The sequence below is a fragment of the Amblyomma americanum genome, chromosome 8 (assembly GCF_052857255.1).
Source record: "Amblyomma americanum isolate KBUSLIRL-KWMA chromosome 8, ASM5285725v1, whole genome shotgun sequence".
NCBI classification, from domain to species: Eukaryota; Metazoa; Arthropoda; class Arachnida; order Ixodida; family Ixodidae; genus Amblyomma; species Amblyomma americanum.
Genome location: NC_135504.1, coordinates 125,414,158 through 125,486,246, shown reverse-complemented (window position 1 = coordinate 125,486,246; position 72,089 = coordinate 125,414,158). Strand labels below are relative to the sequence as shown.

The 72,089-nt window shown below is 48.2% G+C and overlaps 1 pseudogene; it reads right to left on the bottom strand.

Moving 5' to 3' along the window:
- Nucleotides 1-41,176: 41,176 nt before the first annotated feature.
- Nucleotides 41,177-41,740, bottom strand: LOC144102740 (speckle-type POZ protein pseudogene; annotated as a pseudogene).
- Nucleotides 41,741-72,089: the final 30,349 nt, after the last annotated feature.

Here is a 72,089-nt window from a genome sequence, read left to right as displayed (position 1 = left end):
TTGTAAACTGTGGCTTGCGGCCAAACTGCCGGCACCCACGAGACGGACGCACTTCAGCCAGTGTAGCTGGCCACGACTGCCCATCATTCAGCAAGCTGGCCTGTGAGAGGCTCCTGTGAATAAAGTACAGTAGGCAATCGGCAGGAAATTTAGAGGGGTCACTTAAGCTCCTCCTTAATGGCATAACGCTATAGAATAATGGTGTAGTTCATATATATGCAGAAGGTCATTCTCTGCATAACATTCATAGATCCATGGGGGTCCTCGTACGGCTCCTGGCGCAGTGGTGCAGTGGATAAGCGATGTGTCACTGCCCTGCGGTGAGAGGTGCTCCTAGCGGAGAGCCTTGTACGGCCTGGGTTGCTCTTCCCAATCGACCAATCATGAATGCACCTGCCACCTGCCACGGTGGGAAGCTTGCTCACATTCCGTCTGCTCAGGCTGTGATGGACGCCACGAGGTCACTTGACCTAACTGTCTCACCAACCTCCTAGGTACCTCCTCTGGGGATTTTTCGGGGATTTTTCGGTCTTTGTCAGTGACGCCCAAGACGCCGGATTTTCTGCCACTCGATTTCTCATATACTTCACCAAATATCTTGTAGCAGTGCTTAAAATGATTACAAATATATCCTCTTTCAATTGCAGCCAAATTGATAAGCCTACACTAGAAACCTTCTGTATTAAAGCATTATCTGCGAGGTCAGAATCCAGAGTTCTCACACCGCGCCTAAAAAAAAATTTAGAGCACAGGCCATTCACCACGGGCAGAACGAGTGCTTTGAAATGGAACGCGGGAGGTAGAGGTAACGGATGTGGCAGTGATCGGTGAGAAGAATCCGGGGATTTATCTGAGTGTGGTTTCTGTAAGTGTCGCCATGGAAACCGGTTCACCATTACGCAAGACACGTTTCAAGAAACGGGAACTCCTTCTCTGCAGAAGAGCTTGGAGGTTTCCGAATAGAATTTCAACCTATCAGAAGGCAAAGTATTTGAAAAACAAGTTGTCTTGAGCAAACAAAGCGAGCCCAACCATTATCTGGGGCCGTGTGGCGCCACTGAAGTGAGGGTTATTTGCATATTAATTGGGTGTTTGGCTTATGCAGTTTAACGTACCAAAACGACTCAGGCTATGAGGGACGCTGTATTGAAGGGCTCAAGAAAATTCTACCACGTGGGGGTCGTTAACGTGCACTGACATCGCACAGCACACGTCCTCTACAATTTCGCCTGCACCGAAATTCAACCGCAGCGAATGGATAGAACCACCGTCCTTCGGGCCAGCTAGGAGCCGAGCGTCACCGTGGCGGGCGTATTGGCTTGCACATTCCTGACGCGGCTGTCCGAACGCTTTGTTTATATTCGACCGGACAACTGATTATTTTATTGTGTAATTTTGCTCTATTTTGCTGAAATCTTAGTTCAGGCATTTCTTAATGCGGTTGCCCAAATGTCTCGTTCTGTATTGTACCGCACACTTCCAATGTAGGCAATTGGTCGAAATATTTTGTAAATTTTCCTTGAATGAGCACCAAAATTTTCCACTGATTGATTGATTTATTAATGCAAAATATGGGCGAAATCAACGGCGCCCACCGATCATTTCAGATGTTTTTCTAATAAAGCGATCCGCCCGCTAGCCCAGGCAGCACCGAGACATAACGAAATGTTACATTTTTGTTAAGGCGAAATGTGATTTCGAAGTGCTTAATTTCCATTTTGTAACGTTTTTGCAATGTTAGATATAAACGTTATACTAACCTAACGAAACATTTAGGTAACATACACGCAACATAAAACATTAGCAGAAACATAACAGCTCCGGGTCTTACCAGCCTCTAGATCAACGTAACGTATGCAATTAGACCTAACTTTTAGTGCCGAGATGGAACAGCCACATTTTTTTCTGGTGTTTTTCGCACCGCTTTTTTTCTCGTTCCTGTTTGGTTCATTAACCAACAGGTTTACTAATGCTCTCCTCTGCAGCCTACTCACCCTCTCTGGGAGACTCCGGATCGCCGCGGTTGCTCCGTGTGCTGCACTCGGTTGCCGGACGAAGCACATCGTGGCGGTCCAGCTGGTTCATGCTGTGAAGGCGCTACTCTTGCAGCGAGCACTGCTGAGACCAGGCGCCTGCAATATATACATTTTAGATGGTATGTTGTGTTGGATGATCAGCAACTGGATCAATTCTTCGCCCCATGAACTGCTGCGTTGTGTTGGGATTTACGGCGCCTAAGCAAAGTAGTTGTCACGTGCCAACTAAAGCTTGACACTTAGTTTTACAACACATCATCTTTTAGGAGCCTTAAGCGACCTAATAGACAGCATGTATATCGCATTAATATGCCAGGGGCATGGCGCCCTTCGCGCTTCAGCACAAGGGTGTTTGCTATAGCATGGATGCTTGTACAGCTCAGCAGCTCATTGTTCGTTATGGTACTCATTAACGGAACGAGTGGAATATTCTTATTGCAAGAATCAACGTCAGCAACTCTGGAATCGAAATGAAATTTTATTGTCGCTCTCATTCTTTTAGCCGCCTTTAGGCAAACGGGCAGTCGGGAAGGACATGTGAGGAGGGGAAAACATTCACATACCCCGAACTATTCCTATCCTGGCCATTCGGCACTCCCAAATCATAATATGTCGGTTGGAAGAATGTTTTCACAATAAACACATGTTGGGTTAGACCTAATGGTGCGGATACTTGGATAACAATTACAGAACGCACGTCTCCATAAGTGCAAGTTGTGTAGGGTACAATGATTGCACGGTTGCGCTATCAGGTTAGATAATTATTTCTATCCAGATGCACAACGAAAAAAAACAGGTGACAAATGCAGATAGCTTCGGCCTCAGCTAGACTTGTTTCGAACTGACCTCACCTACATAGCACTTCGTTCAAAGGCGCAGTCGGATTGTGCACTGAGAGAAATTACGGCCCTTTGAAGCTGTCAATGCGGCAAATGGCCAGTTGTGTTTTGCAAGCATAAAAGCATTACAGCGACATTGCCAAGCGGACACCAAGGTGATTCTTGCTGAAATGCTCGCGGTGTTTCTTCGGGCCTGCGGTAAGCAATCCAGTTATATTATGAGGTGATTTAAATTTTCAAATCCCTTTTACTTGCTGCCTCTGATACGCTTCCCATGCAATTGAAGACTGAAATAATCTCCCAGTGTTAGCAGAACACACATACACTAAAAAAGTCCGTAAAGGTGAGATAGATGGAACATCACATTAGAATAAAAGAGCGCGAAAGACACAGACGAGGAAGTGGACGAAACGCCAGTCTGGAACCGAGAGCGATATTGAGCAGCCGTCTCAACTTCTTACTTGTCAGTGTCATTCACGCAGTTTTGTACACCAAAACAAACATTGAACTTTGATGTACTAATGTTTTCGAATAAATGCCGATAGAAAATAACTAAATATATTGTATTGGTACATGCTTCTGGCTGTCGTTCTTATATATCGTGGTTGTGACAAGCACGTTCAGATAACTTTCAATGGAGCAGAACAGAACCGGGAGGTATTAACTCATACAAAGGTAGCATTGAAAAACTCAAAATGGGCATATTGTAAGACTGGACACGGGCTTTAGAATCTTCAGAGGCTGGCGCTCAACGAAGAAGACGACGAGAAGCGCCGAACACTGCAAAGCTCGAGCGCCGAACACTCCGAAGCTCGAGCGCCGAACGCTCTGTCGCTCGTTCGTGCTCTGGACGGAACGTGGTCTCTGATCTGTGCCTGGACAGTTCCGCTGGTTGTTCGTGACGCTGTGCTTATTACTGTGCTGTGCTCTTATTATTGTGGTGTGCTGTGTGTGCTGTATTAGTAGTGTGCGGTGTTTGTATTACAAGTGGTGGAGGTGCCAACGATCCAACGGCCAGGAGCTTCGCACCCGCGCATTGACTGCCACCTCTGCAATGCCTGAGACCGTCACCCAAACCGGTTCACCGTTTCCATCGACTGTCTTCTGTTCCGGCGCCGCGCGGCAGCGTGACCGAACCATCTTCAGCGGCACAGATGACACGGATGTGGAGGATTGGTTGGCCTCGTATGAACGCCTAAGCGCAAACAACAAGTGGGACGATAGCGTCAAGCTCACCAACGTTATCGTTTATCTGAGCGACGTAGCCAATCTCTTGTTTCGAAACCACGAGGCTGACATCTCAAGCTGGACAGCTCTAAAAACCAGCCTGACAGAAGTCTTTGGACGACCCACAGTGCGAAAGCTTCGCGCTGAGCAACGCTTGCGAAGTCGGGCCCAGCAAACCGGTGAAAACTTCAACAGTTATACAGAAGATGTCGTCGACCTGGACAAGCGTGTCAACCCTTCTATGAGCTAGGCCGAGAAGATCAGACACTATATGAAAGGCATTGAGGATGATGCCTTCCAGATGCTCGTCGCCAAAGATCCCCAGACTGTCTCCGGTGTCATCGGCTACTGCCAGAGCTTCGATGAGCTGCGCAAACAGCGCCTTTCTGCCCGGCGTGCAGGCTTTCAGGAGGCCGCACATTGCAGCTTGGCTCTCCCAGGAGACAGTGCTCTGGACCAACAGTCACTCCTCCAGAGCATCCAGCAGTTTGTACGTGAGGAAGCCACACGCCAGCTATTTTTGTCTACCTGCCCGCCTACGCCTGCGCCGTCGCTCACTCCCAACCTACAGCGTGTTATCGAGGAGCAGGTCGCTGAAGTCCTGCCACCTCGTTCTCAGTCACCCCTGATCGTGGCTCCTCTGATGTACGCCTATGTAGTGGTGCGGTCTGGGCCCTCACCTGCTGCCCCTGTCTACAGGCCACCTACCCGGCAATTAGAACCCCAGCGACGTGCAACCTCACCTTACCGTCCGGTTGCCCGCCCCCGATCACAGCCGCAGCCACTCAACCCCTGGCGAACACAAGACAACCGCCCTATTTGCTACGCCTATGGCGTCGCTGGTCACGTGGCTCGTTTGTGTCGCAGTCGTGACCACCGTCCCTACGATTATAGGCGTGAGCCGACGTACGACCTTTCGCCGTCGTCCTCGCCTGCGTCACACTTGCCGCCTCCGGATTCTTCTTCTCCTAGTTACCATCCCCGCTCCCACCACTCGCCGTCTCCTGGCCGTCGTTCCCGTTCTCCAATGCTCCGTCGCCAACCCGCCGTCCACGCGCGCGGAAAAATAACCACCGCAGTTCCGGAGGCAAGAACTGCGTCACCAGCGGCTCACTCAAGACTTGTTTCTGCGCCTGCCAATATTATTACCGTTTTCGTTGGAGTCGCCGTCGAAGCACTTGTTGACACTGGCGCAGCCGTTTCGGTTCTCAGTCACCCCCTGTGTGGCAGACTCAAAAAAGTGACGACGCCCCTTCCTCCCGTTTCTCTCCGGACGGCCAGCACTCGGAACATTCGACTGTTAACAACCCTGCACCACCCGCCTGCTCATCGGGAACGTTCCCTACACGATCGAGTTCATCGTCCTCGCCCGCTCCTCTCACGACGTTATCCTTGGCTGGGACTTGCTCTTCTCACATCACGCCGTTATTGACTGCGCCCATGCTCAGCTTGATTTGTCGCCCTACAGTTACGCCCCATTGGACGTAACCGGTGCTGCTGCCGCTACTGTGGTCATCTCAGATGACACAGACGTTCCACCTTTCTCTTCAGTGCTGGTGCCTATTTCTTGTGCTGCGCTCTCGGATGCAACAGTGACTTATACCCCCTCTTTACGATGCCCTGACCAGAAGTCTGTTTTGCTGCCTCATGTTGTGCTGAATTGTTCGTGGCTCCAGCGCTATTTATGTGGCCAACCCGTTCTCCTGCCCTACCACTTAACTCCGTGGCCAATCGCTTGGTAGCGTTGCCGTTCTCGATCCCGCCTCCGCATACCCCCTTGTCGATAGTGCGGCCGGCCTTCACGTCAGCGCCATTACGCCTGTTCCCATCACGAATCACTCGTCTGTAGATATTTTTCACCGTTCCGTCGCCGCCGCCCTGACGTCTACCCAACGAGACCAGCTTGTAGCCGTTCTGCAGCGTTTTCAAGCTTCGTTTGACTACCAGCAACCATCCTTGGGCCGCACCACCACCGTTACCCACTGTATTGACACTGGAACCCATGCCCCTTTGCGCCATCGTCCGTAGCGCGTGTCAGCCGCTGAGCGCTGCATCATTGACGCCCAGGTGACCGACATGCTTCAGCGTCACGTGATACAACCGTCGCACAGCTCGTGGGCATCGCCAGTGGTTCTGGTCATGAAAAAAGGCGGTTCCATCCGTTTCTGCGTGGACTACCATCGCCTGAATAAGATTGCACGCTAGGACGTACGTCTACCCTCTCCCCCGTATCGACGATGCCCTTGACTGCCTGCAGGGCTCTGAGTTCTTTTCTTCATTGGACTTGCGCTCCGGTTACTGGCAGGTGTCGATGGCGGAGGCCGATCGCCCAAAAACTGCATTCGTCACACCCGACGGGCTCTATGATTTTAATGTCATGCCCTTCGGCCTCTGCAATGCACCCGCAACATTCGAGCGCATGATGGACAACATACTCCGAGGGCTCAAATGGCACACATGCCTTTGTTATCTAGACTACATCGTAATCTTTTCCTCGGACTTACCGCCACACCTCCAGCGCCTCGAGACTGTTCTTCGCTGCCTGGCCGGCGCTGGCCTCCAATTTAATTTGAAAAAGTGCCGCTTCGCAGCTCGGCCGCTCACCATTCTCGGTCATGTCGTATCGAAGGATGGCGTTCTCCCGGATCCGGCCAATTTGCGAGCTGTGGCCGAATTTCCAAAGCCCCTTCTGTAAAAGACCTCCACAGCTTCGTCGGCCTCTGCTCCTATTTCCGCCGTTTTGTCCGCAATTTTGCCACTATCGTCGACCCCCTAAACAAGCTCCTTTCCACCCACGACCTTTCGGCCTGGTCGCCAGCCTGTGAAGAAGCGTTTACGACACTCCGTCGCCTCCTGACCACTCCACCAATTCTGCGTCACTTCGACCCTCTTTCTCCGATGGAACTCCATCCACACCGATGCCAGCGGCGTCGGCTTCGGTGCAGTACTCGCTCAGCGCAAGCAAGGCTTTGACGAATACGTTGTCGCTTACGCTAGCCGGACCCTCACAAAAGCTGAAGCCAACTATTCTGCCACCGAAAAGGAGTGTTTAGCCATACTTTGGGCGATCGTCAAGTTTCGCCCCTACCTGTATGGGTGCCCTTTTGACGTTGTCACCGACCACCACGCCCTCTGCTGGCTGTCCTATTTGAAAGATCCCTCTGGTCGACTGGCGCGATAGGCTCTGCGACTCCAAGAGTACGACATTCGCGTTATCTATCGTTTCGGCCGCAAACATGCCGATGCTGATGCCCTCTCAAGTTCACTTATACCATCTGAGGCAGCGCCTTGCATATCCGCCCTGCCTTCTTTGAAGTTTGAGTTCGCTGATATGGCTTCCGAGCAACACAAAGACCCGTGGATCACTTGCCTTTTTGATCTCCTATCTGGACAATCCTCTCGACCTCCTTCCCGTGCTCTCCGTCGTCAGCCCCACCATTTCGCCATCAGAGACGAGCTCCTTTACCGCCGCAACTATCTCCCGGATGGTCGCAAGTGGCTTCTCGTCATTCCGACACATCTGCGCTCCTTTATTTGCTCTTCCTACCATGATGATTCCCAGTGTGCCCATGCCGGATTCTTGAAGACTTTCACCCGTCTACGACAGTGGTACTACTGGCGTGGGATGGCCCGTTACGTCCGCCAGTTCGTTCAGTCTTGCACCGCATGCCAGCGACGAAAACAACCACCTCGCCGACCCGCCGCTCCTACTACAGATGTCTTGTTTTTAATTTGCCTAATGAGTGCTAAGTGGTCTTTAGCCGCACCAACTCTGGACATACGGGCCCAAATTACATCTCGCTGTACCTCTTGAAAGTATATTTTTAGCACTGACCCCAAGCTCCGTGCAGCAACTGAGTAATTCTTCCTGAATTAGTCTGAAAGACGGCGCACATAAGTACGAATTACAAGTAGATTTTGTCCCTCCTTTGCATAACCAGTGTTCTCTAACTCCTTTAGCTGAAAGTTATCTTTCACTAACCGCTTTTACGACGCATTCCTGAGACACGATGAGGAAGCGGGATTTTTTAATCCTGAGAAATACAGGATTGCTTCTCTCAATTTTGTGGCGGGAGCACAGCCCCGCAACGTCCAACTTTTGCCAGCACATGGCGATAGTAATTTTGTGACCTGACTCAAGTGGTTCTAATGAGAAGGCTTGACAATACACCATGCTCTCTACTCTCAAAGTACATTACTCCAATTTTTTGTTTTCCAGCAAGATAGTCATCGTCACTTGTTTCAATAAGGTATTAAGGCAGCCAGAAGAATCCGAGTGACACTTTCTCTCTGAATTAAATGATCCCTCCTCACGAACAATGAATGAGTCCTCCTGAACTGCCTGCCATGTGCAAGCCTGAATGAAAAACTTTGAATTGTTCCCAAGATGTCTCCCCTCTCACTCACCTCGTGCCGACCCCCGACATGAAGCGATAGAGGAGCCCGCCAAGCTCAGTGCACACAAGGCGACATACTAAGCTAAAGCGGGATGCCACATCCGGGAGGCCAGAGGTACCCTGCGAAAGTGGAGCATTTAATCGTTTATGCGTGGTGGTGGTAGTGGTTTTATTAAAAATAATAGTAAAAAGGAAGGAAACGAATTTTGCTAGCCCCGGCATCTGACATCGATACTGAAGCACCTCAGCTGGGGCAGTGGAAATAAAGTATAGCAGGCAGAATGGAGAAATGAAATGAAAGAGGTGAGGGGACAGGAAGAGAGAATAGGGGGAGAAGTAATATGTACTAACTATTTACACAATAATAAATGTGTCCAAGTTGTGCGCGTGATTAGTTCATTTTAGAGGATATAAATCACACACGCGCACAGCACTGTGTTGGTTACAACTGGAGTGGGGCGTCCAGTTATTAATCGTTGAAGCATAAAAGACGTTTGAGGTCCCTGCGGTAACCCGAATTGGAGGAATGCGAAAGCATTGACTACTCCTCGTTTTTCTTTGCCTCTGTTTGCTTTACTCGTCGCCTATCTTCTCCTCCAATTCGGTCGATTAAACGCTGAGGTAAATTCTTCCAATTTCCCAATTACCACAATTATCTGTGTTTCTTAATGAAGTTTCATCCAATGCACATTTCGAGTTTTCAAACTTGGCGCCATGCTTCGTTTTCAAAATTCGCGCCATACGCTGGCTCTGCCCAGGCTTCCGGTTTTTCAAACTTGGCGCCCCACGTTGCCCGCTCCACCCAGTGTGTGGACATTTTGACTCTAACTATTTGACTAGTCACTCTATCGCCATAAATATTCGAGCAGCATCCAGACGCAATCCTCTCTCAATTATAACCATTCGTTTGGCAGTATCTCTTCTAAGTTCCTCACAACTGCTGCGGACACGCTTTGCGGACATGACCTTGTCGACGTCACCTAGTAAAGCTTTCGCTTTAATAACTCACCGCGGTTATTTTTAATGCTAGGTGCACTCCACTGATTTCATTGAGCAGAAGATAGGACTCACATCAGTTAAAGGAAAATAATTTGATTTTGCGCCACGGATGAAATTTCATCCATCGCTTTAAGTTACGTGCTGTTTGTTTGGTTTGTGACGTGGAGAGTTGGCTCAAGTAAGCAATGTGGAAAAAAGCCCTGCTTTCGTTGTGTTTGCCATTTTCTTTGTCTTTGTCCTTGACTTGGATGCAAACTGGACCTAGCTGGCCCTACAATCTTGGCCGAAGTGAAGGAGAACTGGCCTGTTTATTCCCCGATGTCATTCTAAGCGCTTCTTTTTTCGGGTAAAAAGTTAGCGCCAGTGGTGTTTCACAATTTTTATTCCTGCAGGGGTTCACCTTGGTGTGCGCTTCAATAACTTTGCTTTGATTAGCGCGAGATAGTAGCGAACCCACGTCCTCCCAAACACGTGGGCACTCAGCTGCATTGAACTAGCCATCGCGTGTTATGGCAACGGGATAATAAGACTCAGAATTTGTCCACGAGTGTTCTATAACATATGCCTGCGCGATCATTCCACACGCGCGCTTTTCCTTTAGCAAGAAATCAGTTTATGTACGTGTCCACATTGAGCACCGAGTGGGTGGGGTAACGACCATGTCCCCGGTTTAGTAGGATAACTGCCCACAAAATAGTCCTGGGCGTTAAATATATTATGGCTAATCATCTTTGCGGCTGTGACAGGACAACTGTGAATGGGAGTTTCTTTGAGGGGGTAACCGTGCCAACTAGCTTGGCAGCTGGCGCGTTAAATACTAGCCGCGCTATCTAAAAATCACCCAATCTTTCTAGATACCCATGCCACCAAGGTAAGCATCTCTGAGGATGAAGTGTTCGGCAATAAAAAAGATATAAAACCAAGCACATAGCAATTATATCCTTGCTGACCCTACTAATTTCTTTCACCTTTTTCGTTAGTTTTACGCTCAAAGGCCATACTAGTGGCCTGCGCACCGGACACATAAGCAGAAATTTCACTTTCTCATGCCTTTGAGGTAGTACTTCCGCGTGAAAATCTTTTTTTATTTTACAATGACGTCAGCATCCATGCCTTACTTGCTTAGTTCTTGTTTTAGCTTGAAGTTGTTCAAAATGAAACGATACTGAAAGGCGATTTTGTTCTTAATCTCTAATAAATGCCTTGCAGGTTCTTCAGATGCAATTTTTGTTCTAAATACTCCGGATACATTTTAAAAGGGCTAGAGGAGTTTCTTATCGCAGGGAATACTGCGCTGAAGTAAGCGCGACAATGGACAGCATATGGCTATTTTATTTCTCCTGTCCTGCTCCGATTCATGTTACACCTAACAGAGGCTTGATAGCAAGCTGTATTCATTACGTGCTGAAAAAATACTTAAATTTGTTTTCTGGGCAAGTAACATATTCAACGTCACTTCTTGCAACAGATTAAGGCAGCCGGTAGAACCATCGTGACCATTCTTTATGAGTGACGCGGTCACACTTTACGCACACTAAATCCCACCCTTCTCAGCTGCCGCTCACATAGCATACTAAATGAAAAAAAATCAAATCATTCGCAAATGGGAAATAAAATGAGCATTAGCTGCACTGTTTTCGCCTGTTTTCGGGAAGTTGGGACACAGACGTGTACACCACGAAACGACGATTCGTTTGGTACCAGCTGCATACCTCTGCGACCTGTGTTTCACCCACCAAGGCCCTCCGAAGGTCGCCCCCACTACGGTTTCGAGGGACAAAGGTCGTTGGTACGGATCGCTCACTTACACCACTCTTCAACTCAACTAACAACTATGTGCGCCGAACATTACCAATTCGTTTGCCATCACTGCGAACAAACTGTGCCAAAGGAATGGGCCACAATTTTGTCACCAATGGCGACCCCAAGTCTCAAGAGCCGCTACCCAGTGCATATATAGCGAACGCAAGCACATAGGGTAAACTGGCCGCTGTGCCGGCCTGACTACTGCGCGCGTGCGGTCACGTGATTGGAGGTCATATTTTGGTGACCCGAGATTTCCGGACACCATCTTGAAAAGAGAACAGTAAGAGCTAACCAACTTAAAACTTGAACTTCAGTGGCAGATGTCTCCCTCTCTCCCTCACTCACCCCATGCCGAGCGAAGATGAAGAAATAGAGCAGTCCGTCAAGTTCAGGGCTAGCAAGTCGACATACAAAGCCCGCTGCAGGTCCCACATCCGAAACGCCAGAGCCACCCTGCAATGGCCAAGCATACAATGATTTGCATGACGAAGCATAAATAACGTTACGAACAACACCACTTGTTCTTGTTTAAATGTTGTAGACGAGTTGTCCACAGGAAACTGGTCGGGCTTTTCCATGATATCCTGATGATATCTAGAGAATTCGTGAATCTCCAGTTCTCGAAACAATTGCGAGATTTAGCCAAAATGCATAAGACGCCAAACACGTAAGCACTGAATGGCAGAGAAGCACAAAAGAAATGTACAATTCTTACAATGTGCGCACAGATTTCTACAAAATCTAGAAAGCGCTTTTAATTGCAACGGCAAGCAGCACTTCCGGTAGAAATTAGAGTGGTTATTTTTAATATTGGGAGCGGTTATTTTTAATATTTGGTGATTTTACTGGTCGGTAGACAGCGGCCGCTGCGACACAGGAACAGCTATTTGATTTTGCACCGGCGAAGGGCATTCATCTATCCCCCTTGAGCTACGTGGTGTTTATTGCTGGCGTCGATGAATGGCACAAGTAAGCGACGTGCATGAAACTCATCACTGCCTACAGCATAGGTGTGTGTGTGGGTGGGGGGGGGGGGGGGGGGGGTCACGTCCCAAAGCGAATCAGGCTATGAGGGACGCCGTAGCGGAGGGCTCCGGAAATTTCGACCAGCTGGGGTTCTTTAACATCCACTGAAGTCACACAGTACAACCATAGCTGATATGAAGAGCAAATTCACGCAAATTATGATTTAAAGGGCAACTTAAAAAACTTTAGATTTCGATGAATTCCTGCGAAATAACCTGCGAAATCGTTTTGCCCCAACTTTTGAAATCGCCGCGTAATCGCCGAATAGAGTGGCGTTGGAGTTGAGGTTTATCTGCAAGGTTTATCTGCAAGCGACGGGAAGAGAAGCCGATAATGAGGTCACGTTCGACGGCACATACGATGGCGCTAAGTTTCCAGCGAAGAAACGGTTGTTGCATGGAAGAAAACCAATGACATCCAATGTGAAGCTCACGAAGCAAGAAGCATGATTATCATCGTGGTTTGAATGGACGATTGCGTCACCATTTTCAATGCTGGTGCAAAACACTTTGCGTGTTTTATTTACAAGCTCTTAAACAACCTCGAATTCTCAGAAAACTATTTCAGCTTGGCTTTAATGTGAAGAGGGCAAAGTTCAGCAAGAGAAACTTTGCAGAAAGCTCTCAAATTAAGGTGATGGAAAAGCGAAGGCGAAGGAATCCGCTAGTCATTCCCAAATAGCATTGCAAACGTCATTTCACGTTAAAAGTTGGCTCCAGAGAGTCCAGTGACATGGGTTTTAGACACTTCGCATATAAAAGCTTTGCACCGTATCTGGTGCTGAAGCCCTCTCAGCCACGATTGCTTTCAGACACCCTGCCAAACCGTACGCCGAGTAGGGCCACATAATTTCTTCTCCAACCAAAGTGGGTGCTTCGTTGCAATGAACAGTTCACCATGTGCTACGCCAGTGGCGTAACAGCTTTCGAAATGTGTCCATGCATCTGTATTAGATACGGCTACGGGACTCTCGCGCGTGCGTGCTTTCCCCTTTAACGGAGGAACTACTGATCTATCTGTCCGCATTTTGCGCACCCAGTGGGTGGGTTGATGGCCATTTGATTTGCTCAGTAGGTTGACTGCCTGCTAGGCAGGCCTGAACGTCTAACGTATCTGCGCTAACCATTCGTGTGGCGCTTACAACAGAACTGCGAATACGAGCGCCCTCCACCAGTTGTGGTAATTGCACAACCGCCTTGACAAGTGACGCGTTAGTTTCCAACCGCGCGATGTACAAGTCTCCACGTACAGTCTTTGGGAAAAATATATACCGCCCAAGCGGTTTGACTCCAAGCCGTGAAGTGGAGGTCTTTAGCACATTTAACGCTGCTAAGCTTAGGAGAGCTAAGGAGTTAAGTTCATCCCAAGTTTTTGAAATTAAGGCGTCTGAGTATGCAAGAGGAGCTGCGCTGTATTGCTCAGAAGCAGACCCTCCCTGGGATGTACACATTTGACAAAGACTACTTCCAGAGATCCACGCCAGAGCTTTACAAGTTTAATAGTTTAATGGTGAAGGGCCACACATGTCAGATGTCCCATCTTCACAACGCCTGGAGTTTCCACATAAGGCGCAAAGCGGCATTAGGAGCAAGACATTTGTTTAGGCTGAGAATATAAAAAAAAAACTTCTCCCTCTTGTTCACAGCAAGTGCCATGGGACCCTCCCGGTAAACGCGCCGAGAGTGTGCCCATCCAAATGCCGAAGCGTAGCTTGAAGCTGCAATGCATTGTACATATACCTAGTAAGCTTTTAGCGCTCCACAAAAAAACGAGCAGGAGGCAAGCACAGCTAAACTGTAGGAATAATTTTACTGCATTTTACCCAATGCCTTGAAAACATAGTTCAAAGAGAACAATGCCACGCTGACCTAGAGCAGTACAGATACAACAAATGGCGGTCGCCAAAAAGGAGCCAGAGCAGATAAGGAGTGCAGACGCCGCCAACACAAGCTGACAACTCTCACATTTCGGAGCCAATTAATCGCCAATACAAAACTTTCTTTCTCTGAACTCCTTGCAACTGATAGAAGGCTGCTCCTTGCTTAAAAACTACTCACCCGACGACTCGCTGGCAGAGCTGGCATGCCGTGCATATGCGGGTGCAGCCTCTAGCCTAAATCCCTCACAACGTCTGAAACGAGACCCGGCTAACAATCGCTGGATGCGAAAAGACAGGCAGAGTTCATAGAGCACCCGCACCAAAACGGCAGTACTTCAATCACACTGAATCCTAAATGCGCGTTCACTCACGTCCTGCCAAAGAAAGAGATAACCTTTGATTGCTTGTTTACGTGTAAATATACAGTGCGCACGGAACAGATTCTGCAAAGATGCTACGCAGCAATTATGACACCGACCCCCGGGCAATAGGTTAACTATGTAGGCGGCCGGAGTTTCATGAGCAAAAATAGAGCTATATCGACATAGTTCCCAACCTGCAGGGTGAGCAGTCGCCCCACTCCAGACTAGGGGTCTTGTCAGCACACCTGACTAACTTCACCTTTCACCCTTTGCTGTACGCTCTGCTGATTGTGATGTATGGGCCTACTGAACATTGCACGAGCAAAAATGGTGCATTAAAGCTACTCCTCCGCCTCAGACCTCTACCCAGCCCTTCTATGCTACTCTCTTCAACACTCACTGCAGGGAAGGAGCGGAAGTTCGAGAGGTGAGGATGAAAGCAAAAAAAGATCATTAAGGAACTAACGAGAGAGAGAAAAGGCATTAATGAAAAGGAAAAGGGGAGGTAAAGCAAAACTAGGAGGGTTTGCAACAACCCCATTTAAAAGGAACATACCATCAAGTAATAAGTGAGGCAGACACTAAGGAAACTAAAACTGAAAACATTAATTAGTTTCGAAACCACTACTATTGGAAAACCACGAGCAAGATCTTGCAATTGTTAGTCGATTTGTGAAGTTTTCTCGGTTTGAGAGTTAAATAAATAAATATAATATATATTCGTGTCTGGCAATCGAACCCGTGATGGTGAGGTCCCGCACCCTCCCTACCCCCACTAGCACGCACCCCGCCTGAAGACAAATAACGCAGCGTGTGGCAAGTGTACAGGTCGACCACGTGATTATGAAACAGGAATGCGTGTGTCACTTTTGGCAGTAGGTATCATAGCTATCAAGTAAATGCCTTTGGCAAAAAAATCCTTTCCCTGCCTACCATGGCCTCTGAAAAAATTGTGCTGAATTGTTTTAAATGTGCCTACAGCTTTCTCACAGTTGATTTTGAAAGAATATGTGAATTTTCAAAAGGAATATCAGTTTCTGTAGCATTGCTTTATAGTACCTTTTTTAAAAGGTTAATACGAACGATTGTCTTTACGTGCAGTTTTAGTCATTAATCAAAGTGTCCATATTAACGGGACAAAACTGCTTTCGTTAGAAATTAGAATTTAAAATTCAAATATATATCCCACCCTGCTCGATTCAAACTCTGACCATCGGCATGGGGCAGAACTCTATGATAAGTGAATACTATCAAGCCACACTTCAGTGATCACCCAAACTAACCAAAAAATCGATATAATGAAGTTCAAATGGGAACGCAGCCAGTCGCAGGAAAAACTTCATAAGTTCTAATTTCTGTTTAACGGGGCTTTTCTGATAAGAACGTGGTGATTGTTCGAGGCAGAGAAATTCAGTTACTCTCCTGTGTCCCTACACGTGTGATCACACAGTCCATCATGGCCGCCCACAGACATGCCTGTAAAATAGCCGCGGTCGAGAGAAGCAAAAAAGCCACCACCTATATGCTAGGGGCAGCGGCCCGTTCACTTGACTTTTACTGCGCTACATACGTGTCGCAATCTGTTCTGCTCAAGCGGTTTCATACAACGTTCTAGATAGTAGTTCGTTAACCTTACATAGATAGCGAACCGCTGGGCGGCTCGCTGGTCGTCATGTATTTCCGTATTACCGGTTAAGGCAGGGAGCACAGTCTTCGCAACGTGCCACTCTGAGCACGCCTGTAAATGGCTGCTGTTTGTTAGACAATCCATATTCAGTACCTAATTCAGACAATTAAAATATTCATAATTGCTCCTAACTTGAAATAACCTGTGCCGACGGGCGCTTTGTAGGGTAAGCTGTACGGAATTTGTATGCTGTTTTTTTTCTTTCTTATTCTTTATTGCTGTGCGAATGTTCCATTCCTGTGGCAATGACAATTACATAAAAAGTAAAAAATAATTGCTGAGAAATAAAATATAAATCATGTTATTTTAATTTGTGAAATCACGAACGATAAGGATCGTGTCGTCCTAGTTTATCAGATAATGGGAATGGTCAAGGTTTGTTTTAGGGATCGACTCGAGATTATTGTCTACTCTACCTTTTAGGGGAAAAGCCGAAGACGGCGACCCCACAACTAGGCATAAATATGCCTAATGATGGTGTTTATACATAATTTCGGATAAAAAGTGGCCCTCACCCCTGCTGGTCAAATGTGGCTTTCGGACAGACTGCCAGCACCCACGAGACGGACGCACTTCAGCCAGTGTAGCTGGCCACGACTGCCCGTTATTCAGCGAGCTGGCCCACGACCGGCTCCTGTGGGTAGAGTGCAATGCACAAACGGCAGAGAAAATTAGAGGGGACACTTAAGCTGCACCTTACAACACTATAGCATAACGAGTTAATTCCTATATACACTGTATATGCAGAAGGTCATTCTCCACTTTACATTCGTAGAACCCTGGTTGTCCTAATACCCCTCCTGGCAGAGTGGTGCACTGGTTAAGCGATGTGCCACTGCCCTGCGATGAGAAATGCTCCCAGCGGTAGGCCTTGTATAGCCCAGGTTGTTCTTACCGATCGATTAATCATTAATTTAAATGCCACCTGCCACGTTAGGCAGCTTGCTCACAATTCGTGTGGGCAGGTTGTGAGGGACGCCACAAGGTCACGTGACCTAGCTGGCCCACCTACCTCTAAGGTTGCTCATCTGGGGGTATTTCGGGGATTTTTAGGGGGTTTTTCGCTCTCGATCAGCGACTACCTTGCATTAGATTTTCTGCGGCTAGAGCTTCCAACGCTATCGTGTTGATATACTTCAGCAAATATCTTCATAGGTACATTAAAACTATGCTTAAATGAGTAATAAACACGCCCTTCTTAACTTTCAGTGAAAATCACAAGCCTGCACCATAAAACTCTAATAAAGCATTTCCCGCCAGGTAAGAAGTGAGAACTCGGACACCGCGCTTAGAGAAGCAGCTAGTCCTCAGGCCATTCGCCACGGGCAGAACGCACGCTGTGAAATGGAACGCGGAAGGTATAGGTAACTTGATGCGGCAGTGATCGATGACAACAATCAGGTGCTTTAGCTAAGTCTGCTTTCTGTAAGTGTCGGTACGGAAACTGCTTCACCATTAAGCAGGACGCGTTTCACGAAACGTGAACTCCTCTGCAGAATAGCTTGGAGAATTCCGAATCAAATCTCCGCCAATCAGAAGGCCCAGTATTTGAAAAACGAGTTGTCTCGATTAAACACAGCCAGCCCAAACATAATCCGGGACTGTGCGGCGCCACTGAAGAAAGAGTATTTGCATAATTGGATGTTTGGTTTATGGAATATAACGCCTCAAAGCGCCACTGGCTACTAGGTGCGCCGTAGTGAAGGGCTCCGGAAATTTCGCCCACCTTTGGTTCCTTAATGCGGTCGGACAGCGCCCAGTACACGGGCCTTTAGTATTTCTCCTCCATTGAAATTCGGCCCCCGCGGTCGGGTTCGAACCCCCGTCCTTCGGGTGAGGAGCCGAGCGCCATAACCTCTGTGCCAGCGCGGCAGACGTGTTGATTTGCACTTTCCTGACGCGGTTGCCCAAATGCTTCGTTTTATATTTTATTGGACACCGTGTTATTTTATTGTGTGATTTCCCTATTTGCATTTGGCAGATATCTTAGTTCAGACATTTCTTTTTGCATTTGCAAAATATCTCGTTTTGTATTGGACTGTACAATAACACTGTAGGTTGCATATAAAGCTTCTGGTGATTGATGGGCTCAATCAACGTAGCTTCGGCGGTCATTTCAGCCACTTTACTCGGCTCGATAGAGCTTCCGCTCAACCTGAAAAAGATGTCCACTTACCCAGAATGGGTCGCAGAAAATAGCTCGGCAAAATTACTCTTAGGGTCGTGATTTGCCCTCTAAACTTCATACGTAGAAAAACTTTTCATTGCTACGCGCGAACACGTTCTAAATGCAACATCGCCCAAAAAACGTGCTCTGCGTCTTCGCTGGCTCTCTTCACGATGTGTGTCTTCGATTGCACAAGTATACAATAACGTCTGAGGTCAGTGCGGGCAGCCGCAATGAAGGAATGCGAAAGCATTGACGGCTCCTCGTCTCTCTTTGGCCCTCTTCGCCTCTCTTTGCTTCACTCGTCGACCGTTTTTGCTTCACTTGTTCCATCTTCTTATATTTACTAGATGAGGCACTGATTTAAATTTTTCCAATTTTTCAATTACCAAAATTTTTTGTCTTACCTAATGAAGTTCCAGGAATTGCCCAGTTTGAGTATTAAAATTTGTCGCCACACGTTGCCTGGGCGCCGCCCACCTTTTGAACGTTTTTGACTTTATTTATTAACTGATCACTCTATCGACATAACTGTTTTTTCGACATCAACCTCACATCATCGTCTTTCGATTACAACCACTCGTTTGGCGTTACCTCTTCTAAGTTCTTCACAACTGCGGCGGACTCGTTTCGCGGACAGGATCTTCTCGTCTTAGCCTGTAAAGCTTTCGCTTTAAAAGGGGACGGAGACAATGCAAATAGCGCCGTGTGGAAATGGTTTACTGGGCGTCAGACCTACACACACAATTACAGACAATCACTGTGCGAAAGCTAAACAAATCACACAGTCTTCGTGTGTAGGGGCGGGAAAAGGAAGAGCTTGACACGGGAAAGAACTCACCTCGTAGTGTGACGATTGCTACAGGACTCGCTGCCTCAGGGAAGCCCGCAAGCGTTTTAGGTATTTTAGGCGATCCCATGGCCATCGACCACGGGAATAGTACTGTGATGTTGATGCCTGCATCGGAAAGGAGAGTTTCAGAAGGTGCGGCATATCACGGCCCAGTCACAAATTTGCGTTAACCTTTGACAGTGTCTCGATTATTATCAACGCTTGTCAAGCTATCCACATTTCGATGGGAGTCTCTGGCCTGGTCGCCTCGTTCAGTGGACGTGGCGACTTTCGGCCTGCGCACGCACTATATACGGCACTCAGATTGTGGTACTGCATTGCGCTTCCAATTCAAAGCTTCAAGCGGTGCCGTCCTGCGGCTGCCATCCAGGTTTTGTTGTTAGTGGCTGTTGTCAATAAAATGACAATGGAAGAAAAAGATGTTGCAATTCGCGGCATGTGCCATCGAAAACGAAAGCACCTCTGTTGCGACTAGCGGGAATAAAAGGACAGGAGGAGGGAAGGAAAGAGAGGAGCGAGAGGATAAGAAACGATAGGAGTGGGGCGGCATTGTACAGTATGTACAAATAGAGGATGTGGTGATTGGAGAAGCACAGATGCGGTGCTCGCCGGTTATCTACGGGATGGCGCGCTCCGGACTGGACACAGTGCTACGTAACATCGGCTGCACCTAATGGGCACTGGACCTCCTTTGGACGCCCTGTGGACGTTCAGGATTTCTTCAGGGTGTCTGTTCTGCAGGACGTCCATGGAAGGTTCAGTGCCCATTGGGCTGTACCGCGAGCCACTTATTAGGGCGTCCAAGAAGCAGCTCAGGCCGGCGGCTACCTACTTGACCAGGCTAAGTGGAAAAGCCAGAAAAATTAGGGAGAAGGGAAGGGCAGGAAGAAGGGATGAAGGAGATTATATACATGATGAATAACGTCCCAAAAGAGCACTTCGGGCATGAGAGGCGTTGTAATTGGCAGCTCCGGATTTATTTCGAGCATTATTTAGGCCCGAATTCGCCTTAAAGGAACGCTTCCTCCATGGCAGGTATTCGAATCATTGAGCTCAGGCTTAGCAGCCGAGTGACAGAGGGAAAAATCCACAGCGGTGGGTGGACAGATGGACAAGCGGGTATTTCAAGACTGGCGTATGAAAGGAAGCCAACATTTATGGAACCACAGAACGCATGACCATAGAACAATCAGCTTTGATAAGAGTGTGGATCCGGTGACAAGGAAATCTACTCCAGCGATAACGCTAGCCTTCTTGTCTTTTTATTGCCGCCCAAACAGATCACTGCCAAAGAAAATATAAAAATAGAAGGGTGAAATTTGTTAGCAGCAAAAATTGCTTTCAAATGATTCACTAACAAAGTCACCTAGAACCCATCAGGTGAAGAGAGAGATAGGAGTAAAAGCAAAATAAAACAAAGTTGATTATTTAAAAAAGAAAATAATTAACAGGACATAGAAGACGTTCTCTTTTAGAATAATGTATAGGAATATCACTGAGAACGACCTAAAGTCGGGTGACGAGAGTGAAAGCGGTAAGCAATGTCAGTTGGAACAGTAAGTCCTTATTTGGCGGCCCACAACCTAGTCCCCAAAGCATCAGATTTGTGAATGTGAGAATAAACGCACAATACTTTTTTACTGCGAACCGGAGGCATCACCTGGCGTTCATGCTTGCAGGAAATCGACATCATGCTTCATGCTTTATGGGAGAGTAACTTCCCAAAGTGACTCAGGCGATGAGGAACGACGTGGTGATGGGCTCGGAAATTTCAACCTCATGGGCACTTTAACATCGTGGGAGTTTGGAATTGTGCTCTCGGTGCAAATGAGTCACTACTGCGCAGGGTGGAGCTTCATTGGCTGTGCAACTGGGGTGCACACGCCTGAACTGCGTAAATAGTGCTCCAATTGCGCCTTTCCGGTGGTGCCGCAGAATGCGCAACGGTTCTAGTAAAGTAGATATGAGAAATTTTAAAATTCTCGTAATAGCCATCAACCAATCATGTAAAAAAAGAGATTCCTTCTTTTATTTTTGTCAGTTTTCAGCATGTTTTGTCATTTCAACATCACCTTCAAAATGTCTAGCATGCTCAGTTGTACTAGGTGAATGAGGAAGTTGCTTTCATTCTCGGAGGGAAGTTCTGGTAGGCTTCAGGGGCACATTCTTGCCCGGTTTTTAGAGATATAGGCCACCTTTGCCATTGCAGTCAGCATAAAATAAATGCGCACATGCACCACTGGTCCAATGAAGAACAACGTATTAGCAGAACAACGCCGAACATTTTAGCTGTTTCTCAGACAGGAAGACACAAAAATGTCTAAGGAAGTGTTAACACAACTTGCTGTAGGCGGTCTTCAGCAGCTGCCTTTTTTGTTATCGTGTTGGCGATTTGATTTCCTGCTTTCTCTGAGGTGATGGCAGTTATTCCCGGTTTTCATGAATAGGAGCACGTCTTAATTTGGGCAGGTGTCGACGATCATTTCCGGATAGTTTGCGCCAAAAACGAATGCCAAGATTGCCAAGTAGAGGACATAGTACGCGCCCACTCTTCGGTATAAGAAAAATTCAGGTATTTACCTATGATATTTGCTTTATTTGAGCTTAACTGTAGATCTCCGTCAGTCTGGACAAGTTCACCGTATTGGGCCGTGCAGAGTGCGAGAAGGCAGCTGGACGGCCCAGGAAGAAAGGTGTGTTCATCGGTCGTTTCCATGACAACGAAGAAACTGCGCCCCTTCAGCACACCGGCGGCTGCGTTGGAAATTTGAAAATTTGTTAGAACATACGGCGAAATTTCATTTTCCTGTAAAAAGGAGAGAATAGCTCAAAAAAGGCGGGAACCATGCTTAGTGTAGCTTTCTAACAAATGCCACGAAGAACAGCGAGGTTCTGGCTGGTGCAGCCAATCTAACTTAGAGCAGTGGGGAGGTACCAGAGCCGTACTCGCACGGTGTCTACAGCTATAGCACACAAACGCATGCACAGGTGAGGACGCGGCTGTACCATATCCTCCACTGTTGTTGCATATCCCCCACGTATACCTCACTGGTACTTTGAAGGAGGCTGAAGAGGCCGCTGTTGCGCTAGCCATCAAGGGCATGGAGGCCCGGTATATACTGTCAAACTAAAACAGGGATACTAAATTTTGCTCACGGGAGAGTTCACGTCCCTGCATTTCGCATTCTGGAATCTCTCGCCGCACACCCGCTCGACCACATATAGGTCATATGGGTGCCCGCCCACTCCGGGAATCCCGGAAACGAGGCTGCCAGCGCTTTAGCCCGAGGTTCTCTCAATTGGGCACGGTTCTCACGGGAGCGCATGCATTCATTAAGTGAACTGTCGCAGGTCTGCAAAGATGAGCGTCGGCTCTATCACCCCACACCATCCCTCCCTCGACAATTATCACCAGACACTTTGGAGGTGGCTCCCAACACGTACCTTACCCTCCCCTTATATACACTCGCACTGTCACAGAGCCCCCACAAACCACTCCCGTACCCGCTGCCACCACCCCAAAGCCACTCTCCAGATATCCTTTTCCTCTTCCCAGCGGATCCTCCCTCGAGGTGCCTGAAGCACTTTAACACTTGGGAGGCTTGCGCGACCCTACTGCGCTCCGAGTACCCGGCCAAGCAAGTCATCGCCGCAGGCCTAGCTGCCAGTGTCATTAGCCTCCGGGTCATGAACGTTTGAGTGCAGTGGGGCTGTGCGGGAGCCCCAAGAACCTGCGTGTCCCAAACTCCACTGTTTAAGATTAAGTTTTCACCACCACCATATAACACATGTTTACTTAGGTCATATCCTAGTGGTCCGAAACACTATTCCGGAATTGACGGCAGCGTTGTGGGGTTCAATTGTGCACCAAGATATCAGACAGTTACTGCATCATTTTCTTTAGTAAAAAATGAGATTTCATTTTTCCTGTCTGCTCTGCGACGTCAGTTGCTCTAATCTGTGCTTCTTAACATCGCTCTTACGCACAGCGGCTTTGTGGTGATCCTTTCAATAGAGAAACTTACAGAGCTGTGCACCCCTCAGTCAAAGCAAACCACATCCATCCCATTCAATGATATTGTTACGTGCTTTGCACGCACGGGGGTTGATTCAAAGAGGGGACCGGTCGAAGCAGGATGGAAGCAGGAAGCCTAACAGCGTCCTTCAGCTCTCTCTTTTTCTTCCTCTTTCTCCGCGGGTCAGTCCTTCATCTTCTGCTTCTTCCGTCGAGGTTCTGTGGAAGCACGTTACATTTCCCTCCTCGCAGACGATGCCCGTCGGGCGAGTTAAACAGACCGTCTGGGATGGAATCGCTTGAGGCGGGCTACATGCACCACCTGAGATTGGCGTGACCGTCGACCACTAGCAGTTAGTCGTGCTATAACGTAATTAACGTCACTTATGCACTCCAACACAACAAATGGTCCAGTGTAGTGGGATAGCAGTTTCTGACACAGACCACGCTTGCGTAGAGGGGTCCACAACCACACAATGTCACCAGGAACATAAGAAACTTCTTGGTGTTGGACGTCGTAGCGGTTCTTGGAACGCTCTTGCGAAGATAAAATTCGAACGCGGGCAAGCTGGCGAGCTTCTTCAGCTCTGTAGAGTGTGGTCGCAAGAGAAGGTTCATCGTGGATGAAAAATGGTAGCATGGTGTCAAGGCCGCAGCGAGGCGAGCGAGCATAGAGCAGGTAAAAGGGGCTGTAGCCAGTTGTCTCATGTTGCGCGGTGTTGTACGCATGAGTGATGAACGGGAGTACGCCATCCCAGTCCTTATGATCTGCAGCGACGTACATGGCAAGCATGGTGGTGAGCGTACGATTAGTGCGTTCTACCACACCGTTCGTTTGGGGATGATATGGTGTGGAGTGGCGAAAACTGCAGCTGCTGAGGCGGAGAAGTTCTTCAACAACGTCCGCTGTAAATTGACGTCCACGGTCGCTAATGAGAACTGCAGGAGGGCCGTGCCGAAGAATGACGAATCGAAGTAAGAAGTTAGATACTTCAGACGCAGTAGCAACTGGTATCGCGGCTGTCTCACAAAAACGGGTTAAGTGGTCTACGCACACAAGAATCCATCGATTTCCTTTAGAGGATCGTGGGAAAGGACCAAGGAGGTCAATGCCAACTTGCTCAAACGGGGCTGTTGGAGGTGTGATTGGCCGCAATTTGCCCGGTGGACTTGAAGTCGGCAGCTTAAAGCGCTGGCATTGCACACAGCTGGCTACATAGTGCTGGATGGTTGAACGCATGTTAGGCCAGTAAAATCGTTGTTGTGTGCGGTGGAGTGTGCGTGTCACTCCCAAGTGCCCAGACGTGGCGTCGTCGTGCATCATTTCAAGAACTGTGATGCGTAGGCTTTCGGGTACGACAAGAAGCATGCGTGCTCCTCCAGAAGCGAAATTCTTCTTATAAAGCAAACCGTCGCGAATGCAAAAAGTATTCTTTACAGAATCTTGAGCGGCATCAAACAAAGAGGTTAATGTTTGGTCCTTGCGTTGCTCAGTTCGAAAAACTTGAAGATCGGGGAAGGCTTGTGAAAGTGACGACAAGTATTCATCAAAGTTGTCTGCGTCGTCCTCAGTCGTTAGAAGCGGCAAACGGGAAAGACAATCGGCATCTGAGTGTTTACGGCCGCTTTTATGCACAACAGTGAAATTAAATTCTTGTAGGCGCAAAGCCCATCGAGCAAGCCGGCCACAGGGGTCACGAAGACTCACTAACCAGCAAAGCGAGTGGTGGTCGGTCACGACGGTGAAAGCATTCCCGTACAGATAGGAGCGGAAGCGCTGTACAGCGAAAACAACGGCGAAACATTCTTGCTCAGTAACCGTGTAATTTCTTTCGCTCTTACTCAACGAACGGCTGGCATATGCTACCACGTGCTGATCGTGACCATGGCGTTGTATAAGTACAGCGCCGATACCGATACCACTTGCATCAGTGTGCACTTCAATTGGTGCAGATGGGCAGAAGTGGCGTAGGATGGGGCCCGAGGTCAAAAGAAATTTCAGATGCCGGAAAGCTGCGTCACATTCGCTGGTCCAATTGAACGGTGCATCTTTATGCAGCAAACACGTGAGTGGGTAAGCGATGTCCGCAAACCTAGCTATAAAGCGTCGAAAGTACGAGCAGAGCCCTAAAAAACTCTGCAGCTCTTTCACTGATTGAGGCACCGTAAAACTTTTGACAGCTTCAATTTTCTTTGGATCTGGTCGAACACCTTCTTTATCAACTAAATGACCAAGAACAATTGTTTCACGGTTCCCAAAATGACATTTCTTGGAATTGAGGATAAGGCCAGCTCGTTCCATGCAATCAAGCACAATATCCAGACGGCGGTTGTGCTCACTAAACGTTTTGCCAAAAATTACAACGTCGTCCAGATAACATAAACAAATTTGCCACTTGAGGCCACGCAGGATTGTATCCATGAACCGCTCGAATGTTGCAGGTGCATTACATAATCCGAAAGGCATAACGTTGAACTCGTAAAGTCCGTCTGGTGTAATGAATGCCGTTTTTTCCCTATCTGCAGCGTGCACGGGGATTTGCCAGTAGCCGGATCTCAAATCAATAGAAGAAAAGTATGAAGCGGAGTGCAGACAATCAATTGCGTCATCTATACGTGGAAGCGGGTAGACGTCCTTCTTCGTGGCCGTATTTAAGCGACGGTAGTCAACACAGAACCTCCATGTGCCATCTTTTTTCTTAACAAGGATAACTGGAGCCGCCCAAGGACTGGAGGATTCTCGAATTATGCCTCGCTTTAGCATCTCTTGAACTTGGTCATCTATTAACTTACGTTCAGTGGCTGAGACTCGATAGGGCTTCTGGCGTATAGGAGGTGCGGAGCCGGTGTTGATCGTGTGATGAATACGACTGGTAGGCGGTGGTGTTGAATCGTCTTTGGCAAAGTCGAACACGAACACGTGTTTCAGAAGGAGTTCCACTAGAGTGCGACGCTCGGTTGGGGAAAGAGCCTGATTAATCATAGCCTTAACTTGGGTCTCCATATCTCTTTTCACGTGCTGCTCACTGACAGAGTTGGTTAACGCCGCGACGAAACCTGACACACCTTCCTCGAAACGGGCGAGTTTGAGGCCCGGGGCAACACAGCTGGCTCTTCAGAGTGGTTCACTGTCCACAGCTCGGTACGGCCTCTCACCACGGGAACGACGCAACGAGGCACGACGATACTCTTCTTAGAGCAGGCGAGTGTCGTAGGCTCTACCACAGCTTCAAAAGATTCGCACTGATTGTGAATAGAGGAAACCCGCACGAATGCTGCAGAGAAAGCTGGTACAATAGTATCTTCTTCCACCGCAAATGCTCCAAAATCCGGTGTCGAGTTATCCACAAGAGCTGAAAGTAACGAAGAATTCAAAGCAACTTCTCCCGTACGACAGTCTAAAGTTGCACCACACTCTTGCAGAAAATCAATCCCAAGAATCACATCATGCGTTGACCGTGGTAGCACTGCGAATTCTGTTCTAAACGTTAGACCACCAATAACAACATCCGAAGCACACACACCAAGTGGAACCAAAGGTTCACCACCGACACCACGGAATAACGCTGCACGGTCACCACTAAACATTACTTTCCTACCTAAACGATTCTTAAACCTCAAACTCATAACGGATACGGTAGCACCAGTGTCCACAAGAGCCATTGTTTTCACACCATCAATAAACACTTCCAGTTTGTTCTTCAACATAAACACGGGCAGAGGTAGATTGGACGTCATCGACTCGCCGGCGGTTTCACCTCCATCGGCCGCGCCTCCTAGTTTCCCGGAGGCGGAGGGGATGCACGACGTCGAGGAGAAGGTGACCGCCGTTGGCGCTGAGGTGGCGGCGTCACACTGCGGTCAGATGCGGGTGATGAACTCCGCAAATTGCTCGGACGGTACGGGTCCCAAGCGGACGTTGGGGGTCTCTGCTGCGCGGTGTGCAGTTGCCCGTAAGTATTCGCCGGGGGTTGGCAGTCTTGAGAAGTTGGGAAACGACGGCGGCAATATCTAGCGATATGCCCTGCAATGCCACACCGGCAGCACAAAGGTTGAGAGCGCCAGCGACCGCCATAAGAGTCCTGGCGAACAAAGTCGCGACGTTGGCTGAAGCCAGGATCTCGCTGCTGACGAACCACGTCTTCTGGGTAGGTGGGCCTCCTTTCTGTCGGCTGGTGGCGATAACGTTGGGCAATGTTCCGATCATCCATGGGCAAAGTGCCGTTGAGTGGAGCCCACGGAGTCGACAGGGCGGCAACATCTTCCTCCGGTGCAGAACTGTGCCGCAGATATTGTGTGTGGCAGAAGGTATCCCGGGATCTGGACAATTCCTCGCGCACAATCTCTCGAATCATATCAGCCATAGAATTTGGAGAACTGGCTTCAACACTGGCTACAGAGGTGACATTGGCCAATCTTCCGAATTTAGGGGTGATTCGACGCAGCTTAAGAGCTTCAAATGTTCTGCAATGTTCTATAACGTCAGCGGTGGTGCTCAGGCTCTCTTTGCTAATCAGGAAATTGTAAACATCTTCCGCAATTCCTTTTAGAAGGTGGCCGACTTTGTCTTCTTCAAGCATTCTGGAGTTAACTAGCTTGCATAACTTTAAGATGGCTTCGATGTATGCCGTGCAAGTTTCTCCGGGTACTTGCGCGCGGTGAAGCAATGTCTGTTCCGCACGCTTCTTCTTTGCCGATTCATCCCCAAAATTTTTCTTTATCTCGGTCGTAAAGGTAGCCCATGAACTCAGTGTATCCTCATGATTGTCGAACCAGTCAAGGGCAGTGGCGGCAAGGAAAAACACAACGTTAGCCAGTTTAGTAGCAGCGTTCCATCGATTGTATTTGCTCACCCGCTCGTAGTGTTTCAGCCACTCGTCAACGTCCTCTTCAGGTTTTCCAAAAAATCTGCGGGGCTCTCGATAATGTGGCCAGTTGTTCGCTGTGGATAGCCCGGGTTGCTCAGCATTGTCGTCTCCAGGCATGTCCGATGGCAGTGGTGGGAAGCCTGCGAGTCTACGGCTCCTTCGGTAGATGGAATGCTCCGTGGTCGATACCCGGCACCTCTCACCAACCTGTTACGTGCTTTGCACGCACGGGGGTTTATTCAAAGAGGGGATCGGTCGAAGCAGGATGGAAGCAGGAAGCCTAACAGCGTCCTTCAGCTCTCTCTTTTTCTTCCTCTTTCTCCGCGGGTCAGTCCTTCATCTTCTGCTTCTTCCGTCGAGGTTCTGTGGAAGCACGTTACAATATTAAACACTGCATAAAAACACATTTCGATGCGCGTTAAAGATCCCTATTTGGCCAAAATTACTTTGCTGCACTCCTCTACGGCACTTTTTTCTCTCTCTCTTATTTCACGCCAATCTTCCTGAATTCCCTCATAACTACACGGCCTGGTTAAAACGTACACCGAAATCTCAGGAAGTTATTGTGCCGTTTCCTTACATAGAAGGCCACTACATGTTGTGATCAGATTCAAATTGCCTGGGTTAAAGAAAAAATGGCTCGCGGTTTAGCGTTTTCAAGCACCAAACATTGTGCGAAAGCATGGTTTTGGAGCAAAGGCTCTATTACTGCATGGCTCCCAAGACCTATCTTTATGCGGGTCGGACTCTGACGCGCAGGAGCGCGAGCAAACCTCGTGACTTGCCAAACAGAGGTGCACCTAGGCGCCCTGCCGGCACCGCCGCTTGGAAAAATTGAAAAATGGTTTTTGGGGAAAGGAAATGGTGCAGTATATTTCTCACATATCCGCGGATCCTGAACGCAGGGCAAAGTATGAGATACATCCTGAACCGCAAGGAATGAGATAAAGAAGGGAGTGAAAGAAGAAAGGAAGAAAGAGATGCCGTAGTGTAGGGCTCTGGAATAATTTCGACTCAAAGGCCGCATTAGTGCACACCGCACTATACATATAAGCAGAAATTTCCCTTTCCCATTCTTTTCAGGGAGTACTTATGCGTGAAAATTGTTTTTTGGGTGAAAGGAAATGGCGCAGCGACGGACACATGGACCGCACCTCAAGGAAGCTATCAAGGACGGAGTGAAAGAAGATTGGAAGAAAAAGTTACAACCACCTGGGATCTTTAACGTGCACTGACATCATGCTGCACACTGGAGCCTTAGCGCTTCCTCTCTATCAAAAACGTGGCCTCCGTGGTCGGGTTTGAACCAGGAAACTCCGGATCATTAGCCGAGTGCTCTAACCACTGAGCCCCCACGGCAGGTCTAATACTTCCACGTGGAAATTTCTTTTGCTGAGATATTGTTTTGTACTTTCGCTTGAAAATGCCTTTTGACAATGACGTCAGCATACATGCAGTATGTGATCCGTTCTTCCGTACGCAGCCCGAAGATGTTCATAAGATTTAGTATTGAAAGGTGACTTTTGTCCTAATATCTAATAAATTCCCCTGCATGTCCTATAGGTGCAATTTTGTTTTACCAACTGTTTATCCTCAGTATTCCGGATAGATTTTAGGCTAGAAGAGTTTCTTATACTAAGGAATATTGCCCTGAACCTCCCCTCAACTTTGCGGCGGCAAGACAGACCCGTAAGGGCCGACATTGGACTGCATTTGGCAATTGTATTTCTCTTGTACTCCTATGATTCATGTTACACGTAAGAGAGGCTTCACTGCCTCCTGTGTTCACTACTTCCAAAATAGAACACTTCAAATTTAAGTTCTCGGCTAGAGCAACATATTCAACGTCAATTGTTTCAACAGGTACTAAGGCAGCCGGTGGAACCATTGCGACCATTCCTTCCAAGTGCAGTGCTGAATCCTTAGGAACACTGAACGCACCTTTCTCAGCTGCCTCTCATATATAGCATCCTGCATGAAAAACCATTAACTTCAATCGCCGATGTCTTCTCTCTCTCACTCAACCAATGCCGAGTAAAGATGAAGCAATAGAGTAGCCCGTCAAGTTCAGGGCTGACAAGGCGACATAAAAAGGCCGCAGGAGGTCCCGCATCTGAAACGCCAGAGGCTCTCTGCAATGACGAAATATACTATAGCTTGCATGACGAAGCATAATTTACATTACTGATAGCACCATTTGTGCACGTCTAAACATTGCACATGAGTTGTCCGGAGAAAACAAGAGGTTGGGTTTTTAGTAATCCGGAGGATATCTAGTGAATACATGTATGTGAAGTTTTCGAAAGAATTCCGAGATTTAGCCAAAATGCATCAGATGCAAAACATGTAAGAACTGAATGGCACATAGAGCAGCACACAAGAAGTGTACATTTGTACAGTGTGTGCACACAATGCTATAAAATTTAGAAAACGCTTTTAATCAACGGTAAGCAGCATTTCTCACAAAATTAGCGTGATTATTTGTAATATTGGGCACTGCCCACTGATTTTATTGGTCGGTTGAGAGCAGTCGCTGCGACACAGGGATCGGTATTTGATTTTGCACCGGCGAAGGAAATTCATGCATCGCTGTTAAGTTACGTGGTGTTTATTGCTGACGTCGACCGATGGCACAAGTAAGCGACGTGCATGGAACTGCTCACTGCCTTCATCATGGGTGTGTGTGGGAGGGGGGGAGGTTACATCCCAAAGCGACTCAGGCTATGAGGAATGCCGTAGTGGAGGGCTCTGGAAATTTCGACCAGCTGGTGTTCTTTAAAGTTCACTGAAGTCGCACAGTGCAAGCATTGCTCATATGCAGAGCAGCGTAATGCAGATTAATATTTAAAGGGCAACTGAACGCTTTCCAATTCAATGAATTTAAAAGGGCTGAATGTTCTGCGAAATAAGCTGCGAAATCGTTTTGCCCCACCTTTAGAAATCGCGGCGTAATCGCCGAATAGAGCGGCATTGGAGTTGAGCTTTTTCTACAATGCACAGCGACTGCCAGAGAGTCCGATAACCACGTCACGTACGACGGTGCTATGTTTCCAGCGGTTGTTGCATGGAAGAAAAGCAACGCCATCCAAGGTGAAGCTCACGAAGCCTTGTTTGGCGGCATCAGAAGATGCACAACAGCATGTAGTAGAAGGTAGCGGACATATGATATTTCGGCAAAATGACGTCACGACGAGATTGCTAACACTTCCCTAATGCCATGAGGAGAAGACTGAACATCGTCGCTGATTTAATCGACGATTGCGCCACCATTGTAAATGCTAGTGCAAAATACCTTGCATGCATTTTCTAGAGGCTCCGTAGATTCAAATTCTTGAACAACCTTGAATTCTCAGAAAACTATTCAGCTTGGCTTTACCGTTAATAGGGCAAAGTTCAGCAAAAAAAACTTTGCCGAGAGCTCAGAAATAAAGGTGATGCAAAAGCGAAGGCGAACGAATTCACTAGTCATTCCCAAATGGCATTCTAAATGTCATTTCACGTAAAAAGTTGGCTCCGGAGCATCCAGTGACATGTGTTTGGGACGCGTCGCCTATAACAGCTCTACATAGTGGCTGGCGCTGAAGCCCTGTCAGACACTATTGCTTTCTGACTTGATGCCAAACCATCCGCCGAGTTGGGCCACAATTTCTTCTCCAACCAAAACGGGTGCTTCGTTACAATGAACCCATCACCATGTGCTACGCTGTTGGCATGACAGCTTTCGAAATGTGTCCACGAATCTGTATTAGATATGACTAAGGAACTGTCGTGCGTGTGCGCTTTTGCCTTTAATGAAGGAAATAATTGTGTGTCCGGATTTTGCTCCCAGTGGGTGGTGTGACGGCCATTTCATTTGCTCAATAAGCTGATTGTCTGCTGTGCAGGCCTGAGCGCTAACCATTCATGCGGTGCTTAGAACACAACCGCGAATGCAAGCACCGTGGGCTATTGGTGGTTTCTGCAAAACCGCCTCGAGAAGTGACGCCTTAGTTTTCAACCGCGGGATGCACAAGTCACCACATAGAGACTTTGCGAAAAATATATACTGCCCCAGTGGTTTGATTCCAAGACAAGTAGCGGTTCTTTTTAGCGCATTTAATGCTCCTAAGCTTTGCAGAGCTAAGGAATTAAGTTCATTCCACCTTTTTGAGATAAAGACGCCTGAGTACGCAAGAGGATCTGCGCTGTACTGCTCAGAAGCAGACCCTCACTGTGATGTACACTTTTGACAAAGTCTACTTCCAGAGGTCTACTACCAATGTTTAAAAGTATAATAGTTTAATGATGAAGGGCCCCACATGTCAGATGTCCCATCTTGACAACGCCTGGAGTTTCGACAAATGACGCAAAGCGGCATTAGGAGCAAGACATTTGTTTAGGCTGACAATACAAATACACTTCGCCCTCTTCTTCACAGCAAATGCCGCGAAACCATTCCTGGAAACGCACCCAGAATGTACCCATCCAAATGCCAAAGCCTATCTTGAAGCTGCAATGCATTGTACATAGACCTAGTCAGCTTTTAGTGCTCCACCAAAAAACGAGCAAGAGGCAAACCCAGCTAAACTGTTGGAATAAATTCACTGCATTCTACCCAATGCCCAGAAAGCATAGTTCAAAGAGAGCACCACTACGCTGACCCAGAACAGTACCGATACAACAAATGGCGGTCGCCAAAAAGAAGCAAGAGCCGACAAGGAGTGCAGATGCTGCCAACACAGGCTGGCAGCGCTCACACTTCGGAGCCACTTAATCGCAAATACAAACCATTCATTCTCTGTACTCCATGAAACTAATAGAGGGCTGCTGCTTGCTTAGAACTACTCACTCGACGACTGGTTGGCAGGCCTGGCCTGCCGTGCAGATGCGCGGGTGTAGCCTCCAGCGTAAAGCCATCACAACGTGTCAGGTGGGACCCGGCTAACAGGCGCTGCATGCGAAAAGTCAGGCAGAGTTGAATGAGTACCGGCACCACAACAGCAGTACATCAGTCACAGTGAATCTTAAGTTCGCGCACATTCACGTCCTGCCAAAGAAAGAGCGCACCTTTAATTGCTTGTTTATGTGTAAATATACGGTACAATTTGATCAGAGCCTACGGAGGATGCTCTTCCCCAAGTTATGACTCCGACCCCTGGGCAATAGGTTAACTAGGTACGCGGCCGGAGTCTCATGACCAAAAATAGAGCTATATCGACATAGTTCGATGCCTTCCCTTAGGTGCAATAGAAGCGCGTCCTCATTTCGCCAGGTGATCGACATGGCCATTTTCGGATACCTTACGCCAACAACGAATGCCTTGTTTGTAAAATAAAGAATATATTGTATGCAAACGCTCATAGTTTTATGAAGAGAGATTCAGGTACTTACCTATTAATATTTGCTCTATTCCAGCTTGACTGCGGATCCTCGTCAGCCTGGACACGTACACCGTAATGGGCCACAAAGAGCGCGCGTAGGCAGCAGGACGGCACGGGAAAAATGCAGCGTTCGTCGGTTGTTTCCACGACCACGAAGGAACTGCGCCTCTTCGGAACATATGCCGGTGTGTTTGAAATTGGGAAGCTTAGAGCATACGGCGAAATTTCTTTTACCTGTAAAAAGGAGAGCGTGTACCGCTTAAAAAGACAGGAATTTCTCACGAATGCACCAACAACAGCGAGGTCTTGGCTGGTCAGCCAATCTAGCTTGGTACAGTGGGCAGGTTCCAGACGCCTACTCACAAGATGTCCGCATATAGCGCATGTCCATGTTGGTCTGTGCCAAATGGTTCGAGTCACTAATTCAGAAGTGATGGTTGTGTTGCCCGGTTCGGGTGTTCACTGAGATATGTGAAACAGTGACTGCGTCATTTCAATTCCTCAATTGGAAATTGGTTTTTGGGGAAAGGAAATGGCGGAGTACCTGCCTCACATATCGCCGGACACCTGAACCGCGCCGTAAGGTAAGAGATATAAGAGGGAATAAGCAGAAAGAGGTACCGCCGTGCAGGGCTCCCGAATATTTTCGACAACCTGGACATCTTTAACGTGCACTGACATCGCACAGCACACGGGCGCCTTAGAGTTTCCCCTCCATCTAAACGCGGCAGCCGCAGTCGGGTTCGAACCCGCGTACTCCAAATCAGTAGCCGAGCGCTCTATCCAACTAAACTCTTCAACGACGGTAAAATAGTACACACGTTGGCGTCACCAATTTCCGAACGTGGCGCTGCGCGCATTTCATTGCTTCATTCCCATGGATGCGAATTTCTTCCAGAAAAAGTAAAGAAAGGCTTATAGTGTGTTTGAGGCAACCCGAACAGCCAATCATGCCACCGCACCACCGCGATGTCTGCCGTCAAAAGGGGTCTTGCAGGGACGAGAGTCCGAAAAGCGAATTTACAGTCCTCTTATACTGCCAAAACGTCCATATTTATGCATTTCAAAGCAACAGCTTCATTACGCTGGGTAAAGCCGCTGTTCGCGTGTCGTTAAATTTGTCCTTCCCAGAGCCAGAGATCACGATGTCGGGGGGCTCAAGTGTCCACCGAGATGTCGAAATCTGAGAGCTACTGCATCCTTTTGGCAAAAACGTTCCCGGGTTCGAAGCCAACCGCGGTGGCCGCGTTACGATTGTAGCGAAACGCGAAGGCGCCTTTGCGATGTCAGTGCACGTAAAAGATGCCCAGGTGGTCAAAAATATTCCTGAGCCCTCCACAACGGCACCTCTTTCTTCCTTTCTTCTCTTAGTCCCGCCTTTATCTCTTCCTTTACGCCTCGGTTCAGGTCTCCGCCGAGATGTGACATATACTAGTTCCTTTCAACGAGAACCAATTTTCAATTTTTTGGCAATTTTCTTCAAAAAACATGTTTTTGCGGGGTTGAGGTGTCCAGCGAGATGTCCAGATTTGAGAGCTACTGCGCCCTTTCCTTCTGTCAAAAAACTTTTCCCTACGTCAAAACACATGCTTTCACATTCCTCCACGTAACCACATTAGGTGCCCTCAGTTGCGTTTCGCCTCCATCGAAACACTATCGAGACGCTATTGCGGCCGGAGGGCAGTGCGCGCACGCGTGAGCGAACTTTGTTGAGCCTCTGTGCATTACTCGAACACACGGGCTTGACGTCCCGTCTGTTTTCCGTCAGGTAGTTACACGCAGTGACCGAACGCTCCGCGAGTTCTGCCTTGAACGATTCATAACTGGACGCCCCACTCCAGTTTTAGCCAACACAGTGCTGTGCACCTGTCTTTTAATTCCCCTAAAATTAAATAATCCCGCGCACAACTGGACACATTTCTTATTGTGTAAATAGTTTGCATATATTACTTCTCCCTCTTTCCTCTGTTCCTGTCCCCTCACCCCTTTCATCTAATCTCTCCATCATGCCTGCTATCCTTTATTTCCGCTGTCCCAGCTCAGGTGCTTCAGTATCGGTGGCAGATGCCGGGGCGAGCAAAAATCTTTTCCTTCCTTTTCACTATTATTTTAATAAAAAAACCACTACCACCACCTCCATCGAAGCAAGGCCGCCGCGGACAGTTTCGAACCCCGGTACTCTGGATTAGTACACGAGCGCATTAACCACCGTGTGACCTTGGCGGGTACCCATGCAGCGTGCGGAGAGAGAGAGAGAAAACTTTTATTTCTTTCCAAGAGGTTCGCGGGGATGAAGACTTCCTGGTCGTCTTGCTTGGGTGCTGGCGACTTGAGTCTTCAAGCAAGAGTGGGCCCTCAGTCCAGGGCTCCACTGAGTTGTGCCGCTTCAGTTGCGTGACGCTTTTAACGTTACAGACGCCAAGCCGCTGCCCCATACCCCTGCAGTAGGGTGGGTGCGCTACCTATTGTGTGCGGAACGCACTCAATGTTAGGCTCCAAGCCGCGTCTGCTTGCCCAATACACCAGAGCTTTCACCCTCTAACCAGGTTTAGCAGTAGTTGAACCGCAGATAATTTTTGTAATTTTTTTCAAGACAAGCGTGTAAATTGTTTTCAGTGCTAGGCTTAAACACGGATGCTGGTCCATGAGGATGAAATGGCTTTAAGGTGGACAGCATTGTTCGAATTTCAGTCGCCGGCGCCTTCAGCACATTGAACCAAAAAAGCCGTTGCGTTATGTGATAGTCGCGGACACTCGAAAGAATAACTCGCGCCGACGCGCGTGTGACAGAGGAAGTCGAACACGCAATGACCGGCTTCCCGTCTCGTAATGTGACGAAGTCTTTGAACGCACAAAGCGTGTCGAAGAAGCTACAGCTGCGACGCGCGTCGAGTGCCAGATCTATATTCAATGCATAGCGAACGCTTTGAACGCCGAGGAAAACGAGAAAAACGAGAGTTTCCGATGATGGCCTGAACGCCAGTTACCGGGCTAACTATTCTGCCAGAGACCTCCTGGGACATATTCTTTAAAGTCACGAATCTGCCTGCCCGGCCTCGTTGTCGCAGAACATTGGATGATTTCGCGTTGTAAGAAGGGCACAGTTGTCCTCACCTTGTACGATGACGAGTACATCCAGGGCCGGGGCAGATGTCTCGGAAAGCACCTGCACGTAGATATCGCTGCACGTAATTACCAAAAGTGATCCAGATTGTTGCCGGCCCTTCAATGAGTCCCCTCCTGTGCATTCTGAAGAAGGTGGTACGGGGTACTAGCCTGCGACATGGTCCGAACACAGTGGCGTCTTCCTGGACTGATGTCGTAGGCCAGACTGCTTCGGTGGAATGCCACGACAAAGCTTGTTTCGAGCAACTGAAATGTTCCCTGGCCACAAGATGTTTACAGCTATTTGATCCTGCGGGTGACATTATTGTCACTACGGATGCCTCATCCATTGGCTTGGGAGCAGTGTTGCAACAGACAAGGAATGATGAACTGGTGACGATTGCTTTTGCTTCTCGCAGGCTTACTTCACAGGAACAGAAGTATTCTGTAGGGGAATTGGAAGCCCTTGCTTGCTTGTGGGCATGCGAATATTGGAGAGTGTACCTTTGGGGCCGTTCATTCATATTACGCACCGATCACCAGGCTCTGGTCACACTCCTTAGTACAAAGGGAGTAGGTCGCCGACCGTTCCGGATTGCGAGGTGGCACGCCAGGCTGTTGGCATACAACTTCACGATTGAATTTCACAAGGGTGACAAGAATACTGTTGCTGATGCTCTTTCAAGGATGCCCCTTCCAGGTCGTGTGGAGGAAGAGGAAGAAGAGACTGTTTGTGTTGTCTCAACATGCATTACTCATGAAGAGTTTGTCATTGAAACGATGCAGGACCCGTTGCTGCAGCAGGTTATAAAGTGGGTGACATCGGCATGGCCCGCAGTGAAGATGTTGCCTGCCGAAGCAGTTCCGTTCTACCGGGTGCAAACTGAGCTCTCAGTCGTTGGAGACCTCCTGCTTCGTGGTGACAAATTTGTAGTACCTTCGTCCCTCGTAGCACGGCTTCTTGACGCAGCCCACGAGTCTCATCCGGGAATAACGAGGACAAAGCAGCGACTACGTGAGCAATACTGGTGGCCTGCTATGTGCAAGCAAGTAGAACAATTCATTGCATCCTGCGCGGTATGCCAATCTGTTGACAAGTCTGCAAAACCCGTGACACCACCTCTGCAGCCAGTTGCATTCCCATCTGCACCATGGCAGAAGCTAGGCATCGATATTGTGGGCCCTTTTTCCGAAGTGCCGGTAGATTGCCGTTTTGCCATTACAGCCATCGATTACTACAGCAAGTGGCCTGAGGTTTGTTTCTCAGCAAGGGTGACAACTGCAACAGTCATCTCCTTTCTGCGAAGCATCTTCAGCAGGGAAGGATATCCAGACGAGATTGTGAGTGATCATGGTGCTCAGTTTAGAGCCTTGGAGTTTGACAGTTTCCTCAAAGAACGTGGCATCGCTCATACGTATTCGGCAGTCTATCATCCGCAAGCTAACGGGCAGGTAGAGAGGTTTAATCGAGTACTCAAAGAGTACGTTCAAGTCTGCGCACAAGAACATCGGCCTTTGAAGGAAGCTATCACCGAATACCTGGGAGTCTACCGTTTCACACCGCATGCGACCACAGGAGTGAAGCCTTCCGTCCTTCTTCACGGCCGTCATCCCAGAACAAAACTTGATCTTGTAGGAGCGCCAGGTAAAGAGTTTTTTCAAGATCCGCAGGCAGCGATGAAGTCCATCCACAGCAGAGTAGCACAAAGGCAACAAGCAAGTAAGACTTACACTGACCGTCGACGAGCTGCAAAGTACTCTCCATTAACAACAGGTCAACCGGTGAGAGTCAAGTTGCCTGGTCACGTGCCTAAGGGCGCTCTGAGCTACTCGAGTCCATTCACCATTGTGGACCAATGTGGTCAAGATACCTACAAGCTCAATGATGGCCGCACATGGAATCGGAGTCGGCTGGTACCTTGCCCCCAACCAGTTCCACCACCTACAGTTCCGAAAAGTTGTTCGCCTGAATCAGCAAAACCACTTGGCGAACCACAGCAGGAGAACCACGACCCACCCCAGCAGCCATCTGTTCAGACGCCAGTTGAAAGGGACGTTCCAGGACTGAGGCATTCGACGAGACAAAGAAGACCACCAGTGTGGTTTAAAGACTATGAAAGACATTGAGTGTTTATTGTGTTTTTCCAGTGTTAGTTGCTAACTCTTTTGAGGGGGAATAATGTGGTATTGTATTCTGTAGTTATGTTTGTATAAACTAGGTGGCGCTAGGCATGCGCCCTATCTGGTCAGCTGACTCGCACATCTGTATATATATTCATCATTGAACTGGAATAAAAGGGGGGAGTTGGTTGAAGTATGTACGTGGCGGGTGCTTGACGTGGTGGTGCTCCGGCTGCTCCGGGCAGTCGGACCGGGCAGTTCTCCAACGGTACGGGATACAACACCCTCCTGTGCATTCTGAAGAAGGTGGTACGGGGTACTAGCCTGCGACATGGTCCGAACACAGTGGCGTCTTCCTGGACTGATGTCGTAGGCCAGACTGCTTCGGTGGAATGCCACGACAGCAGATCAAAAAGTGGTCACGTGCTCTCCAACTTCCTCTTCCTTTAATAATGTCCCGTGATTCCTTTCGCGCGCGCTTCCGTCTTGACAAGAAAAATGTTTTTGTTTTTTCAAGCGATGTTTATTGCCTCAGGGCATAAAGAATATGATATGAGAGATGAGGAGGATGCTTAAATAAATAAAAAAGGTGGGTTCATCTAAATAAATAAAAAAATGTTTTTTCAGGAAAGGAAATGACGCAGTAACTGCCTCACATATCTCGGTGGACACCCGAACTGCGCCGTAAGGGAAGATATAGAGGAGGGAGTGAAAGAAGAAATGAAGAAATAGGTGCCGTAGTGCAGGTCTCTGGAAAGTTCCGACCACCTGTCGAAAGCGCAAGGATATTCCCATAGTTGCAGAGCAGTGGAGAAAATTGTTCTAGAGGGAAAAAGAAAATGAGCAGTAACTGCCTCAGTTGTTATGCACCACGAGCCAACCGTGAGGGAGTGGAAGGTGGGGGTGAAAGAAGAGAAAGAAAAAGCAGTGCAATTGTGGTGGGCTTAAGAGGAATTTCGGCCCCCCGGGAATCTCTGCTGACATCGTACAGCACAGAGGCACAATTTGTGTTCCACAACAACGAATAAAATTGAAAATGAAAATTTGTTTTTGAGGACAGGGAATGGTGCGGTTACTGTCTCACATATCTCGCTAGACATCCGAACCGCGCACTAAGAGAACAGGGAAGGAATAAAGGAGGGAATACAAGGAGAAAGGAAGACGTGACGTGACGAGATTCACACGAGATTGCTTGTTCTACCATTTCACGGGAACAATCGGCCTGTAAAACTAATAGCACGATACAAAATCTGAGCACACGGTCCCGCAGAAATAAGAATGAAAATGCGTTTGTAGACGCACAGACACGTTTACAAGATTTCTAATTGTTCCGCTCTGCCTTAAAGGAGATCTACGTAGCTTATTTACCGTTCATGTAAAATCATCAAAATAGCATGACGTGCCTGAAGTGACCAGGCATTGCGGCGCTAATGATCTACTTTCTTCAATGCGACATTCCTAATGCACACCAACTGCTTTAATTGCATAAAATCGCAAATCAGAAATATAAATGCGTGGTTATCAGCTTTTTTTGATTACGTGGCATGAAAGCGAAAGTGAGAACGGGAACGTGTAATTTAATGTGAATATATTTTTGTCCAGAGCCGTGAGCCTTTCGTCTCTGACAAATATTGAACAGCCGCTGGTGCGGCAGACCTCTTCGTTTGATTTTGTATTTTTATTTTCTTTTACCATATTTTTCATGTTATAATAATTTTGGTTACAAGCAAATGTCCACAGTACTTAACACAGTGGCAGGCTAAGAACGATATGCATGGCAAAGCAGGCTGCACATTGCACTGCTTGACGCCTTCTAGGAAACCAAACCACACTGCAGAATTAAAGTTGAGGAGTTCTGTGGCAGGGTAAATGTCATGACCAGAAAATTTTTGAAATTTCCAGAACCACACGTTTGCTTGTCCGTGGTGTTGCAGTGTCTTATGCAATGCGTATAGCTATGACAATCGGACATATTCATCTCAGCGTCTCTCGTACAGTCTCTGTCGTTTGGCAGGCGGCTCTATGGTGTCCTCGCAAGATTCGGGAAGGCGGTCGACTACTGATACGGAGTTTCCGGGTTCGAACCCGACCGCGGCGGCTGCGTTTTTATGGAGGAAAAACGCTAAGGCGCTCGTGTGCTGTGCGATGTCAGTGCACGTTAAAGATCCCCAGGTGGTCGAAATTATTCCGGAGCCCTCCACTACGGCACCTCTTCCTTTCTTCTTTCACTCCCTCCTTTATCCCTTCCCTTACGGCGCGGTGCAGGTGTCCAACGATATATGAGACAAATACACCGCCATTTCCTTTCCCCCAAAACCAATTATTATTATTATTATTATTATTATTATTATTATTATTATTATTATTATTATTATTATTATTATAACGACATCCAACACCAGATCTATGTGGTCGTCCACCAGTGTGCATCATCCGTCCGTCTTCATCACTTCGCACAGGTTGGCACAAATAAAATTCTGGGAGCTCCGGCGCAGAATGGTAGCGTTGAGCTTGTCGCCGACGATGAGACTTAACGCCGCACTCTCGAAGCTGAGGTTTCCAAAGAGGGCGTCTTCGCACTCGTCCCGCAGAGTCAGCAAGCCGTACTTGTCAGGCGCCACCATGAGGGAGTGCGCCATGTTGTCGAGGTTCGGTGAACGTCCAGTGTAGATGAAGCGGAGCATTTCTCCAAACACTTCGTACTCGATGTCTGTCACGAAGACTTGCCCTTGCAGGTTCTCGAGCATGTCGTGCTGGAACATTGCTCGAAAAACTGGAGACCGGGACGCCAGTATAGCCTTGTGCGCGCGATACCTGCCGTCGCCCACATTTACAGTGACGTCGGCGCCGCTGCCACTGTCCAGGAGCCAGCCCATGTCTTCGGAGAGACGGCAGTCTGTGACACTCACAGTGGTCCTGTGTCGTTCGGTGTGCTCGTCGGAGTACTCAAGGAGAGTCAGATCGCAGCGTATTGTAAGCGAGTCTCCAGGCATAAGCTGCGCAGCTTCACTTTGCAGAGCGCTTCTGGTTATGGTACCCAGAAATCCGCTGCTTGCTAGCCCTTCGGTGAACGTTAGCACAGTCGCGGTGCTCTTGAGAGCATCATTGTTCTTCACATCGACGACACAGAACGTTGCTTTTCAGTCACGTTTTCGCTATCCTCGTAGTAGAGAAAAAAAGACAAGAATTGGCACTCCTGGTCATCGTCGTTGCTATCTTCTCCAGTGCGGAAGGACAGGTGCCAAGAACCATGCGACTGAAATTTGGAGCTAGCCATTGCTTGTCCGAGACGCTCCCAGCAGTAGGAAAAATTCTCGATTAGCCATATTAAGGAAGCCTTCGCGATTTTCCTCGTGGGGATGGTGTCGTCTTCAGGCAGTTTCATGGCGCACATCTTTGTATGCTGCGCGTACTAAAGTCCACGCTCACCAAGCAGATTGGGGATAAGGTGCGTTAGACCCTAGAGGATAAGGAGCTCTCAGCCGTGTCGCAAGGACCGAGGCTTGGTGTCTCGGAGGTCTTGAAACTTCGGCCGAAAACCTCCGGTGCTTTCGCCTCGCTTCTGCTTTTTCATTGTTGTTGTTGTTGTTAGTCTGTCAAAAGATGGCACATACCCACACTGGGGGATCGGCCAAGAATCGGGTGGCTATTCACCTGAACCCAGTTAACAAAAAGGAAAAGGACGTGGGAGCGCAACACCGGTGATATTTTCGTCATGAACAAAAAAGGGATGAGTGTTTTGATTTTAAAATTTAAGAATAATAATAAAGAGAGGGATTAAAAATTAATGATTTAGTCAAAATGTAATAATTGATAGAAAAGAAAAGGTTGGAACACTTAGCAAGGCTGTCGGTGAGATTCTATCAGGAAATTTAGAACAGCGGCACAAACAGATCTGTGGTTGAACACAAATGTAGTGGCGCCAAATGATAGCAAGAGCGGGCTGCTCAAACTAAGGCCAAGATGCTGCAAAAGCTCCTCCAGCAACCTTTTTCTCAGAGAGTTGAATCGGCGACAATACAGCCAAAATTTTCAATAGATTCAAGCTCACAGCAAAATGCACAAAGAGGAGAGAGCGCCAAACCCGACTTGTGTAAATATAAATTTAGAGGGGGGATGCGGCAGCGCAGCCTCGTCAGTGATACTTCAAGCTGCCGAGAGCAACAAATTTTCCTGTGCCAATAATATTTAAGGTGCTCATAATCCGCCGATGTTAAAAGTGATGTGTCTTGCGTGCTTAAAAACGCACGTCGCCGAAATCTAGATGCTGTAATATAGGCTGTAGCCGGGATGATTGGCCACACGGGGCAGCTGAGGGAAGCCTTTGCGAGATTATCAGCAATCTCATTTACTGTCACACTGCTGTGACCGAGAACCCATACTAAATGAACAAGGCTCAAATGCGGAGGAAGTAGGGATAAGAAAGTTGATAAAATGGCACCGTCAACATATGCAGCGAGGGACGAACACAAAGATAAAGAATCAGTAATTACTGACACTGCTGTAATAGAGGGGCTAGCTTGCGTAGAGCAAGTACAACTGCTAGAAAGTCTGCTTGAAAAATAGGGGTGAAATCTGGAAGGCGCAGAGAAAAGGACCAGTCTAAATGCGAGCAAAATATTCCCACACCTGCTTTTTCATTGCATTGTGATGAATCAGTGGCTATTGCTATATCTGTAGGTAGGGTCCTCAGATGATCTTCTAGAAGACCATTTAGAATACTCGGTGGCAAAAGGTTTGCATTTTTTGGGAATATGTCGTCGAAAACAATGTGGATAGCGGGCCCATTGCGAAGCGCAGGAAGGATATCATAAATGTTTACATCTAAAGGCTGAAGTAATCTTTGCACAAACACTACCTGAGGGGAATTGAAACGAGACCAGAGGACACCAAAGAAGGAGGTCGGCTGAGAACAGAAAATGCTTTGGGAACGGTGGAAATGGGATTCATAGATCCTGAGGTAAGTTCGCACCGTTAAAAATTGAAGTCGTGATAAGAGAGACGGAATGCGGGCTTCAGGGTACAGCACATTGATAGCCACAAATTTTGGAAGGCCAAGGCACATGCGAAGTGCTTCCCTCTCTAAAAGGACGAGAGGGCGAAGTTTATATGTAGCCGAGCCTGAAAACAACACTGATCCAAATTCCAAAATTGGCCTGACATACATTATGTAGACCATTAATAGCGCATCTCTGCGCATGCCGTACCGGTGATGACAATCTCCGTAACATGCCCACGGCACGAGCCCCTTTCGCCGCGACATGGTCAATGTGAGGTCGCCAGGTGAGTTTGTTGTCATAAATGACCCCTAGGTATTTTAGGGATTGAACCTGCGGTTTTATTTTTAACTGGCAAGTGAGAGAGACCACTACAGGAGTGAATAGAGGGAAAACAAGAGTGGCGCACTTGCAAACATTTAACTTCAGGTGTAATGCGCTCAACCAGTGCTCAAGTGTATTCAAATATGACTGCAACAGACCATACAGAGAATGTATATCCGGCGCAGCAGCAAAAAACGTAATGTCGTCCGCATAGACGTAAGTGCGTACATGGCGGTGGAGAGGAATTGAGCTTAACAGAATATTAAAGAGCACAGGAGAAAGAACAGCTCCTTGCGGTACACCTCGCGTTTGTCTGTACCTCTCTGAATGAACACCATTATGGATGCAAAAGAATTCACTGTTATGAAGAAATGCAGATATCCATGCAACTATATAATCTGGAAATTGAAGAGACTGTAGCCTATGTATCAGGATGGAGTGTTCTACACTGTCGTAAGCTTTGGCGACATCTAACGTAACCAAAGCCGCGACCAGGCGTTGACGACGAGCAAGGAGAATTCTGCTCTCAAGATCAGCATGTACATTCCATATCGAACACCGTGGCCGGAAACCGAGTTGGCACGTGCTGAGTATACTTTTGCGGTCCACAATGGCTGACACCCGAATAAGTAACACCCTTTCTATCAACTTTACCACGTTTGATGTTAAGAAAATTGGCCTAATATTATCCAATTCATAGCCTCCACCCTGATATTTAAGTAAAGGGATCACCTTGGACAGCTTCCACTCAGAAGGTATCCAAGCGTGTTTGAGAGAGTAGTTTATTAGGTGCAATAAGGAGTTGGGAGACTTCAAAGAGAATCTTGAGCATCTTTGTAGTAACACCATCAGGACCAGGAGCAGCAGCTGGCAATCTCTGGACAACTTGTGAAAGCTCTGATAGATTTACTTGTGAGGCATTATCATTTGGCACGACTGGTGCAAACAACAATGGTCGCAAAGGTAGTAAAGAGGAGAACCGCTTTTGCAGGCCTGTGGCTATTAATTCAACCGCCTGGATAGCTTCTACAGGTGACATAACTAATTACTGAAAATTATGAGAGGACATGAGCTGTTTCCTAGACCGTAGAAAACCGACTAGTGCACGTCGGTTGCCCGCCTTTGAAAGATAATCGAAGTGTTCTGAGTCTTATTTTTTCTTTGCGCGAGAAACTGTGCGTCTGAAGGTGGCTGCAATATATTTATAATCACTCCAGTTATTCGGACATTGGTTATGAAGAAGCTTTTTCCATGCTGCCTTCCTCCGCCTGTAATCTCTTGTACAGTCCGCATTCCACCAGTTAGAAGAATTCCCTTTTGTTGGCCTCACCAGGAACTCCGACTTTTTATTTTACAGCTTTCCTCAATAGCCAGACATATGCTTGCTGACTGGTGGACCTCGGCGATGTTAGATACTGGAGCAAGGGCAGAGCGCAACGCCGTCTGAAATCTGTCATAATTAACATGTGACCGCAACTGAGAAGACGCCGGAGTAACGACATATGATATCATAATGAATAGGTATATGATCACTTAAGGTGCTGCTATCAACTGTCGACCAATTCGTTACGCCAATTCCAGGACTAATGAACGTGAGATCTAAAACAGATTGAGTGTGTTAGCGAAGATAAGTGGCCGATCCTGAATTTAAGCACATCAGGTTGTGGTCAGAAACCCAGTCCCAGAGGCGCTTGCCGCATGTATTAGTCCTAAAACCCCAAGACACATGGTGAGAATTGAAGTCCCCAGCCACGAGAACTGGGTTTTTACAGTTTACGAGTAAAAAGTCCAGAGGTCTAACATCCTGGACTCCATTGGGGAAATAACAATTTGCTATTGAAAATGGAGAGCACCCAGGAAGTACAAAGTCTATTGCCAAAATCTCACAGTCAGGAGACATTTGTTGAAAAGATACCACAGCCCTGTGGCAAAATTTCGAAGAGACTAAAGTTAGTAAACCCCCCCCTCTTGACTGGCGGTCTAGGCGAAATGAACGGTAATTTTTGATATGAAAATGTTTGTCGGTTGAAAGCCACGTTTCTTGCAGAATTATGACATCCGGATTAAGCTGAGTAGAAAGGCAGTGTAAATCTGTGGAAGCGGAAAGAATAGAGCGACAGTTCCACTGCAGAACTCGCAACGACGCTATTGTTGCGAAAGTCTAGCAGCAGCAACTGCCTGCTCCAAAATGGTATCCTTGGGTTTAGTGCCAAGCTGCTTCTTCTTTGATTTAGGCTGGGTGCACAGAGAAGACAACGAATGAGACATGGGGGGCCCACTGCGCTTAAGAAGCCGCGCATCAGGCTCCACCATCTCGGAGTCACGAGGTGGTGACGGGAACTCCGCCGGGGTCACGTAGCACCGACTGGAGTCCGGTCTTGAGGAAGGCACAGAGCAGCTCGTAAGAGAATACTTTAATAGGCTGGTTTACGCCCACTAAGAACAGCTCTGAAAACTCAGCGGCGGCGATAGCAGCGAACGTGCTCGGCGGTCGTTGACTAACAGAATGCCCGCCGCTCTTAGCCGTGCTCGATTTTAAAGGCGGCAAGGAAAGTTCCAGAACATAGTAGGCACACTTGTGCGAGGCTAGGAAAAATCGAGATAACTCTGGTCGCGTCTCGCGTCCCAGAAAATTGATAATGTGGCGTGCCTGCCACGATAAGAAGATCAGACAAAAAGCAAGCTTCGCGGCATTACTCCCCCCTTAAAGAAGCATCGACCCGATGCTTAAAAACAGGGATAACGGACATAAAGATACAGAGCATATAAAATAAATACTCATAATGTAAACACAAAGAGTCATTAGCGCGAATAGTAAGGCTTCAGACGGGCGACGTGGACAACTTCTGAGCGTGTGCGGCGTCTCTGGGATGCTGTAACTCCGTGAGGGATGACTTCATAGTCCAGATTACCCAGTCCGCGAAGAATCCTGTGCGGGCCGAAATAGCGGCGCAGAAGTTTTTCACTCAGTCCGCGGCGGCGAATCGGCGTCCAAACCCAAACTCTATAGCCTGGCTTGTATTGCACTGCGCGTCTTCGAAGATTGTAGCGTCGGGCGTCGGTGCGCTGCTGGTCTTGTATTCTCTCACGGGCAAGTCGTCGAGCTTGTTCTGTGCGCTGCAAGTAGGCGGCGACGTCGAGGTTACTTTCGTCGGTAACGTCGGGCAGCATGGCGTCGAGTGTGGTCGTGGCCTCCCTCCCGTGGACGAGACTAAATGGTGTCATTTGGGTGGTCTCTTGCACAGCGGTGTTGTAGGCGAACACCACATAGGGAAGAATGACGTCCCATGTCTTGTGTTCTGCGTCTACGTACATAGCATATCGGCGATGGTCTTGTTGAGGCGTTCTGTAAGCCCGTTTGTCTGCGGATGGTACGCAGTTGTTCTCCGGTGACTTGTATGGCTGTGCTGCAGAATGGCCTGGGTTAGCTCCGCCGTGAACGCTGTCCCCCTGTCTGTTATCAGTATTTCGGGGGCGCCGTGTCGTAAAAGAATGGATTCGACGAAGAATTTGGCGACTTCTGCTGCTGTGCCGTTCGGGAGGGCCTTTGCTTCGGCGTACCTGGTGAGATAATCGGTCGCCACAATAATCCACTTGTTGCCCGTCGTTGATGTTGGGAAGGGGCCAAGTAGGTCCATACCGACCTCCTGGAAAGGTCTTGATGGCGGTCGAATCGGCTGCAGGAACCCTGCTGGTCTTTTCGGTGGCGTTTTCCGGCGTTGGCATTCACGACAACTCTTAACGTAGTTCGCGACGTCGGAGGATAGACGAGGCCAGTAATATCTCTCTTGGATTCGGCGGAGGGCGCGAGTAAACCCGAGGTGGCCAGCCATTGGTTCGTCATGCGAAGCCTGCAGAATTTCCTCCCGAAGGCTCTTCGGGACGACGAGAAGGTAGGCGGCCTTGTTCGGTGAGAAATTCTTCTTCACGACGATTCCCTGTTGCAGACAGTAGGACGATAGTCCACGCCTGAAGAGGGCAGGAGGTTAAGGAGACTTCCCCTCAAGATAATCGTGCAGGCGCTGTAGGTCAGGATCAGATTGCTGCTGTCGTGCGAAGTCGCTGGAACTTAGCAGTCCAAGGAAAGCGTCGTCGTCATCGTCTTTTGGTGGCGTGTCGACAGGGGCTCGTGACAGGCAGTCAGCGTCGGAGTGCTTTCGCCCAGACTTGTAGACCACCGCGATGTCGAATTCTTGGAGGCGCAAGCTCCATCGAGCGAGACGGCCAGAGGGGTCCTTCAAGTTAGCCAGCCAGCACAATGCATGGTGGTCGCTCACAACCTTGAACGGGCGTCCGTACAAGTAAGGACGGAACTTCGATGTAGCCCAGACGATCGCAAGGCACTCCTTTTCAGTGGTCGAATAGTTCGCTTCTGCTTTTGACAATGAACAACTTGCATATGCCATTACTTTTTCGACTCCTTCGTTTTTCTGGACGAGCACGGCGCCTAGACCAAAGCTGCTTGCGTCGGTATGAATTTCTGTCTCGGCGTTTTCGTCAAAGTGCCCTAGCATCGGTGGAGACTGCAGGAGACGCTGAAGTTCGTTGAAGGCTTCGGCTTGTGCCGAATTCCATGTGAATAGTACGTCTGCCTTGGAGAGCTTGGTCAGAGGTTCCGCGACGCGCGAAAAATTCTTCACAAAGCGTCTGTAATAAGCACACAATCCCAGAAATCTGCGGACAGCCTTCTTGTCATGAGGCTGCGGGAAATTGGCAATGGCGGCTGTCTTCTGCGGGTCAGGGCGCACGCCGTCCTTGCTGATGATGTGGCCGAGAAACAATAGTTCGTGGTAGGCAAACCGGCACTTTTCAGGCTTCAGGGTAAGTCCGGATAACTTGATTGCGTCGAGTACTGCCTTCAGCCTCCGGAGGTGTTCCTCGAAGCTCGCTGCGAAGACTACAACGTCGTCTAGATAGACGAGACAGGTTTGCCACTTGAGGCCTGCCAACACTGTGTCCATTACCCTTTGGAAAGTTGCGGGTGCGGAGCAAAGCCCAAATGGCATGACTTTGAACTCGTACAGTCCGTCCGGTGTGATGAAGGCAGTATTTTCCCGGTCTCTTTCGTCGAGTTCAATCTGCCAATATCCACTCTTGAGATCCATCGACGAGAAATACTTGGCGTGGCAGAGCCTGTCCAGAGTGTCGTCGATCCTCGGGAGGGGGTAGACGTCCTTTTTAGTAATCTTGTTCAGTCGCCGATAATCGACGCAGAATCGAAGAGCACCGTCTTTCTTTCTCACTAGAACGACCGGTGCCGACCATGGGCTCTTCGAAGGTTGGATGACGTCGTCGCGAAGCATTTCCTCTACTTGGTCCCGGATGGCCTGTCGTTCTCGCGGCGACACACGGTAAGGGCTTTGGCGGAGAGGTCTGGTGTGTTCGTCGGTTATAATTTGATGTTTGGCTATCGTCGTTTGTCGCACCTTTCATGACGAGGCGAAACATTCGCTGTAACTTTGAAGAAGAAGGGTGATTTTCTCTTGTCGGTCCCGGGGTAATGCTGGGTTGATGGCGAACGTGGGAGCATGGTCTTGCTTTAGGCTGTCATTTGCAGGTTCGTCGGAGATGATGAAGGCGTCCAGTAAATCAGTTGCTTCGTCCAAGAACGCAATCGTAGTGCCTCTGTTGAGGTGTCGGTATTCTTCGCTGAAGTTCGTGACCAGTACTTCGGCTTTTCCATGCCGCAAATGAGCGATGCCTCTTGCGACGCCAAGTCGTCTGTCTAAGAGCAACTGCGTGTTTCCCTCGATGATGCCTTCTGCGTCTTCGAAATTTCTTGCACAGACGGGGACATTGACGCTGGACCGGGGTGGGATGGTTAGTTCTTCATCGAGAACACTGAGGGCCTTTGACTGCTCTGGGGTCGTTTTCGGAGGTAAAGCTTCGTCCGTCGAAAGCGTGATGGACTTGGACTTGAGGTCGATGACTGCGGGGTGCTGTGTCAAGAAGTCCATCCCCAGAATGACGTCACGGGAACATTTCTGAAGTACGACGAATACTGTCGGATATGTGTGTCCGTTGACAGTCAGTCTCGCAGTGCACCTTCCTGATGGCGTGATGAGGTGTCCGCCTGCTGTGCGTATCTGCGGGCCATCCCAAGTCGTCGTCACTTTCTTGATCCGGTCGGCGAAGGAACCACTCAGCACGGAATAGTCAGCTCCCGTGTCGATTAGAGCAGTAACGTTCCGGCCGTCGACAGTCACCTCTAGATCGGAAGTCCTTGCTCTTGCGTTGCACGTAACTTTCGGCGTCGGGTCACGGCTTGGTCGGTGATTGCGACTGCGGCTGCAGGGGCTTGTCGATGTCGGTGGCCTGGGGGTCTCTAAGTTGCGTCGTGTCGTCGTCGGTGCGGCGTCGCCGTGAGTTCTCGTCATTGGAGGGTCTTCGTAAGCAACCTCACCTCCTAAGGTTGCTGTTTTCAGTTTCCCCTACGGGGGCTGGGGGACCTTCCTCGCACAGCCGCTGCGTAGCTGTGGAAGGGCGACGTGAAGCGCGAGGCTCGCGGCGAGGGTGAGCGGGAAAATCGGTTCGACACGTATTCGTCGCGGCGCAGGTAGTCGTCGATTTCTTGTGGATGTTGGCCGAAGCCTGGTCATGGTGCGTCAACGGCGAATCCGCGAAGACCGATGCGTCGGAACGGGCAGTGACGCAGGACGTGACCGGCTGCACCGCAGTGGAAGCACAGCGTACGGTTGTCACGGGTTCTCCAGGTGTCGCATTTCCTTGGGCCCGACCGTTGTTCGTAGGTCGGGTGGGCGGGGCCCGGAGGGCGGCGGTCTAGCACTGCTGGCTCACGTCGAATAGGGCTTGGGGTGGCACGTCGAGGCGCGGGCTTGCGTACTGCAGCGACGTAACTCATGGCTGGAGCTTGAGGTTCAGTCGTGCAGAAGGGGAGCCAAGCGCATGCCGCACTTCTTCACGGACGACTTCCGTCAGGCTCGCTACTTGAGGTTGTAAAGATGATGGCAGCAGCCGGCGTAGTTCTTCGCGGGCGATTTCACGGATGATCTCCGGCAAGTCGCTGGTTGTAGTCGTCGTGTCCGGAAAGCTGGAGCAGACCTGCGGTGGTCGGTTGTACTGCCTTGCGCGGGGATCCAGGGTCTTCTCAATCGTTGACGCTTCTTCGGCGAATTCGGCGACAGTCTTGGGCGGATTTCGTACGAGGCCAGCGAAAAAGAGACTCCTTTACGCCCCGCATTAGATATCCGGTTTTCTTCTCCTCCGTCATATTCGGGTCAGCTCGGCGGAAAAGACGCTGCATTTCTTCGACGTACATGCTGACAGTTTCGTTTGGGTGCTGCATCCGTGAGTCCAGCAGCATCTGCGCCTTTTCCTTCCGGAGAATGTTGGTAAACGCCTTCACGACTTCAGACTTGAATAATTTCCAGGTCGTCAAGGTAGTCTCGTGGTTTTCGTACCACGTTCTTGCAGGACCGTCAAGGGAAAAAAAACATAGCGGAGCTTCATGTCATCTTCCCACCTGTTAAATGTAGCCACGCGCTCAAAGTTGTCTATCCAATTTTCCGGGTCGTCGCCAGGGAAGCCGTGGAAGGTTGGAGGCACCCGTGGCTGGTGGAGCATGACAGGGGTGGACGTCGCTGGCTCGGTCATGGTGGGCGCTGGAGCTTGTTGTCGTTGTCGAGTAGGATCCCGTAGTAATCCGTGCTGAGCTTGCAGGCTTTGAAGACGGCTGCTGTGTCGTACCTCGGGATCTTCTTTGCTCTCGTTCTCTGCGGTGGATCTTCCAGGTTGGGTTGGGTGCATGTACCCAGCACCTCCACCAGATGTCACGAGGTGGTGACGGGAACTCCGCCGGGGTCACGTAGCACCGACTGGAGTCCGGTCTTGAGGAAGGCACAGAGCAGCTCGTAAGAGAATACTTTAATAGGCTGGCTTACACCCACTAAGAACAGCTCTGAAAACTCAGCGGCGGCGATAGAAGCGAACGTGCTCGGCGGTCGTCGACTAACAGAATGCCCGCCGCTCTTAGCCGTGCTCGATTTTTAAAGGCGGCAAGGAAAGTTCCAGAACATAGTAGGCACACTTGCGCGAGGCTAGGAAAAATCGAGATAACTCTGGTCGCGTCTCGCGTCCCAGAAAATTGATAGTGCGGCGTGCCTGCCGCGATAAGAAGATCAGACAAAAAACAAGCTTCGCGGCAATATCAACATCCCTCGATGTACCCGAGGTAGGTACAGCGGAAGGGACAGTATTTTGTTCCTGGGGTTGTGATGCTACTGGAATTGGAGACCGGATAAGAGGAGAGGGAATTGCTTTCGAAAGAGGTGCCAAACTAGCCTGCACGGCATGTGTAATCTGAGTCGCTAGAACATTTGTAAGGCACTCCGACACACTTGCGACAATCTTTTCTACCATTTTAGACATCGAAGCCTCCACAGCAGCCGCAATTGCCTGGGACAGCGTTGAGTCTAACATGACACCTTGCCGAGCGGTCGCTCCGGCATAACCGTGGGCACGTTCTTTGACCTCTGAAATAGCGTCACGGCGCGAACAGCGTTTCCTGTCAATTATTTCCAGAATTTGAATTTCCTGAGCTCGAGAGGGACAATTTGAGTAGTTTGCAGAGTGAGCACCACCGCAAAGGCAACACTTCTCATTCTTCTCAGTGCAGGTGCTCGTTGAATGACCATCCCCACAATTGCAACACCTCAAGTTGGATTTGCAACCGCCGGCGCTATGTCCATAGCGCCAGCAGTTGTTACACTGCAGAGGCCGAGATGATAATGGGTCTACCCAAAAAATTAGAGGTCATGCCTTGATTTCAGAGGGGCAGGAAGTGCCGGCAAAGGTAGCAATCACTGATTCACTGGGCATCCGCAAGTTGTTTACATCCCGGCTACAGCGGTGCACAGCAATAACACCTGCAGCCGACAGAAGCTCAAGAGTCTCTGCCGGAGACAGGGAAGAGTCTACGCCTCGTACAATACATTTCGGGCACGCCAGATGTGAAGGGATGAAGGAACTTAGCCGAAGGGAGGCAAAGGATGAGGAGTTTAGTAAATCTCTTACACAGGCGAGGTCTGGCGATCTGCACAGAATCCCGCCGCGTCCAAACTGGCGAACCTCTGAGACTGACTCATAAAGAGAAGTCGCCGACTGGAGAGCAGCCCGAATAGCACCAGGGTTGTTCATCTTGATAGCACCACCATCCTTAGGCACCAGCGCGACAGGGATACTGCCGACACCACTGCGCAAAAAAGCTTCCAACGGTAGGAGATCAGTGGAGAGAGAAGCCGACCAGAGGGAACTCCCCTAGCCGGGAGACTGGGTGGACATAGCCCGGGCTTACTGCCTTACCGCGCAAAGACGCAGAGAGCAAATGCCACAATCAGCCACCAGAAACTTAGCCGATCGTTCCCAGCAGAGCAGAGCCGTCGGGGCAGCGTCGGGGACAGCACGCAGGAGATTCGTCGAGGACAGCCAGCGCGCGTCCTTCGAAGAGGCAGGAACAAAGCTCACTCCATTGTTGTTGTTGTTGTTAGCCTATCAAAACATGGCACATACCCACACTGGGGGATCGGCCAAGAATCGGGTGGCTATTCACCTGAACGCAGTTAACAAAAAGGAAAAGCACGTGGGAGCATAACACCGGTGAATTTTTCGTCATGAACAGAAAAGGGATTAGTGTTTTGATTTTAAAATTTTAAGAATAATAATAAAGAGAGTGATTAAAAATTAATGATTTAGTCAAAATGTAATAATTGATAGAAAAGAAAAGGTTGAAACACTTAGCAAGGCAGTCGGTGAGATTCTATCAGGAAATTTTGAACAGCGGTGCAAACAGATCTGTGGCTGAACCCAAACGTGGTGGCGCCAAATGATAGCAAGAGCGGGCTGCTCAAACTAAGGCCAAGATGCTGCAAGGGCTCCTCCAGCAACCTTTTTCTCTGTGAGTTGAATCGGCGACAATACAGCCAAAAATATTCAATAGATTCAGGCTCACGGCAAAATGCACAAAGGGGAGAGAGCGCCAAACCCGACTTGTGTAAATAGAAATTTAGAGGGGGGATGCGGCAGCGTAGCCTCGTCAGTGATACTTCAAGCTGCCGAGAGCAACAAATTTTCCTGTTCCAATAATATTTAAGGTGCTCATAATCCGCCGATGTTAAAAGTGATGTGTCTTGCGTGCTTAAAAACGCACGTCGCCGAAACCTAGATGCTGTAATATAGGCTGTAGCCGGGATGATTGGCAACACGGGACCGCTGAGGGAAGCCTTTGCGAGATTGTCAGCAATCTCATTTAATGTCACTCTGCTGTGACCGGGAACACATACTAAATGAACAAGGCTCAAAGGCGGAGGAAGTAGGGATAAGAAAGTTGTTAATATGGGACCGTCAACATGTGCAGCGAGGGAGGAACACAAAGATAAAGAATCAGTAACTACTGCAACTGCTGTAATAGAGGGCTCTAGCTTGCGTAGTGCAAGTAAAACTGCTAGAAACTCTGCTTGAAAAATAGGGGTGAAATCTGGAAGGCGCAGTGAAAAGGACCAGTCTAAATGCGAGCAAAATATTCCCACACCTGCTTTTTCATTGCATTGTGATGCATCAGTGGCTATTGCTATATCTGTAGGTAGGGTCTTCAGATGATCTTCTAGTAGACCATTTAGAATACTCGGTGGCAAAAGCGTTGCATTTTTTGGGAATATGTCGTCGAAAACAATGTGGATAGCGGGCCCATTGCGAAGAGCAGGCAGGATATCGTAAATGTTGACATCTAAAGGCTGAAGTAATGTTTGCACAAACACTACCTGAGGTAAATTGAAACGAGACCAGGGGACACCAAAAAAGGAGGTCGGCTGACAACAGAAAATGCTTTGGGAACGGTGGAAATGGGATTCATAGATCCTGAGGTCAGTTTGCATAGTTAAAAATTGAAGTCGTGATAAGAGACGCGGAATGCGGGCTTCAAGGTACAGCACATTGGTAGCCACAAATTTTGGATGGCCGAGGCACATGCGAAGTGCTTCCCTCTCTAAAAGAACGAGAGGACGAAGTTTATATGTAGCCGAGCCTGAAAACAACACTGATCCAAATTACAAAATTGGCCTGACATACATTATGTAGATCATTAATAGCGCATCTCTACGCATGCCGAACGGTGATGACATAATCTCCGTAACATGCCCACGGCACGAGCCCCTTTCGCCGCGACATGGTCAATGTGAGGTCGCCACGTTTGTCCTAAATGACCCCTAGGTATTTTACGGATTGAACCTGCGGTATTATTTTTAACTGGCAAGTGAGAGAGATCACTACAGGAGTGTATAGAGGGAAAAGAAGGGTGGCTCACTTGCGGAAATTTAACTTCAGGTGTAATGCGCTCAACCAGCGCTCAAGTGTATTCAAATATGACTGCAACATACCATACAGAGAATGTATATCTGGCGCAGCAGTAAAAAAACGCAATGTCGTCCGCATAGACGTAAGTGCGTACATGGCGGTGGAGAGGAATTGAGCTCGACAGAATATTAAAGAGCACAGGAGAAAGAACAGCTCCTTGCGGTACACCTCGCGTTTGTCTGTACCTCTCTGAATGAACACCATTACGGACGCAGAAGAATTCCCTGTTATAAAGAAATGCAGATATCCATGCAACTATATAATCTGGAAATTGAAGAGACTGTATCCTATGTATCAGGATGGAGTGTTCTACACTGTCGTAAGCTTTGGCGACGTCTAACGTAACCAAAGCCGCGACCAGGTGTTGACGACGACAAAGGAAAATTCTGCTCTCAAGATCAGCATGTACATTCCATATCGAACACCGTGGCCGGAAACCGAGTTGGCACGGGCTGAGTATAGTTTCACGGTCCACAATGGCTGACACCCAAATTAGTAACACCCTTTCAATCAACTTCACCACGTTTGATGTTAAAGAAATTGGCGTAATATTATCGAATTCATAGCCTCCACCCTGATTTTTAAGTAAAGGGATCACCTTGTACAGCTTCCACTCAGAAGGTATCCAAGCGTGTTTGAGAGAGTAGTTTATTAGGTGCAATAAGGAGTTGGGAGACTTCAAAGAGAATCTTGAGCATCTTTGTAGTAACACCATCAGGACCAGGAGCTGCAGCTGGCAATCTCTGGACAACTTGTGAAAGCTCTGATAGATTTACTTGTGAGGCATTATCATTTCGCACGACTGGTACAAACAACATTGTGCGCAAAAGTAGCAAAGACGAGAACCGCTTTTGCAGGCCTGTGGCAATTAATTCAACCGCCTTAATAGCTACTTCAGGTGACATAACTAATGACTGAAAATTATGAGAGGCCATGAGCTGTTTCCTAGACCATAGAAAACCGAATAGTGCACGTCGATTGCCCGCCTTTGAAAGATAATCGAAGTGTTCTGAGTCATATTTTTCCTCCGCGCGAGAAACTGTGCGTTTAAAGGTGGCTGCAATAAATTTATAATCACTCCAGGTATTCGGGCAATGGTTATGAAGAAGCTTTGCAAGTTAAAGGAGTGCAAGTTAAATATCACCAGGCCCCTTTTCTTCCTCTCTTTTTTCGATTCCCCCTTTATCTCTTCTCTTACGGCGCGGATCAGGTGTCGGCCGATATGTGATACAGATGCTGCGCCATTTCATTTCGTCAAAAACTAATTATTATTATCCTCACTCTTCCTGGGAGGCTGCTTTACGGACCGCTCAGCCCGCCGGCCAGAAATGGCAGGTGGATCGGGCCTTATGTGAGGCACAATCCCGTGGACTCCTGGACCAATAGGAGACCACCCTGGAAGATTTTTTCTTTCCTTTTTTTCTCATAATTTTTTTTTCCATCCATCCATTCATAATAATAATAATTGGTTTTTGGGGAAAGGAAATGGCGCAGTATCTCTCTCATATATCGTTGGACACCTGAACCGCGCCGTAAGAAAAGGGATAAAGGAGGGAGTGAAAGAAGAAAGGAAGAGAGAGGTGCCGTAGTGGAGGGCTCCGGAATAATTTCGACCACCTGGGGATCTTTAACGTGCGCTGACATCGCACAGCACACGGGCGCCTTGGCGTTTTTCCTCCATAAAAACGCAGCCGCCGCGGTCGGGTTCGAAACCGGGAACTCCGGATCAGTAGTCGGACGCTCTAACCACTGAGCCACCGCGGTGGCTATATATTCATCCCCAAACACCAATTTTCACTTTCGCCGTCTACTGACACGATCACCAGCGTCTTTTTTTTCTAGGGGTAGATTTTAGGGAGTCGTGTTTGATGGCTTGGTTGTGCTGGCACAACGAAAGGGTGTGAATGTTCTTGTATGTGCATGGCAGTGAGTCCGCGTTGTACTTCCGAGTGGACCAATGACGTAATGTTCGTTGTCTTACGTTTCAAGTGTGCGCATGTGGGCACAGCGGGCACTTCTGCGCTCCTCACCTGCCAGGCTTTTGCCGCCCCTGCTCGCAAACATTGCGCTTACTTCAGTAAGCAGCCCCACGCTTGTGGCAAGCAAATCTTCATAACTTTCACACCGGCAGCATACATATAATTGCTTGTACATGATGCATGGATATGGCCCCTTTAATATCTATTGTGTCAACAGTTTGGTGGTTCACGCAGAAGTTACTCCTACCTCTATAATATACATTGTCACGCGGTAGTGACAAAGGAGGGCACAGAAGACGAGCTTACTGAGGTGCCACAGAAACAAACACTTCTTTATTTTGTAAATAGTTTGTATATATTACTTCTCCCTCTATCCTCTCTTCCTGTCCCCTCACCTCTTTCATTTATTTTTTCCATTCTGCCTGCTATCTTTCATTTCCGCTGCCTCATCTCAGGTGCTTCAGTACCGATGGCAGATGCTGGGGTTAGCAAAAATCTTTTCCTTCCTTTTTACTATTATTTTAATAAATAACCACTACACACACATTTGCAGGAACCCGCCGCGGCGGCTCAGTGGTTAGGGCGCTCGGCTACTGATGCGGAGTTCCCGGGTTCAAATCCGACCGCGGCGGCTGCGTTTTATGGAGGCAAAACGCTAAGGCGCTCGTGTGCTGAGCGATGTCAGTGCACGTTTAAGATCCCAAGGTGGTCGAAATTATTCCGGAGCCCTCCACTACGGCACCTCTGTCTTCCTTTCTTCTTTCACTCCCTCCTTTATCCCTTCCCTTACGGCGCGGTTCAGGTGTCCAGCGATATATGACACAGATACTGCGCCATTTCCTTCCCCCCCCAAAAAAAACAATTAAAAAACTGAAACAAATTTGGAGGACTTCGCTAGCAAAACACTAAATAACATGGCAGTGTTAGCAACAAATGTGCCCGGCTGGCGCCGAAGGACCAAGTCACCGCAGTTCTTCAGAGGGGTCCATTTTGATATAATCAAGAACTTTCGAGATAACGACAGAGTACAACAATCTCGAGCATCGATTGCGCAGTTGCGTTTAGTAGCGATTATTTGAGAGAAACATGTTGGCACCTCGCATTACAAACGAAGGGATGAAGCCGCGTGCTCACCGCTTTCAGCGTGACAATCACTCAAGACTTGGGAACAATATCAATGCGCTGGACAAGAATCAATTTTGCAGTCCTGATTGAACATGCTCCTCCCTTTGTATGCATGCCGGCTAGCGCAAGGTGTTCCTCCACGCATGTGATGCAACAAGTTTGGCGGTTTACGCGAAATTATGGAAGGCACATAATAAAAGAAAGGACATACACGTAGAAACAACACGCGCCAGAAGTGGAAGTTGATTTTGTTAATGTTTTTAACAAACTATAGTATTGGTCTAATATTTATAGGAATCCCCCCAGGTGGAGTAGACTTTGTAATAAGGAAGCAAATAATTATTGGCGTTCATCCAGGCGTTCCAGGCTGTATAGGCGTTCAAGAATACCTATACAGCGTTCACTGAAACATCATAGTTAAAGAAAAATTCATCCTGGCCTGGGATTCGAGCCGAGCACAACCACTTCACCGGAGCAGTTGCTGAACCAACTGAGATAACGGGAACTGCTGGAACATGGCAGGGCGAGGGCGAACTGATCATTAACTCGAAGTGTTGAGAATTTTTATCAAATGTTTAGTGTTATCCAATCAGTAATTGCCCCGTATTACAAATTCTACTCCACCGAAGCGGATTCCTCAAAACATTCGACCAAGAATGTTCCCACTTCGAGTAATATTTCAGTTCGCTGTTGCCCTAAGACATGCTAGCTAGAGTCACTAAATAAAGTCTTTATTTAGTGACTCTAATGCTAGCCATCCCGGTTACTTGAGTTGGTAGAGCGGCTGCTTTCTTTTGTACTTCTTGGCCTAGGTACAAGCTTCCTCAGGTTGTGTTCACTAATTCCCTGTTGTCAAAAATTTCCGTATCAATAAATTTTGTAGTACCAGTTATCCCCTGCCGTGCTGACCCCGTGATCTCCTTTGATGACACCCTCCCAAGGAATGCGAAAGTTCTGCTTCCCAGTGTATTAAAAGGGCTTATTGAGGAGTATCTGGATAATTTTTCTAATCATATTGCCGTTTTTACAGACGCCTCCCAGCAAAATGAAAAGACATTCCTTGGCATTTACTCAATGGCTCTTGATTGGAGCTATTCATTTCGGGCCCCTGATTATACCCCTATTTTTGTCGCCGAGTTTCTAGTCATTGAGGTGACCATAATCAGGATTCCCTGCAATATCTCTCAGGTAATTATACTATCAGACAGCCTTTCCGTCTTGACAGCACTCGAAAAATCCAGGGATACCCCTATGAGCCGTTCCCTTCGATTGTTTCTTCCACCACATATTACAGAAGTTCGATTTCACTGGGTCCCTGGGCACTGTGGCTTTGTTTCTAATGAGAGGGCTGATTTTTTAGCTAAGTCCGGCCTTGGGGGACCTATTGTCCCCCTCGTATCGAATACTGTCTTCTTGACGGCAGCACGCTTCCAACGGTTCCAGCGCCTCCACTACTTGAGCCATGAGTCTCTCCTTGCTGTAGCGGATTTCCAACACCTGGCAGTTCGAGGAAATGTGAGGTGTCCGTGATCCTCTTGCGTCACAGAATACAGCGACTAAATCTCTATTTGTGCCGATCAGGGTTATCGCTGACCAACCTTTGTGAGTCTTGTGGCAAAATAGAGTCAATAGATCACTTTTTCCTACTTTGCCGGCGGCTCGCTTCTCTCCGTAGAACATACTTGGAGATCCCCCTCGCTCGACTGGGGCTCCCTCTATCTATTCCGATCCTACTCTCCTTTGGGGCAAGCGCCAAGAGATATGCCTTGAAACCTGTGTGCGATTTTATTCACGGTTACATAATTGAATCAGGTCGATTCTTATGCTAAAATGTGAATTCACGGCTTTTTCATTTTCTTTTTTTCACCTTTTTTCTCCAAATTTGCGTCTTCACAAAATTATCCAATTACTCCACTCCTTACCCATGTGTGCTTTTGTATCAACAATGTACCCTGCCCAATCCCCCATCGTGGGTACGTGCCATTAATCAAAAGGCCATCATCATCATCATCAACGGGAACGGCTGGAGCATGGTAGGGCGAGGGCGAACTGATCATTAACTCGAAGTGCTGAGAATTTTCGTCAAATGTTTAGTGTTATCTAATGAGGAAGTACTCCGTTATTACGAACTCTACTTCAGCTAGGCAAATTCCTCTAAACATTGGACCAACAATGTTCCCACTTCAAGTAATATTTCAGTTCGCTGTTGCCCTATTACATGCTAGCCATCCCGGTTACCTCAGTTGGTAGAGCGGCTAATTCGGTGATGCGGTGGTCCCGCGTACGTACCACGGACCAGGAGTAATTTTTCTTTTACTGAGAAGTTTCTGAGAAAGCTTTATAGCTTTCCTTTGTTGCCGTACGGCTGCGCTTGAATGGATGCCAGTGAGTAATTACTCCCTTATTACAATACACAATATTGCATTGATAATGCCTTTATGATGCATGATAAAAAGAGGCATATTCTGCATCCGAATTTCTACGATTGCAGGCTGCATTTACGATAACTGAGCAACTGCGAAACATCAGCTTCGAAAGAACGGTTTCTGTAGTCGGCGCAGAAGTACGTTTAGATATGCAAGTGCTGGTTGTTTAGACAGTGACTATCATATTTATATAACCGGATATACCAGTAATAATTCTGTGGTTAAACCAGAGCCCACACAAGAAAAGGAGCCTGCAGCACTGCGGACGTCATGAATTCCGCACGCATTCCATCGGCTATTGCTTGGCCTCTTTCGCCTTCCCAATGTCAATTCTTACAAAATATCATACATGTTTATTTTTGCGGGTCCAATGCTGTAGAGAAACTTAGGAGGCAAAAATTTGCCACGTCCTTGCGGTTTGCGTGCAACGCCTTAAACAGCGTCGACAGCAAACGGGAGCCGACGTGCACAGAAATCTTCGGCGTATCGTCCTTGTATCTTCCTCCGTCTTATACTTTTTATCCAGTGAATAGTTCTAATAGAGAACAGGCGGGTCTACTGAGCACCATGAAATGCAACCAGGAAATATCCAATTCTGAATGCGCACCAAGTTCTATATACGGGGCCTAATGCGGACCTGGTGGTGGCGGTGGAAAAAACCATTTTGACGACGACAACAAACCGCAGTTTTTTTTTTTTGCGACAACAGCTACCAGGGACTCAAAGAATAAATACCTCGCTTCAGTGCATCCGGCATGCTCCCTTAAACCTTACTCCCCCTCCCAAGTAGCCATGAGTTAAAGAGCTGAGTTTTTCGCCTGCCGCTTGAAGTGGAAGCAAACGAAGTCCGTTTTTCTGGTAATGCTATCTACGGTCGGTTTGCCGGATGCACCCTGCAGACCTGTCATGTGCTGCCATAGCTTCCTGCCGAAGCCAGCAAAACCACTTGTTCTTTATGAACTACAAGCGAAAGCACGCTCTCAACGTCCACTCCTTGCTTTCTTGTTCCTTGCTGTTCTTTTTTTGCAGCAGCAGTGGGGTGCTGCATTTCATGCAAAGCGGCACCTTTGGGAATGTATTGCAGCTTGCATTTATGTCCCTACCATCAAGTGGTAAGACAAGTGGTAAGACCTGGACTGAATAAAAAGTTGATCGCGAGCGTGCCATGGTAGTCACTTGTTTTGTTAGGTTTTCAGTTATAAGCAGCCTCAGAGCTTGACCTTCTGTAGTGGTCGGTCGCCACCACTACTTAGCGTCAAAATTAGCTGCAAAAGCCGCTTTTGCTGAAAAATATTACGCATCGAGTCTTTTTTGCACGGTTTCCTAGTACAGGAAGGCAACAAAGCTTACTTATAGTGTGAAAATTTAGTGTGTTTAACTATTCAGTATAAATAAAGCTGTCTTGATCTAAAGTTGCAAAAAAAAATTGTAAAGTTTGCAATTTTTGTGAAAATAGAAGCTACTGGACCCGGATTTGTTTTAAACTAGACAGTTGCCGTGAAATACTTTCACCCTTCGTTTCTTGCTTCTTGACAGCGCTTTGATGCGTAGTAATGAATAATAACTTCTTTATTTTAAAGGAAAATAGTGTGCTAACAAATGCGACCTATCCTAAAAAGAGAAGCGAGGTAGTGAAGGTTGGCTGGCACACTACCTAAGACACGGTGTAGGAAGTAATATTTCGTGCATCATGCCTTGGACTTTCCTGAAAACGATATAGACGTTAAATAAGTGACCAATGCAACACTGTATTTTGAGCCACCAAGTTTCATGGAAGAGCATATGATTCTGGCGAACATGAAACTTTACCTGTGCATGAAATGTGTACATATGCTGGGGGCTTCACGGAAGAAGGTACGACACACTATGCAAAGGGCGGCGTATCATCTTTTGCCTACGGCAACAAAATTCATGACTCGCCCTCTGGAATTATGTCTGCGCCGCCAAAAGCCCGAATCACACCATATTGTGCTTGCTCGAACGTTGCAAAAATTTTACATCACGCCCATTTTTTTGTATCCTTCTGTTGCAATTCCTGTTTTAAACTAATAGCCGCATTAATACTGCCCGCACCTTCCCGTAAAATAAGTTGATATATACAGTGTAGCATTTCGGAAATTTTAAAATTTTGTTTTTACGTACTTGCACGAGATGATAACATGCAGTACATGCACAATAAACCAGTAAATACGAATCTGCATGAAGAACAGGGGATTTATTTTGTGGAATGGTACATAATAAAAAAGGAGCTCTACTGTCAGGTGAGCTTTCAGTTGTATAGGAAGCTGATTATAACCACAAATAAAGACGGTATTCCGCAAGTCTAGTCTTCTCAAAAAGTCCCCTGCGCCAAATAATTTCGGCGCAAAGCAGTATGCAGTGCAAACGAATGCCACAGACGTGCATGTTTACAGTGTCAACTCTCGCCATTTTGAGCAGTTAAGTCGCTATCGAAATGCAACCACTTACCATCGAACGAGCGTATTATAGCAGGAATTGCGAAAGCGCTAGCTTCTGAGCAGCAGGTCTTATCTCCTCTAGCGCGTTTTGAAAATGCCTACTAAAATCTCATTAAATGTCCCCTTATTTCTCAACGCTCTCGTGGTGGCCGAGTTTCACAGGAGGCGAAACGCAAAAGGTAGTCGTTTTGCAGTGCAATATAAGTGAGCGTTAAACGTTTCCAGGTGGAAGAACTTTTTCAAGAGCCCTTCACAGCGTCACCTTTTAATCCTTTTCTTGTTTCAATCCATCCTTCCTGCCTTTTCTCACGGTCAGGTTGAAGTACCCACCGAGAACCAAGACAGTTACTGCGTTTTTCTTTTCTGAGAAACATTTTTTGCGCTCTTGACCGATAAAGTGCCGTTTTTTTTTTTTTGCTGAATGCACTTGAAAGGTAGTGAGCCGGAAAATGAAACAGAGAGTAATAAATATGGGCTTGATTACCCCAAACTTATGAAAAACCGAAGAAACCAGAAATAAAGAAAGGCTTCATTTCACAAACAACTATGCGCTGGGACCACGTCTGACGCTTCGCACTGAGCGCATTGAGTTCGATAAACTAAACGTAGTGGATGATAAAATTTCCCGCCGGCATTTGCCATATTTCGAAAGCTATACGAGCCTCAAGAGCCACGGAAATATTAATATCACATTTTTTTTCGTTTAGTAAACGAAAAGAAAAAAGAAATCTGAAACACAAAAAGGACTAAGAAGAGCGGGAAGACGGAGACCCTTTCTCTCTTTGCTAGAAGCGCTCCGGCCTCGTGGGCACGTGAATTGTATGCAACATCGGAGATGTGGTCTGTGGCGGTAGCATAAAAATACATCTCCTGCACCACCGCCTACGAAGCATAGCAAACTCCCCTGCGGTGAGGCTTTCCAGCTGAAAGCCCCGTGGGCCCGCTTCCAACTAGGGTGTCCTAATGAACAATACATCCATTAGGAACTAGATTGGAATTGATTTGCGCGTGCGCCCAGGAAAACAGAGCGTACGACGATCGGCGGCCGTGCTCAAAGCAAAACCTCCGGACGCCTCAATGAACGCGAGTCCCATACCTATTCTGGAGAAGATAAATGTGAGTAAAATACCTAGTAAGGAAACTTGAGCTTTGGCGTGCGCTTTCAGCAATACATTGGACTCAATAATGAACAGAGAAGTACCTATTCCTGTAGTTTTCACTGAAAACTCGCCTCTCACAATACCATGGTTGCTCGGTTTCCGGCAGTGAATGTTCTGTTTCCGGTGTTCGCATTCGTATCTACAGCCCCGATCAAGTTTTTTTCAGGCAATATGCGTAGCTTGTGTATCGTTGAGTACAAAATTTACGAGCGCTATAAATATAAAACGGTATTGAAACCTGTGGACGACGGCTCAGGTGATAAGAAAAAAAATTTGAACTTCGGGGGTGTCATCACTGCACTATAAAGCGAGCCGTGAAGCATCATTACTTTTCACAGAGAGAGCAGAGGTGTTGCCAAAGTAAAAATTGACTTGAGGTTTACATTGTTAAGTGCGAAGTGTTGTACGAAAGCACGGTTTTCTGTAGGTGGGCACCACCGCCGTATACCTTAAAGCGTGATTGAGTTTTCCACTTACCCAGGGGAGCCAGCTATGCGCCTTTTCTTTCCTCATAATCAACAGTGTCTTAACCTTGCACTGCTTTTGAGAAAATTAAAGGCACAACCTTTCGCTCCGCAGGTGGATGAAGAAGACCCTCAGCAATCCACAACGCGAGAGTGTGCTGCAGTTTACCGCCAGCCCGGTTCTGCTAGCCTTGTGGTCTCGCTCAGCGGCCTTTGAACCTGATCTGTTCCATCCGCGCGGGTTCGACTCCCATACGTGTATATTTGATTTCTTTTCGTGCCTCTTTTCTAAATGCTCCCGAGGTGCACATACAAGATATGATTTGAAAGGCTGCAAACATTAGTAATATTCTTTCGCACCCAAACCGCGCTTGCGAGTGGTGGATAATTGGTTTTTGGGGAAAGGAAATGGCGCAGTATCTGTCTCAAATATCGTTGGACACCTGAACCGCGCAGTAAGGGAAGGGATAATGAAGGGAGTGAAAGAAGAAAGGAAGAAGGAGGTGCCGTAGTGGAGGCCGGCTCCGGAATAATTCCGACCTCCTGGGGATCTTTAACGTGCACTGACATTGCGCAGCACACGGGCGCCTTAGTGTTTTTCCTCCATAAAAACGCAGCCGCCGGGGCCCGGTTCGAACCCGGGAACTCCAGATCAGTAGTCGAGCGCCCTAACCACTGAGCCACCGCGGCGGGTTGCGAGTGCATGGTGGATGAAGTGGTGGATGAACTAATTCCCAGCGCTTTGTAGTAGCGGAAACGCCTGCAGTCCGTTGAACTGATTTTCAAGTATTCACGTTTACCATTTGCCTGCAACTGCGAAGTCGCGCTATGCTATTAGCGCGCGTAAAGGCCGTTTTTAATGACACATTCCGACATTTATGGTTAGCACACATCGTGCCGAAAGAGTTGTACTTTGGCGGCCCGCGAGTTCTGTTTCGTGAAGAATGCGATGACTTTCAGAATGCGAAGAATGAAGAATGCGAAGAATGCGATGACTTTCGGTCAAAATTACAAAACCTCTGGACCAATAGATCTCTATGTAGAAGGCCTACCGATTCGAGATGTCTCGGTCATTATAATTCCTGGGCTTTGGATTCAAAGTAACCTGCGCGCTGGACATGCCATAAAAACTCTCAAAACAACCACCCACCAAATTACACGTATGATTCGTCGTATAACACGCCACAAGAAAGGCATGCGCGAGGAAGACACTGTTCGTCTTGTACAGTCCTTGATTATCTGCAGAACAGCATACGGCCTTCCGTATCATCATCTCACAAAGGGAGAACTTTTGCAGGCCGACACTGTCATTCGCAGTGCGTACAAAACAACTCTCGGCCTTGCTCCAAGCACCTCGACCGAACATCTAATCAAGCTTGGAGTCCACAACACCTTTGAGGAGATCAGAGATGCGGTCTTAGCATCGCAGAGAGCCCGACTCCAACAGACCACCACCGGAAGAGCAATTCTTCAGCGCAATGGTACACCACGAGATCTACAAGAGCTCTGGCGACACACTTCCCTACCTGCAAACATAAGAAGACAGATCTCGGTGGCTCCGCTCCCAAAACATATGCGTCCAGAAATCCACAAAGGCAGAGGGGAGGCTGGGGTCACTCATCTACGCCGGCGTCTAGCGTCAGATCACAAAGCAGTCTATGTAGACGTGGCGGCGTACACTGAACCGAGCATCTTTGTTGCAGTCGCCCTTGACCACAATTTTCAACTACTGACGAGTGTTTCACTCCGGGCTGAGGATCCTGCCGCGCCGGAAGCCTCCGCCATCACCCTTGCTATAAGGCATTGTGATCTGGCGGACAAATCAGCTCACATAACTGACTCGAAGCGAGCCTCTCAATATTACATCAAAGGGAGAGTTCCAGAAATGACAGCGGCTCTACTAATACCGTCGGGCCTCTCACCTACACTTCAACGCCCCCATAACACTACTTGGACCCCGGGCCATTCAGGTCTTGAAGGCAACGAGGCGGCAAACGATCTAGCTCATGAGCTAACAAACCGAGCGGATCCTTGCCCTTACCTCACCCTTCTACCATCAAAATATGGGGAACGGCTGGAGATGCTTAGATTAGATCGTAGAATATATCCCCCTCCCCATATTAAACTCACCACAGAAGAAGCCACACTTTGGAGGCGAATACAAACGAATACCTTCCCTAACCTGTACTTGTACAGCTTCATTCACCCTTCCAAATACCGCCCCTTCTGTCCATGGCGCGGCGATAAGCCTACGCTGTTTTCCATTTCCTGGAATTGCCCCCAAAAACCACCTCACCTAAAAACATTACAGACATCATACGAGCAGTGGGAGGCAGCCCTGACAAGCAATGGTCTGGAGGACCAGTGTCGCATCATCAGACTGGTCCAGCTATCCGCCCAAGCCACCGGAGTCCTGAACTGAGGAGTCCGCCTACCTGACTCGTAGAACACTTCAATGAAATAATAAATGTTTTATCTCTATCTCTCAGAATGCTCGCCTCCCATCGCACACGCTTGGCCTCGTGCTAATTCTTCAACGACCGAATCTTGGTGCGCCAGCAACAAAAAGTTGAGCTGAATCTTAGCTAAAGTGTTAAGCCTGGACATCTCGAAGCGAAAAACTTCGTGGCGATGCGCGTGGTTTAGCTTAACGTTTCATACATTGGGTTACAATATGGGTATACTTTTCTAGCTTCTCCAAAACTTGTTGTCTTAGGTATACAAAGCTTGTGCAATCATTATACAAGGCTATAAAAATCTCCAACTCCCACGCTACCACTTCTGGTTCTTCTCCTCCTCCTCCTTGCATGGCGAAAGGTCAGACGACGGAGGCAGCGCACGGCGACGACGGCTGCGGCAGCAGCGGCCACCTGCGCTCCGCGTGACGTCACTCGGTTTCACGGTCAGACGACGGAGTCAGCGCGCGGAGGCGAGGACGGCTGGGGCCAATGCGACCACCTGCGCTCCGCGTGACGTCACTCGGTTTCACGGTCAGACGACGGAGTAGGCGCGCGGCGGCGACGACGGCTGCGGCCATAGAGACCACTTGCGCTCCGCGTGACGTCACTCGGTTTCGCTTTTGCGCAGCTGTGGTAAATCTGTAGTGTGGCTCACGCGAAGCCCGGTGTTGACGAGCCTAGTGAAGCTTTTCGCTTCAAAACCTGCATGAAACAATAAAAGTGCCCCTGGCAAACAGTGGATGAAGCAGCCCTGCTGCGGCAGTTTCATACCCCTGTCACACGGGCACGTGTAAGGCCTTAGGAATTAAGGTCCTTTGCCCCAAAGGCGCCTGACGCGCATATACACGGCAAAGCGTCGAGACCTTTGCGAAAAAAAGTCCGTAGCCGCAAAGGCGGCTGTCAGAAGCCTTAAAGTTGCTTAAAGGAGCAACCCAGACGGCAGCGCCAGCTAGCGAGCTCAAAGAATAAAAAATTGACGCAATATTTAGTTTTGAAAACGTAAAAAAATATCTAATTTATCTTATTTAATGGTTAATTTTGCGTTACAGTGCACTTAACCGTAGAGGAGCATGACTTAAGACATCTACATTGATAAGAAAGGACTTGAACGCATTTCAGCAGCACCATCGACACACACGTGCTTGCGCTTCTCGCTTTGCTGTTTTTTCTTCGTTTGCTCTTCATGGCAATTACACACTTCTTTCTAACGTCTTGCGGTTCGTCGCTCAAGATTACGGCCGTACGCTAACCAGGCACAACCTAATTTCTTTGAAATACGCGCGAGGATATAAGCAACAAAGCAGGCTTCTCACACACAACGAGGAGGATGGATGGATGGATGGATGGATGGATGGATGGATGGATGGATGGATGGATGGATGGATGGATGGATGGATGGATGGATGGATGGATGGATGGATGGATGGATGGATGGATGGATGGATGGATGGATGGATGGATGGATGGATGGATGGATGGATGGATGGATGGATGGATGGATGGATGGATGGATGGATGGATGGATGGATGGATGGATGTATGGATGGGCGGGCGGGCGGGCGGGCGGGTGGATGGATGGATGGATGGATGGATGGATGGATGGATGGATGGATGGATGGATGGATGGATGGATGGATGGATGGATGGATGGATGGATGGATGGATACGGCTGAACCCTTTACATCGGGCGGTGGCTCAAGCCAGCCATGTCTTGTGAAATTTTACTCCTGTCTTGCTTTAAGCCACCAATCAGATAACCTTCGCTTGGTTACTTCTAACCTCTTAAAATCCACTCTCCCTTCACTATCCCTAAACCCCAATGCCTTGGGTAAGTCAGCCCCGCTGCCTTCCACTGTAGGTCGAAGCCCTTTATAGAAAAGTGTCAAGTGTTCAGCCGTTTCCTCCTCCTCTCCGCACGCAATGCACAAAGTGTCTATCTCCTAATCGTAATCGAGTTAATTTGGTATAAGTCCATTCTGTTTCACTATCCTCAAAAATTACTTTCTCGATTTCTTTGGCTGCTGCTTCCAATTGCTTTTCTGAGTAAAAATTTCCCCCTGATTGTTCATCTTGCTTCAGTCCTACATTGCTTTTTCTTCCGAAGCTCAACTTGATACGCTTGTGGTCACTACCTAGACTTCTGGAACCATCTTCATCTATGCTCATTACCCCTAATCTATTATACATCCTCTGTGACCTTAGTGCATAATCTATCGTCGAGTGCAGACTCCTCGCCTCCCATGTTATGAGCCCTTCACATTTCTCGGTGCAGTTGCATACAACTAAATCATGCCTGTCACACATGTCCTGCAGCATGCTTCCTGTCGAATCCGTGCACCCATCCAGCTCTTCTATTGAGACGAACTGAAAAGTGCGCCTACCGTGGTCGGACCGGGAACGATGAAAAAAAAATAAACTTTTGTTTCAAAATATCTGTTTCTCTCCGTCAGAACGCTCGTTTATTATAGTGATAGCTACATTTTCAAACATACACAAAAACACTCTTATCCTCTCAGCTGAAGTGCTACAGTCTGCTTTAATTTCATAATGTTACTAGCGCCGCTTCACACACAGCGGTGACTTTTGGCATTCACGGAGGCCGCGTTCTAGCTCATTTGAATTTGCCGTGAAGCAGCGCCGCTGCTCCTTTTCTGTTTTCCTCCTTTAGTACATTAAGACAACTTTACGGCAAAGGCCCTGAAGAGGTCCCGTGTGACAGGGGTACCAAACGCAAGCCGAGCATCAAAGCTGGAAGATGCGTCCGCCAGACCCTGCATGCGCTTCACCCGATAAAGCGCGCTGGAAAGCAGGTTTCGTGCTGCGTTCTTCTTTTAGTGCACGTGTGATTGTTCACAGACGGGCGTTCGACTCCTGAGCACATGCTCGAGGATTCTACGCATGAGCATTCTCTAGTGGCCGCATATTTTATGATGGCGAAATTAAAGGACACCATTGAACTGGTACCTTAATGGCCACTGAAATTCTCCAGTTCGTCGAAATCAATGATGAGGTCTCCACTGCAACCGCTGATCTTTTCAGTGCGTAGTAAAACTTATAAATTAAGCGTCAAGGTATTGTGCAAAAAGTTAATATCGTACACAGGAAATTGCGAGTAAGGATATATATCATGAGGGTCTTGCAAATCTTTTTGAAACGACTTTGATCTGAAAGGGTTATGTTTTCTTCAGGGTAAAATAATCTGTCTCGCATACGAGCATAAGTCGCAAGCTTCGGTAAGATAGACGCGGATAAGTAGCTGGATCTCCATGCTGTCACCAGCGTTCCGTCGTTTATGCCATTTTAGTTGCTCGCAGGGAGTGGCTAATTCGCTCACCTATAGTGTGCTCATCGGATTGACGCACACTTCCACGCACTCCGCACGAGTCGCGTAGACTCCAGAAATTGCGCGCCGGAGTGGGGCTGGTACCGAAGTAGGTCACGTCGCCACGTCGCTTTGACGCTTTCTTCGGCCACCCGCGAAAACAATGCTTTTCTATATCCGCGCCAGATACATCGTGGTCGTTTTCCCTCAGCTGCAATGCATGCTAGCGTAAATTAGGTTGGTATAGAGTGCGTGTCTCGATGTGTGCCTTATATCGGTGACAATGTTCTCTGGCGTCATTTAATTGTCCATTGTGATCGCTCTAACTCAGGTTCATCAAAGTCTAGCCGCTACAGTTCACTCGCTTTTTTGATATTCTAACGAGTACGCAGAGAGGAAGAAAATTGGCGGCGGTATAGCTCTTGTTAAACCTGGAGTGATGCGATAGCTGCAGCTGGCAGAGTGGAACTCGCACGGTCGAATTGCAAAGTCAGTCTTTCGCCGCTCCGTCTCGCTGGGCATTCCTTCTCCATCTTCGTCCCACTTGACACGGCGCATGCGCACAGCTGTTGCAGCTTGGTTTCGCCGGAGTGCCGCGCCGCCGGCAGCAGCAGCTGCTCTGTACCACATCGATGGTCACGCGACCAATCACGTGACCACGTGGCGGTGGCGGCGCAGCCACGCCGGGTGGTGGTGGTGAAAAGGCTTTATTGAATGAAAGAGATGAGGCTCTTTAAAGAGCCCCGAAATGGGTGGAGTCCAGGCAGAAATTCTACAGAAGCAGCGCTTCCTCTTTTCACGTCACCTCACGGATGGTGCGTGCATTTTTAATGGACGGAGGTTTAGCCGGTTAGCTTTGCGGGATGTGCGCGATGAAGTATGAACAAATGTAACGCACCGTCTAAATCAGTGTTGCAGGAAGAGCGAAAAACTTGTGCACTTCGCTGAAGCTTCTTTAGCTTTAAGAATAGCTACAATGGTGTTCGTAATTCAATCAACGACGGCCTCTTTTGCACATTGTATGGGCGAAAAGAAATGTTAATGAAAAATAGACGATCCAGCACCCTGAACTTCGCATCATCATCATCATCATCATCATCATCATAAGCTTGACTACATGTATTGCAGGACAAATGCCTTTCATTCATTCGAACTACCTTGCCCTGCGCCAGCTGCAGCCACATTCCCCGCCTCGTCCTACCTAACCTTCTGCCACCACCTGCTACGCTTGCCTTCTCTTGGAATCCATTTCCTTCCCTT